The sequence below is a fragment of the Haliotis rufescens genome, unplaced genomic scaffold (genome assembly GCF_023055435.1).
Source record: "Haliotis rufescens isolate VD_foot unplaced genomic scaffold, xgHalRufe1.0.p SCAF_4, whole genome shotgun sequence".
NCBI lineage: Eukaryota > Metazoa > Mollusca > Gastropoda > Lepetellida > Haliotidae > Haliotis > Haliotis rufescens.
Genome location: NW_025964112.1, coordinates 37,205,254 through 37,266,201, shown reverse-complemented (window position 1 = coordinate 37,266,201; position 60,948 = coordinate 37,205,254). Strand labels below are relative to the sequence as shown.

The 60,948-nt window shown below is 42.1% G+C and overlaps 3 protein-coding genes across 4 annotated transcripts in view; all 3 read left to right on the top strand.

Annotated features, from left to right (window-relative positions):
- Positions 1 to 2,489: 2,489 nt before the first annotated feature.
- LOC124134697 (ras-related protein Rab-5C-like) lies at positions 2,490 to 24,613 on the top strand. 2 transcript variants are annotated; one of them, XM_046499718.2, is made up of 6 exons: positions 2,490 to 2,853; positions 16,401 to 16,558; positions 17,582 to 17,733; positions 18,555 to 18,680; positions 20,470 to 20,563; positions 22,310 to 24,613. In XM_046499718.2, the coding sequence occupies exons 2-6, from the start codon at positions 16,423 to 16,425 to the stop codon at positions 22,414 to 22,416; spliced, it is 615 nt and encodes a 204-aa protein (XP_046355674.1). In that variant the 5' UTR covers positions 2,490 to 2,853; positions 16,401 to 16,422; the 3' UTR covers positions 22,417 to 24,613. The 2 variants fall into 2 exon arrangements, with proteins under 2 accessions (XP_046355674.1, XP_046355673.1); XM_046499717.2 differs by lacking the exon at positions 2,490 to 2,853 and adding an exon at positions 14,709 to 14,844.
- A 1,933-nt stretch (positions 24,614 to 26,546) lies between these two features.
- Positions 26,547 to 42,570, top strand: LOC124134698 (GTP-binding protein ryh1-like). Its single transcript, XM_046499719.2, has 6 exons — positions 26,547 to 26,733; positions 34,359 to 34,527; positions 35,445 to 35,596; positions 36,856 to 36,972; positions 40,403 to 40,496; positions 41,736 to 42,570. Exons 1-6 carry the CDS (start codon positions 26,668 to 26,670, stop codon positions 41,840 to 41,842), a joined length of 705 nt encoding a protein of 234 aa, XP_046355675.2. The 5' UTR covers positions 26,547 to 26,667; the 3' UTR covers positions 41,843 to 42,570.
- Positions 42,571 to 49,402: 6,832 nt separating this feature from the next.
- LOC124134700 (ras-related protein RABF1-like) overlaps positions 49,403 to 60,948 on the top strand; it is a 14,975-nt gene continuing 3,429 nt past the window's right edge. Inside the window, exons 1-3 of the mRNA XM_046499721.2 lie at positions 49,403 to 49,725; positions 54,604 to 54,779; positions 58,297 to 58,448. Coding sequence (XP_046355677.1) covers positions 54,626 to 54,779; positions 58,297 to 58,448 — 306 coding nt within the window. The 5' untranslated portion in view covers positions 49,403 to 49,725; positions 54,604 to 54,625. The remainder of the gene's footprint in view (positions 49,726 to 54,603; positions 54,780 to 58,296; positions 58,449 to 60,948) is intronic.

The window sequence follows — 60,948 nt, the reverse complement described above, 5'->3', positions numbered from 1 at the left end:
AGACATCCTGTGTGCGGAGGTGTCCAAGTAAGACATCCTGTGTGCGGAGGTGTCCAAGTAAGACATCCTGTGTGCGGAGGTGTCCAAGAAAGACATCCTGTGTGCGGAGGTGTCCAAGAAAGACATCCTGTGTGCGGAGGTGCCCATTTAAGACATCCTGTGTGCGGAGGTGTCCAAGTAAGACATCCTGTGTGCGGAGGTGTCCAAGAAAGACATCCTGTGTGCGGAGGTGTCCAAGTAAGACAATCCTGTGTGCGGAGGTGTCGATGTACGTAAGTCATCCTGTGTGCGGAGGTGTCCAAGTAAAACATTCTGTGTGCGGAGGTGTCCAAGTAAGACATCCTGTGTGCGGAGGTGTCCAAGTAAGACATTCTGTGTGCGGAGGTGTCCAAGTAAGACATCCTGTGTGCGGAGGTGTCCAAGTAAGACATCCTGTGTGCGGAGGTGTCCAAGAAAGACATCCTGTGTGCGGAGGTGTCCAAGTAAGACAATCCTGTGTGCGGAGGTGTCCAAGTAAGACATCCCTTGTGCGGAGGTGTCCAAGTAAGACATCCCGTGTGCGGAGGTGTCCAAGTAAGACATCCTGTGTGCGGAGGTGTCCAAGTAAGACATCCTGTGTGCGGAGGTGTCCAAGTAAGACATCCTGTGTGCGGAGGTGTCCAAGTAAGACATCCCGTCTGCGGAGGTGTCCAAATAAGACATCCTGTGTGCGGAGGTGTCCAAGTAAGACATCCTGTGTGCGGAGGTGTCCAAGTAAGACATCATCCTGTGTGCGGAGGTGTCCAAGTAAGACATCCTGTGTGCGGAGGTGTCGAGGTACGTAAGACATCCTGTGTGCGGAGGTGTCCAAGTAAGACATCATCCCGTGTGCGGAGGTGCCCATTTAAGACATCCTGTGTGCGGAGGTGCCCATTTAAGACATCCTGTGTGCGGAGGTGTCCAAGTAAGACATCCTGTGTGCGGAGGTGTCCAAGTAAGACATCATGTGTGCGGAGGTGTCGAGGTACGTAAGACATCCCGTGTGCGGAGGTGCCCATTTAAGACATCCTGTGTGCGGAGGTGCCCATTTGAGACATCCTGTGTGCGGAGGTGTCGAGGTACGTAAGACATCCCTTGTGCGGAGGTGTCGAGGTACGTAAGACATCCCTTGTGCGGAGGCGCCCATTTAAGTCATCCTGTGTGCGGAGGTGAATGTTGAATAACTGACTTATATCTTAAACGCTTTGCGACACAGTTAGAATTTGTAAAAGTCATCTTAGTGGGATCCGTGACATGATGTCAAATAGCAACGCATGCTTCCGACTAACGAGATCAGGTGGTCAGGCTTGCTGACTTGATTCGAATGCAGACCCATGTGATACAAATGTAATTTTACTGATTATAGACCAATGCGATACAAATGTAATATTAACGAATGCAGACCAATGCGATACAAATGTAATTTTACTGATTATAGACCAATGTGATACAAATGTAATATTACTGATTATAGACCAATGTGATACAAATGTAATATTACTGATTATAGACCAATGTGATACAAATGTAATATTACTGATTATTGACCAATGTGATATAGTTTTAATATTACCGATCAATAAATATTACATATTACAACCAACGCCTCAATTCCTGCTTATACTATATTTAGAAATTAATTTGTAAGGGCAACATAACATCACAGATTCAGATTTAGACGATGCTAGTAAATCGTTGATGAGAAAAGTTATAACGCACATATCACATTAGCTTTTGACGAGGCCTTCAGGTATTAATACCTATCACCTATGTAACAGGATATTACGTGTTGAATACCACACCGTGTAACATGTAAGGTTATCCCGAGTAATATACCCCGTATACTCCCAGTGCTACACCCCTCGTATACTAAACTCGTGATCATTGAAATATTTATAAAGATGTAGACTTGCTCAGGCTGTTTGGAATAAAGCCCGCCGCCATATATCGCACAGCTGCCTTGCGCCGAGTGTTTAAAGGGTGTCTGCATAAGGCCTCTTTCATAATAGAGGTATACACCCACTGAATTACACAGCACTGGAACGCTTTCACTGCGATGTCAGATAAGCGGTGGTATGTTTATAACAGTAAAACCTACTGCCATTATTCAAATCTATATTTGGAGTGAGGGAGTGAGTGTACAGCATTTATTATATGATATTGAACCGTGTTCATAATATTCATATATATTGATATAATGTTCAATATTATGCATTCACAATATGAAATACTATATGATAACATTCAAAACGAATTTCCTTAAAAATGTGCAATCGGGAATCATTTCTTAAACAGGCCATTTCGTGGAAAATGAGAATTCGCGTAATTGTTGGATTAGTTTAACATTAAGTGGAAAAGGATTGTCGGAATGTCAACGCTTGGTAGGAATATATGAGTTACACTTACACCACATTTATGTATAAATTATAAGGTATCTTTAACGGTACGTCAAGTCTATCGATCACACCTATACGAAAGGTATCAGTTTCTGTGCTATGTTACAGCATACGGCAGGGAGCTTGTGACAGCCTTCATCTACCGCTAGAGGGAGCTATAGAAAGAAAGTCCAGTTGATACACTCGGTGTCACGAATGCGTAATAACTCCAGTCTACACCAGCAGAAATACTGATTCAATGGATGACTGACTTCGAGGGCCGTGGGGGGGACGAGAAATATACAACTGGGTGTTCATCAACGGTTTATATTTGCCAGACAAGTTTGGAGGATTATATCCGCTTTAAGGGGGCGTATCCACAGTGCGTGTATTTGACTTGATTTGAAAACAACGCCTTTGACAGATTCTGTTTCTTAACGAAGATGATCCAACACTAGAGGTAAGTCATGTGCGCAGTTTGTAAGATTCTCGGTCAGCAAAATGGCTGGTTGGTGAAAATGACACTGTTCCAGTTTAGCTTGAGGGACTTGTTGACCTTTGACCCGTCGTGTTGTACGCGAGCAGCGGATATGTTGTCGTTGACTGTCGCGCTCATGAAAAGTGTTGTATTTGTGAGTGTGTTTGAGGCAAAGAAAACATAGCTAGGGAAATATATATACAGTGTACGTGACAACGAAGAGAAAGCGTGCAGTGTCACAGAGTCATAAATCATTGCACTCAAACAGGAAGCTACCTGCATGCACATGTTGTGACGTAAAGTAAAAAGACAAACTTAAAATAGGACAATTTGACATGAAATTATTAAATATCAAGTGGTTACATGGTGTTATCGAGAGGGTGATAACAGTAAGCCCACGTGCATTATCAGTGAACATGACCTCTCTGATTGGCTACATGGTATAATCAACGAGGAAGCACGGGCTATAGTACGGATACGGGCACTTCACAAATTGTGTTCATTTGAACAATCTCTCTGTAGCTGACCCATGCTGATTAGTTAGCGATAACGGATAATCCGTCATTGCGAATAACGAATAAATTAGTCTATTGATTATAGACCCAGCGGTGATCTCTATTGAGTAACTTACTATAAAAGCATATAAGACCACTCTATACAAGGGGGCACGGGTGGCCCAGTCGTCTAAGGCGCCGCAATTCGCTGTGCAGAGTTGCGTCCCTTAGGACGCCAGAAACCTATGATTGTGGGTTCGAATCCCGGTTCGCCCCGATTATGTTTCTAGGTTTGTCGTGCTGTGGGTGTCACCGAAGTGGTAAACGTCTGAGATCACTTCTGGCTTTCCACCCACATTAAGCTGACACGCCGTGATATACCTGGAATACTGTTAAAAGCGGCGTTAAACCTAACTCACTCACTCACTCCACCCTATACAAAACAGGGAAGGTGGGGTATCCTTGTTATTTAAGCTTTCGCTCGTCACGCCGAAGGTTCCCCACCTGGGTCCAATGTGTGAAGCCCATTTCTAGTGTCCCCGCCATAATATGGCTGGAGTATTGCCCAAAGCGGCGTAAAACCATACTCACCCACTTACTCACTATAACCATGAAGCGAGTGAGTATGGTTTTACGCCGCTTTTAGCAATCCGGGTTCGATTCCCCACAATGGGTACAATGTTTGAAGCCCATCTCTGATGTTCCCCAAAGTGTTATTGCTGTAAAATTATTGCTAAAGCCATACTCACTCACTATAGAAACAGTTACGTCACTTTAGACTAGACTGTAACCATCAGAGATGGGCTTCAAAGATTGTACCCATGTGGGGAATCGAACCCGGATCTACGGCGTGACGAGCGAACGCTGGAACCTCTAGGCCACCACACCGCCCCTGATACCAGGAAACAATGGATGATGTCCTCAGCAGCAAGTATATGGTCAGCGAGAACATGGAGACAAATGGTATACATTGAATATCGTTCCCTGGGATATTCCTGAATTGACGTATGTTATGAACATCATGCTATGGCAGGGGGCACGGGGGCCCAGTCGTTTAAGGCGCCACGATTCGCTGTGTAGGGTTGCGTCCCTTGGGCACGCCAGAAACCTATGATTGTTGGTTCGAATCCCGGTTCGCCCCGATTATGTTTCTAGGTTTGTCAGCACCATACCTGTGCTTGTGGGTTTTCACCGAAGTGGTAAACGTCTGAGACCCGCATCGCTTCGGGCTTTCCTCCCACATTAAGCTGACACGCCGTGATAAAACTGGAATACTGTTACAGGCGGCGTTAAACCCAACTCACTCACTCGTGCTATTGCGCCGTGAATGTAAGGGTTATTTGAACTCATTCATGAAATGATGTAAACCTAAGATCTAGCATTAAAGAATTATTAATCTCCTATTATTAATAATTACCTTTTGTGAAAGAAAATGTTCAGCCATAAGCATTGAATGAATCAACGTGTTCTGATGACGTAAGGTATCATTCTGTGACGCAATGTTTAACGTCATACCGGATTGTTCTGAACAATGCAGCAGTATTATATCACAGTATTATTAGTTTGTGAACCGCTTATACTCACATTTGTAAATATTCGATATCACTTGATCTTGACTAATATCCGTATTGGTGTTATTGTAACTTACGCCACACACATGACAAAGGTCGCATAGCCAAGACAAACAGTTTGTCCCAGAAATAAAAATACCTAATTTAAAATATAGATCTACAAAATATAATATCAAAACCAAATGGACCCCAGAACATTGCTCAATTACAGATTTAAGGCAATCTAGACTTGCCAAATCATTCTAGACTTGAGTTGGATTCATTTCTTAATTTATTCTCTAGGGTCAGGGTGGCAGTCTACATATACTGATATTAAATTTTATTGTCATGCCTTGTGAATGACATATGCATTTTTTTTAGTCTTGACCCTATTATCAATCGGCTGATTGTCTGTAAAACATAAATAATCTTATATATGATTACAACGTCAAAACGTCAACCTCTGTCACATGTAGAAACACGAAAGCACCAAATCCACAGACCCACTGTTTACAAAGGTGACTCCAGGTGTTGAACAAGATGAAAATATCCTGCCCTACTTATGAGAACTACAGAGTGAAGAATCATTGCAAAACTATACTTTTTAAGTGTATAATGAGTGTATATAATACGCGCCGGGCTGTCGCTGTACCGCATGAGATGCGGGTCTTGAAACGATGTACTATTGGCATATTAATCGTGGCATGCCTGAATTCCCGACCTGTTTTGTTATTGAATAGGAAAAGCCGAGTGACTGTAAGAATTGGAACAGTATTTGATGATGAGATGATGATGTGAGAGAATCGATGCTCGTGACGAAAACCTGCACATGGAATTGATTAAGGTTTTTTTTTTTATAATTACCTGTTAATGTACAAAGAAATTAATGAATCCGAAAACCAACGAGGCCGAGTGTTACTATGGAAACCGGCTTCGTGTCAACTGTGAAAACTAAAAATGGACTTCTGATTGCTGACATCATTCATCACGGATTTGTAGCTTGATTAATTCCGTTTGAATTGCATGGGCTCTTACTGGTGTTTTGTCGGAAGTGTAATCTAATGTGTGTTATGTGTACCACGTGATGGCTCATACTTGGCATGGTGGGATATTTTCTTAATTTGAAGGGGGCACGGGTGACCCAGTCGCATAAGGCGCCGCAATTCGATGTGCAGAGATGCGTCCCTTGGGCACGCCAGAAATCTTAGATCTTTGGTTCGAATCCGCCCCGATTATGTGTCTAGGTTTGTTAGCACTGTTCCTATTCTTACAGTATTCCAGTTATATCACGACGTGTCAGCTTAATGTGGGAGGAAAGATCGAAGTGATGCAGGTCTCAGACGTTTACCACTTTGGTGAAACCCACAAGCACGGGTATGGTTAGACAAGCCGAGAAATATTCCGGCAAACAGGGCTTTCAAATTGACATCATAGGTTTCTGTTACACCAAAGGGACGCAACTCTGCACAGTATGATAAAGTCACTATCAAACCGTGTAATGTCACGTATATCATCCATGGTGGGATGATAATTATCCTTGTTCCAGATTCTCTAGCCTTACTTCAAGTCTTAACTGTATGATAACTCCATTGATGTACAGCATTTCTATCCTTATAATAGGCAAGTCTAGATAAGTAGACGCTACGCCAGTCTTTAAAAAGGACAACTTGTTCTTATTATCTATATAATCTAGGAATTATGATTTAAACTAACAATCATTGACTTACAGACGTGTGCAAGTCTACACAGACCCATGCAGTTCCACTACCATGCTACACCAGTCAGAACATATCTCTTTAGCCTTTTTATTTTATATGCATTTTTGTATTGTATATTTTATCACAACAACCACGTACAACGCGACTAGCGGGATCGGGGAGTCAGGCTCACTGACTTGGTTGATGCATGTCATCGTATTCTAATTGCGTGGATCGATGCTCATGACATCAATCACTGGATTGTCTGGTGCAGACTCGATTATTTACAGATCGCCGTCATGTAGTCGGAAGACCTCTTGTGTGCGGAGCTGTATGTTGCATGACTGGCTTATTTCGTCCAGGATCTTGTTTTATGTTATGATTAATTAATCACTTTGCGACACAGCTAAAATTTGTGAAAGTCATTCTTAGTGGGATCCGTGACATGACGCCAAACAGCGATCCATGCTTGTCGTACCTGTTGAACCGTATTGGTGAAAGCTAAAGATAACGAATTGAACGTATGTTTTTAAATACCGTTTGACTTCGTGAAGGGAAGAAAGTACCCAGTGTGAGTGATTTGAAAAATAGCCATTTTCCATCAGTCCCTTGTTGGGTTACCGTCACGTTTTTCATGTGCTTGTTCTAATATGTCAGTATTCTACGTGAAGTCGTCAATTTGATAACTCTTATGGACATGTTGATTGATGGTAAAAGTAGCAACGCATAGCATGCTTTAATACATTCCTACAGTTGCAAGGAAATGAGAGGGCACGGGTGGCCCAGTCGTCTAAGGCGCCGCGATTCGCTGTGCAGAGTTGCGTCCCTTGGGCACGCCGGAAACCTATGATTGTGGGTTCGAATCCCAGTTCGCCCCGATCATGTTTCTAGGTTTGTCAGCACCATACCCGTGCCCGTGGTTTTTACCAAAGTGGTAAACATCTGATACCTGCATCACTTCGGGCTTTCCTCCCACATTAAGATGACACGCCGTGATATAACTGTAATACTGTTAAAAGCGGCGTTAAACCCAACTCCAAAGAAACGTCAGGACGTACAACAGACGTTCATGGTGTTTAGATCGCGGTCAGCTGCCCGTCCTTGAATTGCACGTGTTTGCCTGCGACCTTTAACGGAACATGCACCATACAGGCTGGGAAATACGTATATGTCTTAAAATAGCTGATGGGAAATCCGAAATTTTTGAACAATGGAAAGAACAGATCCGTATTTGAATATACGTATGGCAGTTTACATTATGACAGTGTTCAATCCCACATGCGTAAACGGTGAACGGCATGGGAACCATGTGTAAATTGTTGGGCAAAAGGAAATATACACTTGAAAACTAGATTTGACCAAACAATTACAAACGTTATCAAGCTGTACTAAAAACAGTCGCTGAAACACTGCAAAGGTAACGTCCAAAACGTAAGTATATTACCCGTATCAAATACCGGTGGGGAAATGGGGCTTAACGTCGCGTCCAAGATTATTGCACTTATTTAGCGACGTGCGTGCACGTGTGTGTGGCTGCTTGTACTAGTCCACATTAATGCAGATTTTATAGTGCTAGTCCACTGAGACACCAAGCCGCAGTTTAACATGAATACCCCACTCAGACACAGTATACTGACTCTGAACCGACCAGTCCTTGTTTTAGCCCCTTAATGCCGAGCGCCAGGCAGGGTAACAACAAGTACCATCTTTCAACGTCTTTTGGTATGACGCGGCCTGGGATCGAACCCCGGACCTTCCGCTCTCCGGGCGAACGCTCTACTACTAGGCCACAGAGGCGATTTAAATACATCACCGCCGAGTATCCATTTCTTGTTTGTTTCAGTTTAGCCACGATCAAACATGGGTGTATACTTCCTTTTGCCAGACAGTATATATTTATTATATTGATAACGGATGACACATGATATTATATTTATAACTGACGACAGTGTACTATCAGGCATTCGTAAACGATGTCCACGTGTTAAGTAACGCGTGTATTAATTTTACACAGCTGTGACACGTCACTGTCTCACACCGTGGTTCTTGAACAATGGAACAGGTAGATCATATTGCTGTAGAGACCATTGCGCATCACTTTTATGTGACCATCTGTTTCGCAACAAATTGTTTTGGGATCACGGGAGACCCAGTCGTTTAAGGCGCCACAATTCGCTGTGCAGAGTTGCGTCCCTTGGGCACGCCAGTAACCTATGATTGTGGGCTCGACTCCCGGCCGCCCCGGTTATGTCTCTATTTTTGTCAGCACCATACCGTCCTTGTGGGTTTAACCGAAGTGGTAAACGTCTGAAACCTGCATCACTTTGGGCTTTTTTCCCACATCAATCTCACGCACGGTGATGTCACTTGGATAATGTTCGAAGCGGCGTTAAACCCAACTCACTCACTTACAAAGTTCATTCACCTTTCTTTTGGTGGCAAAACTGACTGCAACATTAGGGACAGACAATTCAATAATTCTATTATCGAAAAAATTAAATTGTCTCAGAAAATGCTTGAAATAAGTAATCGTGTTGACTGTTAGCCAAAATGAAATTTTCAGCCACACAAAATACATTGTTGCAAGATGTTTTTGTTTTTAAAAATAAATATATAGGCTCACAGTTTTAATTTACTCAATATCTGGTTTTGCAGATGTGGCTGAAAAAATATCTAATTTCAAAACAAAATCCCAGGCCCCGACACTCAAATGCTCGATTTCCTAATTATTTAAACCCCTCTCTTAGTTTCACTTGTTTCTTTACACACGAATAGTTCAAGCAAGAACAACAAACCCCATGTGTCACGATGTGTCACGATGTGTTACGATGTGTCACGATGTGTCCTGAGGAAAACCTGGAACTGAACCCACTCCAATGCCTTTCCTAGTTAGTATTTCTGTGGTGTGAACTTGTTCTAGGACACGATATTGACATACCTTGACGATATTGACGAATTCGACTCACGGTGGTGATATTGACGATATTGACATGAAGTGGGGATATTGACAAACGCTGATGACATTTACATACATTGACGATATTGACATGCAGTGACGATGTTGACAAACGCTGATGATATTGACATACATTGACGATGTTGACATGCAGTGACGATATTGACATGCATTGCCGATATTGACAAACGCTGATGATATTGACATACATTGACGATATTGACATGCAGTGACGATGTTGACAAACGCTGATGATATTGACATACATTGACGATATTGACTTGTAGTGACGAACGCTGATGATACTGACATACATTGACGATATTGACATGGAGTGGGGATACTGACAAACGCTGATAATACTGACATACATTGACGATGTTGACATGCAGTGACGATATTGACAAACGCTGATGATATTGACATACATTGACGATATTGACTTGTAGTGACGATGTTGACAAACGCTGATAATATTGACATACATTGACGATGTTGACATGCAGTGACGATATTGACATGCATTGCCGATATTGACAAACGCTGATGATATTGACATACATTGACGATATTGACATGCAGTGACGATGTTGACAAACGCTGATGATATTGACATACATTGACGATATTGACTTGTAGTGACGAACGCTGATGATACTGACATACATTGACGATATTGACATGGAGTGGGGATACTGACAAACGCTGATAATACTGACATACATTGACGATGTTGACATGCAGTGACGATATTGACAAACGCTGATGATATTGACATACATTGACGATATTGACTTGTAGTGACGATGTTGACAAACGCTGATAATATTGACATACATTGACGATGTTGACATGTAGTGACGAACGCTGATGATACTGACATACATTGACGATATTGACATGGAGTGGGGATACTGACAAACGCTGATAATACTGACATACATTGACGATGTTGACATGCAGTGACGATATTGACAAACGCTGATAATATTGACATACATTGACGATATTGACTTGTAGTGACGAACGCTGATGATATTGACATACATTGACGATACTGACTTGTAGTGACGAACGCTGATGATATTGACATACATTATCTATATTGACATGCAGTGACGATGTTGACAAACGCTGATGATATTGACATACATTGACGATATTGACTTGCAGTGACGATATTGACATGCAGTGACGATATTGACATACATTGACGATATTGACATGCAGTTACGATATTGACAAACGCTGATGATATTGACATACATTGACGATATTGACTTGTAGTGCCGAACGCTGATGATATTGACATACATTGACATGCAGTGACGATATTGACATAAATTGACGATATTGACATGCAGTGACGATATTGACATACATTGACGATATTGACATGCAGTGACGATATTGACAAACGCTGGTGATATTGACATACATTGACGATATTGACATGCAGTGACGATATTGACTTGTTGTGACGATATTGACTCACGGTGACGGCATTGGTATAAATTGACCGCATTGACCGAAGTGACCTGACTGGTCACGGCTGTGACTGTTTTAAACATTTGCCTTATTTTTCTCAACTCGAAACTTTATTTCAGATATACCGACGTCTCGAATTTGTTCATCCAGTTATTGGTTCAATTAAAGACGTAATTCCTGATGAACACACCTTTCTGTATTGAACCCGTGGACCGGCTCCAACTATATATGTGTACGATACAACTCTAAGTGGTGATTAGTCAACGGGAAATATGTTCGGATTAATAGCATATGTTCTTTTCTTCAATACTTGTTTATATTACACCCGTTGACCGGTTCCAACTATATATGTGTACGATACAACTCTGAGTGGTGATTAGTCAACGGGAAATATGTTCGGATTAATAGCATATGTTCTTTTCTTCAATACTTGATAATATCACACCTTCAATGTTTAACATCTTGAAAAGATATTCCCAGAAACGTTGCTTTGTCTATCCGTCTTCTTATTATATTCGTTTATGTCGAATGTCCGGATGTCTCGAATTCGATCAGATCAGAAGGTTCGACTGTCGTTCATTGAAGACCATTACAATTACATCACAGTAATGACTATTCGATATGTTGGAAGTCTATTTCATTCTGTAACTTGTACCAGGTCTTCATATGTCTCTCCCCGATTATGTTTCTAGGTTAGTCAGCACCATACCCGTGCTCGTGGGTTTCACCAAAGTGTCGAACGTCTGAGACCTGCATCACTTCGGGCTTTCCTCCTACATCAACCCAACTGGCGTTAAACCCAACTCACTCACTCACCCATTTGTTTCTGGTTTTAACTCAGTTAAGATAATCACAATGTCAGTCTCCCAGTCGTGTTTGAGAACATGTTTTAGAGGGAAAAGTCCACGGGTTGCCCCGTTTGTATCTCAGTTAGAAATCCACTTAACGCCACTGAATTGACTCTCTCGCTGTGAAACCTGACTCGGATACTTATGTATGTGAAATAATACATTGGCACTTCTCTCCCTGAACGCAGAGCCTGGCGTGTGTCGGATGTGGACAGCAACACTCATCCCGTCGAGCAATCGGTTATCTCACATCCGTACATTCAGATTGTGGACGTGAAGGTCATAGGTCAAGGACAGCAAAGTTCATCATACTTATATCCCGATGATAGTCATTGCATAGACAATAAATACCCTTTCCTGTAGTTTAACATATTGGTAGGTGTGATCTACAGGAGTGTCACGTGCCCTTCCTTTTAGTGCCCTTTCATCTATACTGCCGGACAAAATGAGCGAGCAAGTAAGCTTTTTCGCCGCTGTCGGCAATATTCCAGCAATATCATTACGGAGGACACAGAAATTGGCTTCACACATTGTACCCATGTGGGGAATCGAACGTGGGTCTTCGGCGTGACGAGCGAACGCTTTAACCACTTGGCTACCCGGACAGAATGAAACAAACAAGAAATGGGTATTGGATGGTGATGTATTTGATGCGGGTATCTCGTTGTGTTTTGGACTTTAGGTTTTCAGTGTTTCGACGACTGTGTTCAGCCCGGTCCCATTTTGATAACGTTTGTAATTGTTTTTGTCGAATCTCGTTTTAAGTGTTTACTTTCTTTTGCCCCAGAGTGTATATGAGACTTTGTGAGAGAAATGAATAAGCAACTTTAGCATCAGCCTTTATGAAAGTAGGGATTATATCGAACTTCAAATAGTAATTTGAATCTGGAGGTATACGCATGTGAACCGTCGACATTGTGGTCCACGTGACGAGTGAGGGACGGAGTGAGTGAGAATGTGAATGATGTGGTTTTATTGCCGATTTTAGCAATATTCGAGCAATATCACAAAGGGGACACCAGAAATAAGCTTCACACATTGTACCCATCTGGGGATTAGAACGCGAGCCTTCGGCGTGATGCACGAAAGCTTTAACCATTTGGCCTCCCCACAACCAACCACGTGATGAATTGTGAAAAGAAAATGCACGTGCTGAGATGGTACCAATGTAACGTCAGAAAAGAACTGTCCATTATCCAGGACATAACTATTATTATTAAATATAAAAGTAACCTTGATAGTGTACTTGTTTTTCATTTTGTGATTTTGAGAAGCGCCTAACTTAAAAGTCGGCTCTATTCCTTTTTTGAAAATGAAAGAGATTCTGTGTATGTTCCGTGTGCGACAATTTTACCCCATCACACATTGATACGGCTACCCTGGACTAGGTTACCTCGAGGTTTTTGTGTGCACAGTTGAAACTTTATTAATCTTTAAAGGCAGATAGTCAATAACATAATTATGATAACTGTATGACATCATCATCATCACCATCATCATCATCGTCATAATCTCGTCACATTATTTATTTATTTGTTTTTTATTTTATTATTATTGTAATATGTTATTATTGTTATTATTATTAATATCATCCTTCTCTTCCTCCTCCTACTACTGCTACTACCACCACTACTACTACTACTACTACTACTGCTACTACTACTACTACTGTAATTCATTTATCGATAACAGTATATATAGTCAAAGTTACACGTTTCTCCTCGAGTATATAAAAACATTGTTTTATAATGTAATATACAAGAGAAACCGACACTGACACTATTCTGCTCGGCTAACCGATATGTCAACAGCATGTTTTGTCCTTACTTCCCCTTCTCACTTGCTATTTTCCCTATTGCACATCGGGCACCTTATCTTTATTGTATCTTAATGCAGCAGTTTCCTCGCTCATTATGCCCTGTAGTTACGCGGAAATAATACACCCCATCACATGTGTACACATTAATAAGTACACCACACAAAATAACAATTTCAAATACGATTCAATATTGTTTTCAATTTTGATAAAATATTGCATATTTGATGGTCCTGATATATATTCCATGTATGGCTCACCGTAGTAGTGGTATGCTAATCTGTTAATCACGGAACTTGACAATAATTACACGCAGGTCGCCATGCTATTCGCCATCCCCCCTGCTGACCTCATCGTCATGGCTTTTATAAGGGATGACGCAGCCGCTCAGTGTGGCGTGCAAAGTAGGTCAGTAGGTCTCGTACATTGTCAACTACTTATATAATAATACGTCGCCATTCTTCCTAAAATGGTTATATAAATGTCATTTATTAAGGTCTTGTGACGTAAACAGTTGATATTCGTTGATCGTGTTAGGAGTAAAATGATGTATTATCGTGCGTAAAACTTTTGATCAGTCAATTTTCGAAATTGTAATATTTTGTCAATGAGTTTCTCTTTAATTGATTTTTTATGGACTTTTAATGCTCGTGTCGATTGCATGACTAAGTTTCGCTAACGGGATCCGCTTAAGTAACACTAAAACATAATCAATTAACAATCAATACACAGAACCTGGGATAAATGGCGTACAGTAGCAAGAGTTGTCTCCCTTGGACCGTTTAATCTTTAACACTCCCACAACAGATACATCGAATATCGCAACACTTATATCAGATTTGACGATATCAACCTTTTATCACGAAAAGTAATAAGATATACTATCATGTCTTAGATCGCAAAGCACGAAATCGGATATAGGTGACACCGTTTACTCTGTTCAATCGACATGACTCATATCTATATACTAACTCGGAGTCATCAAGGGTCGTACCAGGTGTGTTTATAGCTGAGGAAGAAATTGAGTTGTTGTGCGACAGTATCACATACCCCTCAGTTATGGCCGAGCTCATCGTTGACGTAGCTAATAGTCGTCGTTACTCCGGACACCTTGGCAACTCCAGGTAATAATAACCCGTCCCTTCATTTACAGCATATCAAAGAAAGCTCAGCATTAATTTATCCCATTCTCATTTTTTATAACGGATTGGGTAATTTTATAGTTGCTGAAAACGTTGAAATATTGGTGTTGGAATGTATTAGATATCATCAAATGTTGATGAGGTTTGGACGTATGGCATGATCAAAATCGTATGTGGTGCTACAATTAGTGAAAAGAGGCAGAATTTTAGACTGAAAGTCAAGTGAGCTCATGTCGTGGCCTGTTTGTCCGGTGCGTTGTAAACATCTTGTCCTCAGATACCACTGGACCAATGAAGCTGAAGCTTCACATACTCCAAATTGTTCACGAGGTTCGATTGTCACGATATGGATGAAATATTACCGACGTGAAGTTAAATATTAAGTCACTCAATCACTCAAGAGGTTCGAATCCGAATTTCAAGATGGCCGCCAGGGCCGCCATGTCTCAAAGCATACTTACCTCTGGAAACTTCTTCTCCTCTGAATTTGCCAGACTGAGGGAACGGAACTTTGGCAAGTATAGTTCTTGTCATGATGACATCATATTTTGTTCAATTCATTAGATTTTCGCATTTAAACAGAACATATATCAGTGCTGCCTTTGAATTTTTAAATCATTGACTAAATATCCAGGCGAGCTACAGTGCCGTGGTACTATTGCTAGATAAAAAAAAGTATGATTAAGTCCGTGGTCTAAGATTAAGTTTTTTAATGCATATTGTGTGAGTGCTACCGGTAGGACAAGACATGCCTACCATTTTCGTGAACACCTAGGGTCATCACTGATTTTCAGTGATCCAATCATGTAATTTTCACTGCTATTTTACTTCCAATGGAATCAGTTTCGGTGGATAACGGAGACTGGTTATGCTCTGGCATTGACGTTTTATATTTACCATCTTTGTAATCTTTTATCCTCACATTTAAATTTATCTTGTCAAAAGTCCAAACATGGCATTGTTTAAATGAAGTCTAGCTCCCTTTCATATGAGCACATATGTTTTACTAAATGGTTTTAAAATTAGTTTTACTGTATTTATTTTTAATTATAATCCCGTAGACCAAAAACGGTCCTTATCCTAACACGTTCTTTCTATTTTTATTTATTATTTGTATTGTATGGTGAGTTGTTGTTTAATTGTTTGTCTGTTGTTTAACGCCGCACTCACCAACATTCCAGCCCTATTGCTTGTCGTAAGAGGCGACTAACGGGATCAGGTTGTCAGGCTCGCTGACTAAGGTCGATGCATGTCATCGTATCCCAATTGCGTAGATCGATGCTTCTGATGTCAATCCCTGGATTATCTGGTCCAGACTCGATTATTTACAGACCACCGTCATATATGGGTGAACGACAAATGTACGATAACGTGTTTATGTTCAGTTTTAACTGACTCAAGGTCGTTTGAGGCTATGTCCACCAAGAAGGATGTAGCTAGACCTGAGGAGACACAACTACAGCGTAATATAGCAGTGCACAAAGTGTGGATGGCTGTGAGAGAAAGGAGTGTTGACACTGTGGTTCCGTGGTTTTCAGGGACTGTCGGTCTGCAGGGGTGATGAGCAACCAACCGAAACCGAAAACCCAGCACGTGAAGCTGGTGTTGCTAGGCGACCAAGGGGTAGGAAAGTCCAGCCTGGCGCTCCGGTTTGTTCGCGGGGAATTCCACGAGAATAGCGAGGCTACAATTGGGGGTGAGTTGAGGTCAACGTTATTCATCCCTTCTCAAGTCAATGCATCGTCCCGAGGCAAGAATATCCACTAGCTTATATGAGCGAACACACTATTCCTTTTAAAAAGTGGTTCAATGTTACAAACGTTAAATTTGGGATCACACTCTCAGTAAAGTACACATTCTGGTACTTTGTTATTTACACCGTGTAGATTCGGGTTCGAATAGGTCTTCAGCAGCTCATGCTTGCCGTAAAAAGGTGACTGCTTGTCGTAAGAGGCGACTAACTGGATTTGGTGGTCAGGATCGCTGACTTGATTGATGCATGTCATCGTATCCCAATTGCGTAGATCGATGACAAGACATCAATCACTGGATTGTCTGGTCCAAATCCGATTATTCACAGACCGCCGTCATATGAAAGTGTAAACTCAAATATAGCATTTGTTACAGCCTATATCAACGTCTAGTTTTTACAGACTTTGATATAGGCTAGTGGACACTCTTGCCTCGGGAGCATGAAGTCATGCGTAAGTACCTATTCATCTTCATAAGCGACAATGCTTGTCGTAAGTGGTGACTATGCTTGTCGTAAAAGGCAACTATGATTGTCGTAAAAGGCGACTATGCTTGTAGGAAGAGGCGACTAACGGGATCGGGTGGTCACGCTCGCTGACAGGGTTGATGCATGTCATCATATCCCATTTGCTTGGATCGATGCTCATGACATCAATAACTTGATTGTCTGGTCCAGACTCGATTGTTTACAGACCATCGTCATGTAGCTGGAATATTGCTGAGTGCGGCGTTAAACAACAAACAAGCTTATTAACACACAAAAACTGAAGGCAGCAATACGAAATCTGCAACATTGTTCAGCGCAATAATGCACCAGTCCCGGCCATGCTGTTATCAGCCAATCAGGAAACAGTAGTCTGTTAGTGGGTGGCGCCTATTTTTGTCTGTTTATGGATAGGTAAACTGAAATTATTATTATTTTTACATAATTGTCATAATAACATGACATATTTGCCGTTACGTTTAGCCGCGTTCCTGACGCAAACCACGAATGTGGACAACCATTCCATCAAGTTCGACATCTGGGACACCGCGGGGCAGGAGCGCTACCATAGCCTGGCTCCCATGTACTATAGAGGCGCACAGGCCGCAATTGTCGTCTACGATGTCACAAGCGCTGTAAGTCATGGACGTGTACAGCACCTTAACATGTTGAATAATGCACAAAGAGAAATTCTAAACATGCATGACTTCATGATCGTGGAGTGAGTGAGTGAGTTGGGCTTAATACCGCTTTGAACAGTATTCCAGTTATATCACGGCGTTTCAGCTTAATGTGGGAGGAAAGCCCAAAGTGAAGCAGGTCTTAGACGTTTACCACTTTGGTGAAACCCACGAGCACGGGTATGGTGCAGACAAACCTAGAAATATAATTGGGGCAGCCTGGATTGGAACCCACGATGTTTCTGGCGTGTCCAAGGGACGCAACTCTGCACAGCGAATTGCGGCGCCTTAGACGACTAGGACACCCGCGCCCCCCATGATCGTGGAAGTCCAAGTAGAAAGGTTGTTTAGTAATGTGACAATCAAAATACAAACAGGGGCGCAACCAGGCCAGTTTTAAGTGTAAGCAAAACCAAGTTTATGAGGGCGTGAAACCATGTAGGATTTGAATTAATAATTTACTGCGAAGATGTTAAATGAGGTTTACTTTTTTGTTTTAAATTGTGCTTTTTTAGGTGTTTTTTTCTAATGTGTAAGCAATTGCTTTTCTGCTACAATGGTAGTTGTGGTCGCCTCTGACAAGGATGAAGTTTCTTTCAAGGTGTTATCTAGGGGCAATTGCGGATGCCTGAATTTCGAGGGGGGGGGGGGGAGGGGAGGGGAGTATGGTAAGGGTGAGGGAGGTGGATTATGATGTGATATTATTGTGCATATTTGCATGTTAAGTTTTCATGTAACTGTTCGAGGTTTTTAGAGGTTGCTTGTTCTGGTTCCAGAATTCTTATAACCGAGCGTTGTCATGGGTACGAGAGCTTCGACAGCAAGCAAACTCCCAGATAGTCCTGGTTCTGGCGGGAAACAAGGCAGACATGGCAGGCCCAAACAGAGCCGTTCTGACAGAGGTAAGGACAACAGTGCACTGCGTCCAGCTCAGCCGACATGAACAGAACAACAGAGTTTTAGTAACATTGTAATACACCCATCACCCACGTGTAGCTAAGCGGACATGAACAGAAGCATGGCATACACACGGAATATTAATAACAGAACGTTAAAATAACACGAAACACTGGCCAAAATTCTAAGGGATATCAAGAGATCATTGTCGCAGATACGGGACATCCATACACAGAGCTCCAGATTAGCTTTTGGTGTTGTGGGTATTTTACCCATGCATTTTAAAATCATAGGGTATCAGTAATTCTATCTGCGTATTCAAATTTCTGTTACCCACTAGTTTTGACACATGTGGGTATTTAAGTTAAATATTTAAAAACACTATTCATCTAGTCCCTGAAAACTGGTGTCGTGTGGGTTCGAGAGCTTTATAGGACTCAAATATACCACGATACTTCCACAAGAAAGTGTGATGGCAAATGATCATGATGTAACTGTCATCGAGGAGTTTGGCAAGGTTGACGGAATGCCCGTTTATAATTTCAAAATAAGTTGCTGATTTGCTAATCGAATACGCAGGGTCACTTCACAATATTTTGATGATACGCACAAGTTTTATTTTTGTAGCGTATCTGTAATGATCGTTGCGTATTTGATACGCTTGGATTTTATTTTACTGCGTATTTCTGCATTTCTGATGCGTATTTTACGCAGATACGCAGCTTATCTGGAGCTCTGCATACACTCACCATACCACTGATTGAACACTGTTACACGGTGACTCCACATTATTACATCCTTCATCCAGGTGTAATTACTTGCGTCAAGTAGTTTAGTGTAGGGCATTTCATCAATACAAGACGGACGTTGAAAGACATACGCATACACTTCCCTATGTTTTTGTCATAAAGAGTCGGAAAAAGACAAAGTTAAAGAGGTGAGATGAAATTGGGTTTAACGTCGCGTCCAAGATTATTGCACTTATATATGTGTGTGTGTAGCTGCTTGTACTAGTCCGGACTGATGCCGATTTATAGTGCTAGCTCACTGAGATACCATGCCGCAGTTTAACATGAGTACCCCACTCAGACACAGTATACTGACTCCGAGCCGACCAGTCCTTGTTTTAGCCCCTTAATGTCGAGCGCCAGACAGGGTAACAACAAGTACAATGTTTTAACGTCTTTTTGTATGACGCGGCCGGGGATCGAGCCCCGGACCTTCCGCTCTCCGGGCGGACGCTCTACCACAAGACCACGCAGGCGGTCCCAAAGTTAAAGAGCCACAGGGTTACTTCCGTTTTAACATTGACCTACTGAAAAATGTTTTTCCTGACTGAAGATGTTCTTTAGGTTTCAATTGTGTTCCTCATTTCTGAAATTGTCAGCAATCAGGTAATTTAAAATTAAACACCAATATAGCTTAGTGAAACAATAAATCATATTAATTTCTATTTCTTAAGTTATCTGTGTTCTTAACTTATGTACCCGTGAACATCCGGGTTAGACCTGGTCTTCAGCAACCCATGCTTGTCTTAAGGGGCGACTACGCTTGTCGTAAGTGGCGACTAACGGGATCGGGTGGTCAGGCTTGGTTGATGCATGTCTTCGTATCCCAAATGCGTAGATCGATGTTCATGATATCAATCACTGGATTGTCTGGTCCAGACTCGATTATTTACAGACCGCCGTCATATAGCTGGAATATTGCTGAATGCGGTGATAAACAACAAATAAACATCTTAACTTTGTGTTTAATTACCTTCTTTGTAACTTCCTCGTGTGTGTGTTTTAGGACGCAAATGCATACTCGGAAGACAACGGGTTGATATTTGCCGAGACCAGTGCTAAAACTGGAATGGGAGTCAATGACATCTTCATCAAAGTCGGTAGGCCAATCTTAGTGTTCATTTGTGTTCATTTTATGCTTCATCGACAATACAATTGTAAAGGATGTGGGCCCTATTTGGCCCACTGAAAATGTTAAATTTTACAGTTACAGAAATCATCTAAATTTTGGTGTGAACCTTATCAGTCATGTCCACTGATAAGTAGGTTTTTTTCTTTTCTTACACGTGCATATTTTGGTCTTCTTATTTCATCAAGAACATATATGGCTACAATAGGTGCAAATGGTCGAGTAAGTACTTTTTTGACCAAAGAGGAAGTTTTTACCGTATGTTTGAACTAGTTTATCGACATCTCCTGGGACACGGGTGGCCCAGTCATCTGAGGCGCCGCGATTCGCTGTGCAGAGTTGCGTCCCTTTGACACGCCAGAAATCTTTGAATGTTGGTTCGAATCCTGGTTCGCCCCCATTCTGTTCCTGGGTTGGTTACTACCATACCCGTGCTCGTGGGTTTCACCAAAGTGGTAAACGTCTGATACCTGTACCATTTCGGGTTTTACTTCCACATAAAGCTGACACGCCGTGATATAAGTGGAATACTGTTAAAAGCGGCGTTAAAACTCACTCACTCACTCAGTCTTAATTTGAATGAGAACAGGACGATGTTTCCTGTGTGTGTGATGTGTTTTTTGTTTCAACGATTTGGTTATGTTCGAATATTAGAAACCCTGTTCCTGGAAGCATTACAAAATTAGCAATTGTGATAACCATTATATTCCGACAGGTTTGTCGGACAATATGGCGTCCCTTCGGAATTTGTGATACTAAACTCTTATAGAAACACCAGCTGGCTGTACAGTGGGTGGTGTACCAGGGGATGCCATGTCTGAAAGCCGATGTCGTACAGCTGAGTGAGTGAGTTGGGTTTAATGCCGCTTTTAACATTATTCCAGTTATATCACGGCGTGTCTGCTTAATGTGGGAGGGAAGCCCGAAGTGATGTAGGTCTCAGACGTTTACCACTTCGGTGAAACCCACGAGCACGGGTATGGAGCTGACATACCTAGAAACATAATCGGGGCGAACCGGGATTCGAACCCACAATCATAGTTTTCTGGCGTGCCCAAGGGTCGCAACTCTGCACAGTGAATCGCGGCGCCTTAGACGACTGGGGCACCTGTGCCCCCTCGTAAAGCAAGTGCTGACGTCGCATCCCTTACCCCTTACTCACTTTACAGGGTATTGTCTAACCTATGCTAACCGTGACAATACAGCTGTACTTACCGTTCTCTCCTATCTGTTCATCGTTTAATCCCAGTACTTCTATACGTCACGCCAGGGGCCTACGGATCGTCCCGTAAGGAAAGTGCACAGCACACTTCTCCATCTCCTATTGGCTACAAATTATTAAATATTTATAAAATCTTGATACCAATCTCTTCCTTAATCACTGATCTCGAAATACGTATGCTTTGTTTCCCCGGAAGTGTACTTTTAGGATTGCAGATCGAAAAGGCAAACGGGTTTTGTAAAACAAGATGGCGGCCCCTTGAAATCACCACCGATTATTCTTTCCGATCTCGAGGTTCGCAATATGTCCTACAGCTCCCATTGGCAGACCTTTCTTACGGGACAATCCGTAGTCCTTAGTAGTAACACTTAGAAAGTAAACCTGATATGAAACGAGCATGAGGGGTTCAGTAACCACAGCTCTATCAGTATTGCTAAAAGCGTTAAAAAACTAAACTCACTCACTAACGGACAGTTTCCCTTCCATGTTCTTCAGCACAGAAACTGGCCCGCCGACTCGACCAGGGGGACGCGCTGGACGGAAACAGAGATGGAGTCAGGTTAAAAGGGGAGCAAGGCGAAAAGAAGAGAGGTTGTTGCTAGGCAACCAAATAATTGACAGATCTGTAAAAATATACTCGATTGTACCTGGTAAAGGACCTGTGATAATACTTCCACTCAGCAGCTCTGTGTCATATTTAAAGCAGTAACAGTCTTTAAACGCGCGGTAGTGTGTATATAATTGTATCTCCGATGTATGTTATGGTGCAAAGCTTACATTATAGTTGTGTATGGACACACCTTTATGACTGTATCATCATCTTCCCGAGGCAAGAGCGCCCATTAGCCTTTTTATCCGAGTCTTGTTTCCACCCTTGCCACATCAACCCCACTTTCCTGTGCTAAATATGATTGGACTATCGCGCATATCGATAGTCCAATCAGAGAACGTTTCACAAAATCAACATCCACGACAGGTACACCTTCGTATGAAAGTGCTTCACCGCTGCCTGTCTTTGTTGACACGAATATGTCTTTTTCATCTTGTAAAGCCCACAACGATTGCCTATGTTTTTGTGTCAGGGATGAAATCGCGAACGTTTTTGTTATCTAATCGACGAGGTCGTCGCCTATGGTTGTCGCTTTTTTTTGAAGCTATGCGAGACAAGAACGGCGATCTGATTGGATACCGCGTTTTCATTACAAGGGGCTCTTGGTCTACGCGAGGTGGCGCCAGGGTCTAGCCAAGAAAAGTGGCCTTGACTATGGCAAGGGTAGAAACTAGGCTTTGATTTTGGCTAGTCGACATGCTTGCCTCGGGAAGATACTATATTGATGTCCGTTTCATTGAGACTATTAGCAGCTCTTCGAGGATTTGTCAAAAAGATGATTATTATCCTTCCATCATCTGTCAGCATCACACCTAAGTGATGACATCCACGGCTTGCGTCACTCGGACACGACATTATATAATATTACACCATTACGGTGACGTCACGCCATTGTTCTTGCAGTTGATTCAGAGCCAGCAATTCGCTGGTCATTCTGAACGTGCATTTTTAACAAGTAAAGCTAATACTATAGGTCATTATGCACAATTATAAAGAAATTATATCAACCATAGAATGGTTTAATTCGGCGAAATCACTCGAATCTGTTGATTCAGGAAGTAGAATATACGAACAACTTCCGGTATGAACAGATTCGTGATTTCGTCATTGCTGAATATTGTTCAAGCGGCGTTGTGTAACTGTATAGCTATGTTTCGCTCTTATGACGTTCATATAGGCCTACCAGTTCAACAATGCTCACTTCAATCTTACGCGGCTGAATGTCCTGGGTTAACCCCAGCTATTAAGGGGCTATGATCGAAATAACAAAACCCACCAGTCTGGTATGTCCAAGATTTTGTATTTAGTTCAGATATCGTCAACTTTGAAAAGTCATGCAGACATCTCTCCGGCTTCTCCGGCTTCTACCGGCTTCTACCGGCTGTGCAAATATCTGCTTATTAAGAGCCGCGGTTTTTTAAAGAAATATGCCAACCAGATACGTCAAACATCTGAAAGGTAATGGTGTAATTACCGCGCAGGTATCGTCCAACACACATTGAAGCTCTTGTACCGAGGGTCACAAGTACCCCCGCTTCTATGACATAAGTATATTTATTGATTTCTCCTATGTGAAAGTCAGGAAGACGGATGCCCAGTCGCTTGAGACGTATATAGGCCCCTGACTATGCCAGGATCCGCGGGTTCGAAGCCTTAATTCACCCTTATCACGATCCAGGGTCTGTCTTGGCCCTCTGAGAATGTGGGTTTCACTAAAATGATACACGTGACTTCCGCCTTTCCTCCCCCCTTAGGTTGACACGCTGTGATAAAACTTGAATACTGTCCCAAGAGGCGTTAATCACAAGTCACTCACGAACTCTCTTGCCTTAAGAACTGATGGGGCGAATGTCCATCCATAAGTGGCTCATTATAAAGATAATCATGAATGTATCCGACTTGAATATCAATGTGTGTGGTCTGTTGATGATTGTGTACGAGGACATTGACAACACTAGATGATAATAGAACTGTTCTAAGGCATGCTGTACTTATTAATCCTTGTATAAACTTCCTGTGGCAAAGGAAACGACATGTAGGAGTTTTTAATAAAATTCTTGCTTTAGAAAAGAAACTTTGAATTATGTTGATGTGTGATGTGATTTAATACTTGTAGTCATCTACTATTGTCCTGCTTTAATCATTGATTGTATTTGCACTTAAAACAAATAAAAACGTTTACATAGAAATTAATTTCGTTTGTGTCTTGGAGGTTTTGTATGTGAAATAACCCTTATTACGTTAAAACTATATACACTACTTCTCACAACTACCTACCTCCATGTAGCAATATTACTGCGGAAGGTAGTGACAGTACAGTACCACGTTTGGACCTACTTATTCTGCGTCCAACTGCGTTAAGCTGATGTACTCCCGGTTTTTCAGCAAATCGTATCACAGTAAAGGGGTATGTACTTGTGAGCAGTAGGGTAATGGTACGATGCGATGTGCGATGTGCGATGTGCGATGTGAATTGAGGTTGAAGATTATTGCATTTATATACCGAGTTCGTGTGTGCGTGCTTATGTGTGCTCTTGTACTAGTCCGTACAGTAGTCCGGCTTTATAGTGTTAGCCTACTCAGATATGATTTGTTTGTTTGTTGTTTAACGCCGCACTCAGCAATATTCCAGCTATATGACGGCGGTCTGTAAAATATTCGAATCTGGACCAGTCAATCCAGTGATTGTGATCATGAGCATCGATCCACGAAATTGGGATACGATGACAAACATCAACCAAGTCAACGAGCCTGACCACCCGACCCCGTTAGTCGCCTCTTACGACAAGCATAGTCGCCTTTTTTCGACAAGCACGGGTTGCTGAAGACCTATTCTACCCCGGATCTGCACGGGTTACTGAGATATGACGCCGAAGTATAACATGGATACAGGGGGCACGGTTGACCCAGTCGTCTAAGGCGCCGCAATTCGCTGTGCAGAGTTGCGTCCCTTGGGCACGCCAGAAACCTATGATTGTGGGTTCGAATCCCGGTTCGCCCCGATTATGTTTCTAGGTTTGTCAGGACCACACCCGTGCTCGTGGGTTTCACCGAAGTGGTAAACGTCTGAGGCCTGCATCACTTCGGGCTTTCCTCCCACATTAAGCTGACACGCCGCCTTATGACTGGAATACTGTTAAAAGCGGCGTTAAACCAAACTCACTCACTCACTCACTCACTCACTCACTCACTGTGCACTGAAGGACAGAGCAGAAGTCAGTGAAGCTGTCGTCGTTAACATCACGATCTGATTTTACATGAACCTAAAATCTGTAATTAGTAGAATATAATTAATAAAGCTACGTCATGAAACAATGAATTTACATTCTTTAAATTCACAGTTGTTTACAAAATGTAAACTAAAACACTTTGAAAACGCGTATCCGATTTTTTGTAATATCTGACAAAGTGGCTACAAAAATCAGATTAAGTTGATCTGTGTATTTAGTCATGAGATAATCAAACACAACAATATCATTTTGTCACACATCATCATTCTTTGGCAGGCGAGTAAACATTTACTGCTAAATGTCCTTCGAGTTGAAGTTGATTTTGCGTTTTCATGGTGTGTCAGAATATTTAACTATCGCTGAGTGTGACGGATCTTTGAAACTAAAAGCTTCCCTTAAGCATGACATGTGATTTACACATGTCTGTCGGGGAGGGGGTGTCACGTACCTGTCACATTAACGATCGGTTGGAATTACAACCTGCACTTGAATTCAACTGTAAATGATAAAACGCAATTTAAAACAATCTCCCGTGCATGTCGCCCAAACACATCCGTTTATAAAGAGACGGAACACTGTCTGCCCTTTGACAAAATTCACCACTTCCTCTCCCCTCCTTCCGACTCCCCACCCACACACGTGCACAACCCCAGCTCTTCTACTTTCGCTTTACGACGAGAAAGCCCGTTTTCGTTCGGGTACAAGTGTCAATGAGTCAGATATAGAAACACCAAATAACTACAATCACAAGTGAAAAAAAAATCACATAAATCATTGGCTACTAAATTGAGCTTGGCGACAGTGACATCGCTGATTCGTTGATTTGAAGGCAATACAATCCCACTGGGTGGGGGTGTTATATATCACGTGTCAATCACGTGACTTGCGCATTTCTCAGAAAGAGATAATATTAGGAAACCAAGTTCGAACGGTAGAGCGTTTTTATGACGCGGGAAAACGTCTATGGTTAACACTTTCTATATCGTCATGAATTAAGACGTAGATTATACACCATGTTAACCTGGCCGAGGAACAAGACACCTCTCATCCAACAACCAGCCAGTACCACAGACGACAAGGTAGGCCCAGTATTTAATTACAGTACATGCAAAGTTACAATTTTGGGCTCATATACCTATAAGACCACAGCGCAATAGTCTAATTTCTTTCTATGTATAGATTCAAAGAGAAAAGGGTCAGTCACTGTTCTGTTTTACACGGCTGGGATATAGGTGTTCTAAAGACAGCGGCATACAAACTCACCCACTTGATATTTAGTCTGGCATGTCCATATAGCAGATTTTAGGTTTATGTGTGGGTTTTACACTCATAATATGACAATGAAACGAGAAAGTCGGTCCACCTTCAGTTTCCATCTTGGTTGTTGTATATACCGCTATTAGACAAACACTTACGTCATGCATTACGCACTCTCACGGGATGATAAACAGTTATGGATTTCACTCAAGGTCAACAGTTATCTTACAACAACGTGCTATAGTGGATGCTATTTCGATGTAATTTTATTGTACGAGTCTGTTTATATCGTATTTTTCTGAAATTATGAATGTTGTTGTTTTACACCTCAGGATATGGAAACCAGCATAATTGAATTGTTAAATATTTCCTTCTGTCGGCGTGATATCTTTGGACAGTTTCACATTCCGATGGAAAGCAGGGTTTGACAGCATAGGCATTGACAGAGGATTACAGAGGATACAACCACATGAGTAAACAACCACATGTGTACACAACCGCCTGTGTACATAACCACAGGAGTGCACAACCGTACGAGTACAAAACCACAGGAGTACACAACCACAGGAGTACACAACCACAGGAGTACAGAACCACAGGAGTGCACAACCACAGGAGAGCACAACCGTAGGAGTACACAACCACAGGGGAACACAACCACAGGAGTACAGAACCACAGGAGTGCACAACCACAGGAGTGCACAACCACAGGAGTACAAAACCACAGGAGTACAGAACCACAGGAGTGCACAACCACAGGAGTGCACAACAGTAGAAGTACAAAACCACATCAGTACACAACCACAGGAGTACACAGCCACGGGAGTGCACAACCGTAGGAGTACAAAACCACAGGAGTACACAACCACAGGAGTACAGAACCACAGGAGTACAGAACCACAGGAGTACAGAACCACAGGAGTGCACAACCACAGGAGTGCACAACCGTAGAAGTACAAAACCACATCAGTACACAACCACAGGAGTACACAGCCACGGGAGTGCACAACCGTAGGAGTACAAAACCACAGGAGTACACAACCACAGGAGTACAAAACCGTAGGAGTACAAAACCACAGGAGTCCACAACCACAGGAGTACACAACCACAGGAGTGCACAACCACAGGAGTACAAAACCACAGGAGTACAGAACCACAGGAGTGCACAACCGTAGAAGTACAAAACCACAGGAGTACACAACCACATGAGTACAAAACCGTAGGAGTACAAAACCACAGGAGTCCACAACCACAGGAGTACACAACCACAGGAGTGCACAACCACAGGAGTACAAAACCACAGGAGTACAGAACCACAGGAGTGCACAACCGTAGGAGTGCACAACCGTAGAAGTACAGAACCACAGGAGTGCACAACCACAGGAGTGCACAACCGTAGAAGTTCAAAACCACATCAGTACACAACCACAGGAGTACACAGCCACGGGAGTGCACAACCGTAGGAGTACACAACCACAGGAGTACAAAACTACAGGGGTACAGAACCACAGGAGTGCACAACCACAGGAGTGCACAACCGTAGAAGTACAAAACCACATCAGTACACAACCATAGGAGTACACAGCCACGGGAGTACAAAACCGTAGGAGTACAAAACCACAGGAGTCCACAACCACAGGAGTACACAACCACAGGAGTGCACAACCACAGGAGTGCACAACCGTATGAGTGCACAACCGTAGGAGTACAAAACCACAGGAGTACACAACCACAGGAGTACAGAACCACAGGAGTACAGAACCACAGGAGTGCACAACCGTAGAAGTACAAAACCACATCAGTACACAACCACAGGAGTACACAGCCACGGGAGTGCACAACCGTAGGAGTACAAAACCACAGGAGTACACAACCACAGGAGTACAAAACTACAGGAGTACAGAACCACAGGAGTGCACAACCACAGGAGTGCACAACCGTAGGAGTACAAAACCACAGGGGTACACAACCACAGGAGTGCACAACTACATGAGTACACAACCACAGGAGTACACAACCACAGGAGTGCACAACCATATCAGTACACAACCGTAGGAGTACAAAACCACAGGAGTACACAACCACATGAGTACACAACCACAGGAGTGCACAACCACAGAAGTGCACAACCATATGAGTACACAACCACAGGAGTACACAACCACATGTGTACACAACCGCAGGAGTACACAACCGCCTGTGTACACAACAACAGGAGTACACAACCGCCTGTGTACACAACCACATGTGTACACAACCGCCTGTGTACACAACCATATGAGTACACAACCACAGGAGTACACAACCAAATGTGTACACAACCGCCTGTGTACACAACCATATGAGTACACAACCACAGGAGTACACAACCGCCTGTGTACACAACCACATGTGTACACAACCGCCTGTGTACACAACCATAGGAGTACACAACCACAGGAGTACACAACCGCCTGTGTACACAACCACAGGAGTACACAACCGCCTGTGTACACAACCACATGTGTACACAAGAGCCTGTGTACACAACCATATGAGTACACAACCACAGGAGTACAAAACCGTAGGAGTACAAAACCACAGGAGTACACAACCATATGAGTACACAACCACAGAAGTGGACAACCGTAGGAGTACAAAACCACAGGAGTACACAACAACAGGAGTACGCAACCACATGTGTACACAACCGCCTGTGTACATAACCACATGTGTACACAACCACATGAGTAGACAACAACATGAGTACACAACCACAGGAGGGCACAATCGTAGGAGGGCACAACCACAGGAGGGCACAACCATATGAGTGCACAACCACAGGAGTACACAACCGCCTGTGTACACAACCACATGTGCACAGAACCACATGAGTACACAACAACATGAGTACACAAGCACAGGATTACATACACGTACAGAATTAGAGAATCACAGGCAAATAATTACAAAACCTCCCTCACAGTATTACACTACAACAAACACAATGTTACACCACCATATACACAATATTACACTACCACATAAACAATATCACACTACCACATACACAGTATTGTACCACATACAAAGTATTACACCACCACATACACAGTATTACACAACCACATACACAGTATTACACAACCACATACACAGTATTACACAACCACATACACAGAATTACACTACCACATACACAGTATTACAGAACCACATACACAGTATTACACCACCACATACACAGTATTACAGAACCACATACACAGAATTACACTACCACATACACAGTATTTCACCACCACATACACAGAATTACACTACCACATACACAGTATTACACCACCACATACACAGTATTACACCACCACATACACAGTATTACAGAACCACATACACAGAACTACACTACCACATACACAGTATTACATCACCACATACACAGAATTACACTACCACATACACAGTATTTCACCACCACATACACACTATTACACCACCACATACACAGTATTACACTACCACATACACAGTATTACACCACCACATACACAGTATTACAGAACCACATACACAGTATTACACAACCACATACACAGAATTACACTACCACATACACAGTATTACACCACCACATACACAGTATTACAGAACCACATACACAGTATTACACAACCACATACACAGAATTACACTACCACATACACAGTATTACACCACCACATACACAGTATTACACTACCACATACACAGTATTACACCACCACATACACAGTATTACACCACCACATACACAGTATTTCACTACCACATTAACAGTATTACACAACCACATACATAGTATTTCACTACCAAATACACAGTATTATACCACAACATACACAGTATTACAAGGGGCGGTCGGGTAGCCTGGTGGTTAAAGCGTTCGCTCGTCACGCTATAGACCCGGGTTCGATTCCCGACATGGGTACAATGTGTGAAGCCCATTTCTGGTGTCTCCCGCCGTGTTATTGCTGGAATATTGCTAAAAGCGGCGTTAAACCATACTCAGTCACTCACTCACAGTATTACACCACCACATATATAATATTGCACCACATACACAGTATTACACCACCACATACACACTATTACACCACCACATACACAGTGTAACACTACCACATACACAGTATTTCACTACCACATACACAGTATTACACCACCACATACACAGTATTACACCACCACATACACAGTATTACACCACCACATACACACTATTACACCACCACATACACACTATTACACCATATTTACGGTATTACACAACCACATGCACGCTATTACACCATATACACAGTATTACACAACCACATGCACGCTATTACACAACCACATTCACAGTATTACACCATATACACGGTATTACACCACCACATACACAGTATTACATCACCACATACACACTATTACACCACCACATACACAGTATTACACCACCACATACACACTATTACACCACCACATACACAGTATTACACCACCACATACACACTATTACACCACCACATACACAGTGTTACACTACCACATACACAGTATTTCACTACCACATACGCAGTATTACACTACCACATACACAGTATTTCACTACCACATACACAGTATTACACCACCACATACACAGTATTAAACCACCACATACACACTATAACACCACCACATACACAGTATTACACTACATCATGCATTGTATTACACCGCCAGATATATAATATTGAACCACATACACAGTATTACACAACCACATACACAGTATTTCACTACTACATACACAGTATTACACAAACACATACACAGTATTGCACCACCACATACACAGTATTACACAACCACATACACAGTATTACACAACCACATACACAGTAGTACAGAACCACATACATAGTATTTCACTACCACATACACAGTATTACACAAACCAAATACACAGTATTGCACCACCACATACACAGTATTACACAACCACATACACAGTATTACACAACCACATACACAGTATTACACAACCACATACATAGTATTTCACTACCACATACACAGTATTACACCACAACATACTTTGTATTACACCACCACATATATAATATTGCACCACATACACAGTATTACACAACCACATACACAGTATTATACAACCCCATATAACTGATAACACACCATAAACATGATTACACATTCCGATACAAATACACAGCCAGACAGTACCCTTGCACATTCGTGTAGGATGACATTTCTTGCACTGTATTTGTTTAATACCTGTTTTACCCACCTGAACGACAAAACGTTGGTGTTAGATACGAAGGCTAGATTCCCTCTTTCTTTTCTTTCAATAATGACAAACGAAACTGACCTTGCAATTTGTTGAAGATGTTTGTCAAAGGAAACTGTAAAGACTCTTATCAACGCAACATTTTCTTCAGACTATTTAAAGAGTGATTTGGTGTTGCACACTGTAGTCAGCCATATTGCACCCACTCCACAACGGCCAGTAAATACTCGAGTCTGAACCAGACAAGCCAATGCTTGAGAACGTGACCGATCCACGCCGTTGGGACATGATGACACACTCAGCTGGATCACATCTTTGTGTGCCCTTAATTCTTAGACTATTTGGCATTGATCGCGCACGTCAGTTTAGCGAAAATACGTCAGTGACGAATCTGTACAACTATTTAAATCTCAACATTTCTTGGGAATGTTTTTGTCCCTTAAGCCCCCTTTACACAGGGCTGCGACCTTTGTGCAACCTTTGAGCGATCAAAAACTGGCCAGGACGCTCAATGGTCGCCTAAACCCAGAAAACCATGTTTCTATGTAACTGCTCCAGCAGTTGTTCAGCAGTAACTGCTCGAGTTGTTCAGCGTCTGCAACCACAATGAAACACTGCAGGTACAAGCCCTCCATGTATAGGCAGGCTGAGGAGGCACTACAGGTAGCTCAAAGGAGGCAGAAAAGAGGCAGAAGCCTTGCCATGGTGTCTCAAGGGTTGCCGTGGTCGCCGAATGGAGGCACGGCGGTCGCTACAGTCATCGTTCAGTGCACGCTGTTGGTCGCCCAAATGAGGCACATGGGAGGCAGAAGCATCGCCCAGATTAACGGAATACATTTGCAGCAGAACGCATCTTCTACCTGGCGACCATTGGGCGACCACTGTGCCTTCATTCTGAAACAACGGCAATGCTTGTGCCTCCTTTGAGCCACCTTTGAGCAACCAATCTCCTTGGCGACCTTTGTTCGACTGTTTTGAACATGTTCAATAATTCACGGCGACCATAGCGTCCATCGCGATGTCTGAACCTCCCGTGTACCACATTGGAACGACCTAGGCAACCATTCTGCCTACGCTGAGCCTCCAACGACGACCTGACCTGTGTGGCCCTTCAATACTTGTAGGGTGTACTACACAAGCTCATCATACATAACAAGTTCATGTTAGGCTGGTCGCGTTAAACATGTGTACGTTATGCATACTATGTTATGTAAGTAAATATCAACGAAAGAATGTGTCAGTTTTGAATTACGGGTAACTGTTGAACAAGTTCAATCTCGTTTCATCACCCGAGTTACCAGTGATCGCCTTAAAAACAGGATATAGTTCCATCCGAATGACCATATGTGTTTACATACACGTTTCGGTATGTTTCTGCCTTAACGCCGCTCTTGCTGAAAACTTTGTCTTGATAAGCAATCTGTCTTTAAAAGGATGGGGCCTTTTGTATATGGTAATATACATCTTCCCTAGGCAAGAGAGCTAAAGGACTTTAAAAGACCACTTCCACCCTTGCCGAACTTGGCTGGAATTCCTGGGGTCGATCGTAGCGCCACCAGTGGTTATGACGAGTTATGTCCCTTCTAAGCCTCTCCCGTGGACCAATCAGATTCCATCACTTGTGTTTGTTTAAAACAAAACGGTGGCGCCAGTCAAGACGATCTGATCGATAATCAAGATCTATGTTGTGATAAAACGGGTCTTACATCGCTAAGTGCAGCAAATCACGCGAGCACCTTTATTAAAAACATAAAAATGTTTGGAAAATATTTGTTGACATAGAGTTGGCGGTGCACATGTTTTGCAAATCCTGCAATCGACCGAAATCTGCGCGACAGTTTACGAACCGGATTTCGATTTCGTTGCGAAATCTAACTCCATAATACCAGCCTAGTTCGGCAAGGGTGGAAACTGGACTTTCTGGAGTCAGTTAACTCTCTTGTCTCGGGAAGATGGGTAATATAATATGCCTTTAAAAGGATACGGGCATATTTTGTAGTAATGCATGTCTTTGAAAGGGTGCGGTCTTTTGTGTATGATAATATAGTGAGTCTTTGAAACAACACGGTAATTTTGTGTATGATAATGAAATATGCTTTTGAAAGTGTATAATGTATATGGCCTTGTATATGATGTCTTCTATATGTTTTGAAGGTTGACTATGATAAGTCAAAATGCGGGACGGTGAAGAGACACAACGTATGTGGCCAGGTGATCGCTGCCAAGGTCACTCTAGTTGGGAATCTCAGTACCGGCAAGACGTCGCTGGCCCTCCGGTACTGCCGTGGAGACATAGACAGAGATCCGAAACCAACCGTGGCTGGTATGACTGACACATTTAGTGGCCTGGTGGTGATTAGTGTATGGTAGTACGTGTTATGAGATCCTCTCTCTCCTTAAAACAGCTGATCTAGAACGTCCCTGTATCGCACGCTGCTATTGTTTGTATTCGCCTTCGTCTTTTGCTGCATTTTCCTCATTTTTATATAAGTAAACCACTGCTATCCGCAGACTGCAGGGGCACGGGTGGTCTTACCGTCTAATTCGCTGTGCAGAGTGGCGTCCCTTGATCACGCCAGGAACCTATGATTGTGGGTTCGAATCACGGATCATACCGATCATGTTTCTAGGGCCGTCAGTACCATACACTTGTTCATGGTTTTACCAAAGTGGTGAATGTCTGAGACCTGGATCACTTCGGGCTTTCTCCCAAAGCTGTCACGCCGTTATATGACTGGAATACTCTCACAATCGTCGTTTAACCCAACTCACTCACTCCACAGAACTTCTTTAACACAGCTGTATTTAAAGCAACCCGAACACTTAAGGTTGAAACACGAATCCTGTTGGTTAGTGTGGTCTTGAAACAATTGCAGGGCACATTTGCAGGTGACATTCATTGTTGAACATAACTTGCTGCACCACAGCGACACAGTTGAATTTAAAGCAGCCATAAGACTTAAAGATCGACACACGGATGCTGTTATTTTGATTTGTCTTAAAATCATTGGGGGCACATTTGCAAAGTTTTTACCGTCTTTAATGGGGGCGGTGGGGAAGCCTAGTGGTTAAAGCGTTCGCTCGTCACACCGAAAACCCGGGTTCGATTCCCAAAATGGGTACAAACTGTGAAGCCCATTTCTGGTGCCCCCCGCCGTGATATTGCTGGAATAATGCTAAAAGTGGCGTAACATCATACTCACTCACTCACTTTCTCACCGTCTGTAGTCATTGTTACAGTTGACTGGCTGCACCACAGCGAGACTGTCAACAACCGCCGGGTGAACCTGCAGATCTGGGACACAGCAGGCCAAGAGAAGTTCGAGGCCGTTATGCCAAGCTTTCTCCGCTCCTCTGCCGTCGTACTCCTCTGTTATGACGTCACTGATGTGGTTAGTAGACAAAATGCTGTTCTGTATTATATTGGTTATGTACGTGTATGTATGGCATTATATTTTACCCGTTATGTATGGCCGGAAGAGGTTCGTTTGAGTGAGTGAGCGTGCCAGCTTAATGTGGGAGTAAAGCCCGAAGTGATGCAGGTCTCAGACGTCTTCTGATATAGAAAATGTGCTGGACAAAACCGCAACAGTTGCATCCAAAGTTCTGTGTTTGGTGAGTGAGTGAGTGAGTGAGTGAGTTGGGTTTAACGCCGCTTTTAACAGTATTCCAGTTATATCACGGCGTGTCAGCATAATGTGGGAGGAAAGCCCGAAGTGATGCAGTCTGTGTTTGGTATTAGATGCTCCCACCATTGCTCCCCGGCAAACTAGGGGTCTGGTTGTCTTTGTTATTTATTTGATGTTTAACGCCGAACTCAACAATATTTCAGCTATATGAAGGGGTTCTGTAAATAATCGAGTGTGGAACAGACAATTCAGACTGACATCATGAGCATCGATCTACGTAAATGGGATACGATGACATGCATCAACCAAGTCAGCGAGCCTGTCTACCCGATCCCGTTAGTCGCCTTTTACGAGTAGCATGGGTTGCTGAAGACCAATTCTAACCTGGATCTTCACGGGGAGAAGCATGGGTTGCTGAAGACCTTGTCTACCCCGGATCTTCACGGGGAGAAGCATGGGTTGCTGAATACCTATTCTACCCCGGATCTTCACGGGGACAAGAATGGGTTGCTGAAGACCTATTCTACCCCGGATCTTCACGGGAAGAAGCATGGGTTGCTGAAGATCTTGTCTCTCCCGGATCTTCACGGGGACAAGCATGGGTTGCTGAAGACCTATTCTACCCCGGTTCTTCACGGGGACAAGCATGGGTTGCTGAAGACCTTGTCTACCCCGGATTTTCACGGGTTTTCAGGTGCGACTGAATGGATCGGGTGGTCAGGATCAATGACTTTGTTGAATGCGTGACATCGTACCCTGACGGCTAGGATCGTTGTCCACAATATCAATCACTTAATTGTCTGATCTAGACTGGATTATTTACAGATCGCCGTCATACAGCGGGACTATTGCTAGAACAACAAACACCACACTCAAATAATTATTTCGTGGTCTGGAACGCATCAATGTGAGATTGAAATATCCTGGTTGTTGTTCATAGCGGCTATATCAGTAGATGTATCAAACTTAATATATATAATCTTCTTTCTTCTCAACTCAATAATGATGGTGTCTTTATCAAGAGATCCTTTATGTCGAAGACGAAATGGCTTGAAATGATCAGAGGAGAGGTTCCGGATGCCCCTGTGTTCCTCGTGGCGAATAAAGTGGACAAGTCCGACAGGATTATCTCAAAAGAGGTAGGGGATGTGAGATACAGAAACAATACACAGTAAACTACGTTTATAACGAACTGACGGATATGACGAACCTATTTTTTTGGTCCCGGCCATTTTCTGTATATATGCTGTACGTATGCTTATTACGAACTACGGTTATAACGAACTAAGATTAGTGGCCCCTTTGTATTCGTTATAACCGTAGTTTACTGTACAAACGGACGAAATAGACTTCAACCGAGCAGTTTGAAAGATTAATGGCGTAGATAAATAAACAATCACCAACATATTTGAGGTACATGAGTACAATAACCTTGATGATGACTTCTTACGGCCATTATTGTTTGGCGGTTCGTGGACCCATGGGATTTCTATACATTAACCATGAAATGAAATTATTGAACGATACTCCTTTGTTCTAGTTTTATTTACCTAGTACCGGAAGCGCCACATCTCGTGTCATCACGTTTCTGGGGCGGTCGGGTAGCCTCGTGGTTAAAGCGTTCGCTCGTCACGCCGAAGACCCGGGTTCTATTCCCGACATGGGTACAATGTGTGAAGCCCGTTTCTGGTGTCCCCCGTCGTGATATTGCTGGAATATTGCTAAAAAGCGGCGTAAAAACATACTCACTCACTCACTCACTCATCTCGTTTTCTAAGCAATTAATGTTCCCGGGAGGGCCACCGTGAGTTTTCCTTCTAAATGTCAAACGTGGCGCCATGACGGTCCCGTTTGTCTGCTACTATGGATAACTCCACGTGTTTCTATGGTCCCGAGGATGTCGAGTTATGGAGGTGTTACTGTTTTGGTGTAACATCTCTGCCGATGTCGGCATTTTGGTTGTACGTACTGTACGACGTATCACCACTGCATTCCACGGACCACCCCCTTGTCCCGAGTCACGGGGCTTGCTTATCTGTGACACCGGTCGTTTCTGTATACCATTACTCGGCCACGAGATGAACATATCACTGACACTAAACAGTCTTTGATAACATTATCCCCATACACTAGTATATAGTGTATAACTCAAGTTCTCCCAAAAACATTATTGAAAAGAATCTTATACATTAAACGAGTTATTATTGAATTTAAAATATTTATTTTTATTTTCTAAAAGTCATCCAGCGTATTTAATATAAGTACTAGATCATCGTGAATGTATTGCTACATAGTTTGGGGTCATTGGGCTTTACAGTTAACCCGTCATGAAGTTGTTGCTAATCTACAAATATATATCACCCATGACATCCGGGTTAGAAATGGTCTTCAGCAACCCATGCTTGTCGAAAGAGGCGACTAACGGGATTCGGTGGTCAGACTCGCTGACTTGGTTGATGAATGTCATTGTATCCCAATTGCGTAGATCGATGTTCATGCTGTTGTCAGTCACTGGATTGTCTGGTCTAGACTCGATTATTTTCAGACGCTGTCATATAGCTGGAATATTGCAGAGTTCGGCGTGTATCAACAAACAAACAAACACAGATTGATAGTGTATCCTGATATGTCTACATCAGTCTGGGCACGGGTGGCCCAGTCGTCTTTTGCACCGCAATTCACTGTGGGCACAAAAGAAACCTATGATTGTGGGTTCGAATCCCGCTTCGTCTCAATTTTGTTTCTAGGTTTGTCAGCACCATACCCGTTTCACCAAAGTGGTAAACATCTAAGATCTGCATCACTTCGGGCTTTCCCCACACGTTAAGCTGACACGCCCTGATATAACTGGAATACTGTTCAAGGCGACGTTAAACCCAACTCACTCACTCACTCACTCAAAACAAGTCAGGATACAACGTGTTTCTAGGTGATATTAGAATGTTATACACCCAATAAAAAGGAAAATATTAACAATATTGATAAGTGAGCCATGTTTATTTTGCAATTGATTAACAAGACTAGAACCTTGTTTTCAAACAAAGCCTTTTACGTGATCGCCAAAACACTTTTGAGTGAACGATGTCACGTGAACAAGATAGAGGATCATGAAGTGAAACCGGAATAATTACTCTTGACTTCCCGACTGTCTCCTCAGGCCACGTAAAGGTCACAGTCATAGATGTATGTCACAGCACGATACGTGATAGGCGAGCTGGCGATAAATACTCAATGAAACAGAAGATGAATCCAAACTCTCATAGAAATGAACGTATTAATTGCTACTCGATTATACCAACATACACGAGAAATATAGCGCTTGGAATGGGAAGGTGAGGGGTGGGAAGGGGATGCTAGAGTTGAGAAGGTCGGGGGTGGGGGTGGGACGGAATGCAAGAGATCGGGGTGGGAATTGGATACTGGAGATGTAAAGGGGATGAGAATGGGATGTTTTAGTTGAGGAAGAGATAAGAATAGGAAAAGGGGTTGCTAGAGATGAGAATGAGATGTTAGAGATAGGAATGGGATGCTAGAGATGAGAATGGGAAGATAGAGATGAGACGGTGTTGCTAGAGATGAGAATGGGATGCTAGAGATGAGAATGGGATGTTAGAGATGAGACGGGGTTGCTAGAGATGAGAATGGGATGCTAGAGATGAGAATGGGATGCTAGAGATGAGACGGGGTTGCTAGAGATAAGAATGGGATGCTAGAGATGAGACGGGGTTGCTAGAGATAAGAATGGGATGCTAGAGATGAGACGGGGTTGCTAGAGATAAGAATGGGATGCTAGAGATGAGACGGGGTTGCTAGAGATAAGAATGGGATGCTAGAGATGAGACGGGATTGCTAGAGATGAGAATTGGATGCTAGAGATGAGACGGGATTGCTAGAGATAAGAATGGGATGCTAGAGATGAGACGGGGTTGCTAGAAATAAGAATGGGATGCTAGAGATGAGACGGGGTTGCTAGAGATAAGAATGGGATGCTAGAGATGAGACGGGTTTGCTAGAGATAAGAATGGGATGCTAGAGATGAGACGGGATTGCTAGAGATGAGAATGGGATGCTAGAGATGAGACGGGGTTGCTAGAGATAAGAATGGGATGCTAGAGATGAGACGGGGTTGCTAGAGATGAGAATGGGATGCTAGAGATGAGACGGTGTTGCTAGAGATGAGAATGGGATGCTAGAGATAAGATGAGGGCAGAATGAGATGAGAATGGGATGCTAGAGATGAGAATGGGATACTTCTAGAGATGGGAATGGGATGTTAGAGATGAGAATGGGATACTTCTAGAGATGGGAATGGGATGTTAGAGACGAAAAGAGGGGGGGTGGGATGCTAGAGATGTGAAGGGGGTGACACTTGATACCTAGGACTGTGAAGGGGTACACTAAAAGGGATGCTGGAGATGCGAAGGGGGTGGGAATGGGATGTTATAGATGAGTAGGAGATAAAAATAGGATTAGGTTTTCAGTGGAATTGTGTTTTTTTAAATTTATACTCATGGGTCCGTTAGCGTGAGTACTACCAGTTGTGGCTTGAAATTGGTCTTATCATTTCAGGATGGGGAAGTGTTTGCCCGACAAAACAGGCTGGAGTACGTTGAAACGTCAGCTAAAACAGGACACAATGTTGATGGCCTTTTTTATGAGATTGGTAAGGAGACATGAGTGAGTGAGTGAGTGAATGGTGACACAATGACACAATGTGTTAGCCAGGCTACAGCTGATTGTTCCCTGGTAGTTCCTAAGAGCTCCCATATGTCACACACACACACCTACCACCCGTTCCAAGATTGTAGTGGGTGAGTTACAGTTTAAACGTCACATCGGCAATATTTCCGCCATATCGTGACGTCCAAAATTGCAGCTTGCTCAGACGGGAAGCAATGAGCACGGTGGACCATTTCTGTTCATCACACCATGGAACAAGCCTTGAATGTTTCTAGTTTAACCTGAATTGCTTACGAAAAAATGAGCAATAACAAGCAATATGTTCTTGTACGTGTGTAATGGCTGTTACCACGACAGCTGTGCCATTGTGTGTCTGAGAATTGTGTACATGTTACATTATTTCTCAAGGATACAGAAACAAATTGCAAGTGATTTCATAGTATATGATTGGCTAACCAAGTACTGGTTGTTTTCGTTTTTGTTTCCATAAACACAATCAGGCCCCGCATACTAATGAATTATTGTTTCCTGATTGGCTGATAATAGAGTGGGTGGGGCTTGTGTTGCGCTATTGCGCTGGTCGATATCACACGTTTCGTATCATTGTCTACAGTAATTATAATGTAACTGGTTGGTTGCGAAGGAGCTAGGTACATTTGTCATTAATGTGTGTGATGGTTGCCAAGGAAACATGCACAATTCACAAACGTGTGTGTTGGTTGCCAAGGAAACATGAACAATTCAGTAACGTGTGTTTTGGTTGCCAACGAAACATGTACATTTCATTAATGTGCGCGTTGGTTGCCAAGTATTCATGTAAATGTCATTAATATGCGTGTTGGTTGCTAAGGTAAGATGTCATGAATGTGTGTGTTGGATGCCAAGGAAACATTAATGTGCGTGTTGGTTGCCCAGGAAACATTAATGTGCGTGTTGGTTGCCAAGGAAACATTAATGTGTGTGTTGGTTGCCAAGGAAACATTAATGTGCGTGTTGGTTGCTAAGGAAACAATAATGTGCTTGTTGGATGCATAGGAAACATTAATATGTGTGTTGGTAGCCAAGGAAACATTAATGTGCGTGTTGGTAGCCAAGGAAACATTAATGTGCGTGCTGGTTGCCAAGGAAACATTAATGTGTTTTTTGGTAGCCAAGGGAACATGTTACGGATGTTTGTGTCGGTTACGGGGGAACATGTCATAGATATTTCAATGTGTTTCAGCCGCACGGATGGCAGACATGTGGAAGATGACGTATGTTGATGCCGAAGACTTCAGCAACATCGCCATTCATGAAGATAAGAAAGACCGGAAAAAATGTCCATGTTGATGGATTGAGTTCATGTGTCGTTTACCTTGATATGCTGGGAATAGGTAAGCGACTGGATATCTGTGAGACATTTGGACATCTGTGAGACATGTGGAAATCTGTGAGACCTCTCGAAATCTGTGAGACGTCTCGAAATCTGTGAGACATGTGGAAATTTGTGAGACGTCTCGAAATCTGTGAGACATGTGGAAATCTGTGAGACGTCTCGAAATCTGTGAGACATCTGGAAATCTGTGAGACATCTGGATATCTGTGAGACGTCTGGAAATCTGTGAGACATGTGGAAATTTGTTAGACATGTGGAATATGTTTTTTACATCTGGACATCTGTGAGTCATCTGACCCTCGGATACATCAGTACGTCTGTGAGACAGGGAGCATTATGGCAAGAAACAGTAACTCTTACAGGGCAAATTGGCAGTCCGATGTGGTTTCATGCCGTTGGAACAGACTCTGATTGTCTGCTGCTGTGACTGGATCATGTAGAACAATATACTGGTAGCAATAATTACAAGGAGAAATTTCACAAATTGACTTATAACAATATCTAGACCCGTGGGACCCGGGTAGAATGTGTCCCCAGCACCCCATAACGACTAAGTGGGAACATGAGGGGATACCGGGTTACAATTGGTCCTTATATTATACAGAAAGATGACATTCTTATTCACAAATGGCTGTTATGTTAATACTGCTTTATGAGATAACAATGATTTTTAAATGAGTAAGTGTTGTGTTCAAGGCTGATTAATCGCTCCTTATTTATTGCCAGACAAGGCCACTGAAGACACGTCCTCATGCTGCAACTAACATGTTGCTACTTTAAGGAAACACGTTAAAATACCACTGGCCCCCCTACCCAAACCAATAGTACGTGGTTCAGTGTCAACCCATTGCTTCCATACTCCACTGTGCATCGATTCAAACGTCATGAATATTGCTACACGCATTAACATTTCATCAGTTTTATAACGTCCTAATGATCGGGACGGATTATTCTGTAGGTATGTTAGTATGAACACTGCATGCCCCATGACTGACGTTAACCTCTTCCGGTACAACCCCCCCCCCCCCCCCCCCCCCCCCCCACACACACACACACACACACAACACCTCCCCCGAGAGGGAGGGGACACATATTGTTTTTGCCTCCGTACCCGTTGGCGTCGACGTTCCCGTCTTGTTCGGACCCATAACTTGAAAACCGTTCCATATTCTTCAATGAAACTTGGCATATGCATTGCTCTTCAGCTAAACAGGTTCCTTTTGCCATTTCATTTTTTTCAAAAACATATGTCTATGCTTCCCTGGACACAATTTCGAGTTATTCTCAAATGAGGGTACGGTTCTTTTCAGGGCCATAACTTGAAAACCGTTCAATATTTTTTAACGAAACTTGGCATATGCATTACTCATCATTGTAACTGGCGCATTTGTTATTTTGATTTTTTTCCATATTTTATTTTGTACGTTTCTAAGGAAACAATTTCGGCATAGTCTTAAATAGCTCTTGGCTTCGTTTCCGAGCGATAACTCTCAAACTTATGAATATTTTTGCATGAAACTGTACGTGTGCTCTACTATTTTCTTTTCATATTTCTAAATTTTTAATTTTTAAAAATTTCTTGTGAATAATTTGGAAATTCTTAAGAGTCTTAATACTGTAATGCTGCTTCATTCATGCATTAATCAGAATCTGTACTAGTATGTTTTTTAGTATTAATCTTTTTAGGATTTCCAAACACATTTACAGTAACAACGTGAACTTATGTATGGGATGAGGCGTTGTCGTTTATTGAAATACCTTTCATTTAACCGTTGCTGTTTAAAAGTATTTCAGAATCGGACAAACAGTTTCAAACTACTCTTTGCAATGTGGCCGCTTTGATTGGAGCGCTGTATTTTATTATATGATTTTTGTTATAAAGTGATTACTCTCCTGCTTATGTCAAGTGGGACTCCTGACGCGGCGCATTTCGCTATGCAGGGGTGGGTGAGGAGGGGGGGGGGGGGGGGGGGGGGGGGGTGCGGGGGTGCCGTGTGTGGACTCGTAGTGTAAAAAACGTGACTATGCTTGTCGTAAGAGGGTACTAACGGGAACGGGTGGTCAGGCTCGCTGACTTGATTGATGCATGTCATTGAATCCCAATTGCGTGAATCGATGCTCATGACATCAATCACTGGACTGTCTGGTCCAGACTCGATTATTTACAGACCGCCGTCATATAGCTGGAATATTGATGAGTGCGGCGTTAAACAACAAACAAACAAACAAACAAACAAATTCGTTATATTCGGGAATAGCGGGGTATTCGGGGATTTAAAGAGCTGAACGTTCGTGTGCACGCTTCGACGTCCGGTACCGGTGGTGCACAACCCATTCCCCTCGCAAGATCCCATACCTACCTCCAGTTACACGTGTCACTCACAATACTCTTACAACGTTGAACAACGCCACCAGACTCTCCGTTGACGCACCAGAACCAGCCTCGATCTCAGGGCCTCGTGTCAGAGCAAGTGAACAATATAACAAATGTTATATTTGGGATAAAACTTTCTAAGTAAAGTACAGATTCTCGTACTTCAAATCCCGAACGGGACTCAACCCAAAAAAGTACGAGAATCTGTACTTTACTAAGAAAGTGTTATCCCTAATATAACCTTTGTTACATTTGATCCCTTTCCAAATGGCATTGTGTATTCACAGTTTTCGGCCATGGGAGTCGTGCAAATTTACACTTGTCAGAGGGTACTCAAAGTACGTGATCTAGACTACCAGTTGTCGGACTTTCATTTTGTGGAAGCCTCGGTGGCTGAGTTGGTTAGATCGCTGACTTTGTGTGCTGGCGATTGGTGCCTCACTCTGGCAGTGTGGTTTCGAATACCGGAAGAGACTCAACCCCCAAAAGTGCGAGAATCTGTACTTTACTAAGAAAGTGTTATCCCAAATATAACATTTGTTACATTTGACCACTTTCAACATGGCAGTGTGTATTCAAAGTGAACAATAGTATACCAACTATAACACTATCTGTTTATATTGAATACGTTAGGTTGAATGTTTAATGACAGGATCTAACACACTGGCTTTATCAACGATGGCTGTGAACCGCTATCACTACGCTGAATAACACTGCTCTTCAAGTGTCCACACAATAGTCGCCATGTGTATCCCGATGAAGAGGCAAGTCTCTGTATCGTTCAAATGGAATAATTATTTGAATTAACAACTTACTTCGACTTATAGTCTTAGGATTCGATCGCTGAAAAAAGTTCCCTTTCAAAACATGGACTCAAATAACATGAACAAATAAACTTGTCAGAGGGGTGCAGAAAGTACATGATCTAGACTACCAGTTGTCGGACTTTCTTTTTGTGGAAGCTTCGGTGGCAGAGTGGGTTAGATCGCTGACTTTGTGTGCTGACGATTAGGTGCCTTACTCTGGGAGTGGAGTGTGGATTCGAATTCTGGATGCGACTCAACCCACAAAAGTATTAGAATATGTACTTTACTAAGAAAGTGTTATCCCAAATATAACATTAATACCTTTGATTTCTTGAAATGCACACGTACGGTGCCTTCTTTTCCCAATTGAGAGAATTATAAACTGCCGGGCAAAAGAAAATTACCCTTGGAAATTTGATTTGACCCCAAAATTGCAAACGTTATTAAAACATCACTTGGCAGAACCACTGTAAACTTCAGGCCCAAAACACTACTACGATACCCGCATCAAATACTCACCATCGAATAACGATTTCTCGTTTGTTTCCTCTTCAGCAACCATCAAGCATGGGTGTATTCTTTCACTAAACATTATCCCTCCCACTGTGATTATCTCCATTCTATTACATGTTGTACAACACTGGGTTACTGCTGATATCCTGTTTTAGGTAAAACAGTATTATTATATACAATTTCGTAATTTCAATATTATCAAAATCGTTAAATAAATAGTTTATCGAAATCTTTTCCCATTAGCACAGAGTCAATTGTCATCGATAGCTTCGAGAATAGTGCGTGTCGCCTGAACTCAAGATCCTGTTCCGTGTTTGAACGTGTTTACTATTTATTACTACTTAATATGCGCAGTAAGACGAATGTCACGTATTTCTCTGTCGGTATGAAGGGTGAAACGCTGACGTCTGGACTCCAGGTAAAGTTTTATTTTTTTGTGATTAATTACTTGTGACTTCTTTCCAGGCATCTTCCCGAGACAAGGGAGTTAACTGGAAACTGGACTTTTATACAGTCAGGTGACTACTTTCCCTCGGGAAGATGCTTCCCAGGACCCTTGCTCGGTATCATCTTTATCTGTTGTTACTGGTAAACTGTCCCTCGTTAGAATGTTTTTATTTATTTATTCCTAAAAAAATTATTCCTGCCAGGTCCTTAAATAAGTGTGACATGTATGTTTGATAAAGGCTACAAAATCGAATTAGATTTGTTGCACGATAAGGATGTTAAACCAAGACAGGACCTCGGTTTCTATCTTCATTGACGATATGGCGGTGTTGATACAATAGCGATTTGACGTTTAAAAACATCTAACAAAACAAGAGGTGATTTGTGAACAGGGCGACGGAAAGGCGCATACATACATTGTCACGATATTATGAAAGGCCAACGTAACAATATCTTTATATCCACAGTTTATCCATCTTACCGAGGCAAGGGAGTTAACTGGCCGTAAAAGTCCAGTTTCGACCCTTGCCGAAATTGTCCGGAATTTCCTGGTTCGATCGTAGCACCACCAGTGGCTTTGACGAGTTGTGTCCCTTCTATGTCCCTCCTATTGATCAATCAAACTCCACCTATCATTTGTGTTTATATCAAATAAAATGGCAGCGCCCAGTGAAGACGATCTAATCGATAATTAAGATCTATATTGTAATAAAACGGATCTTATTTCGCGAAGTGCATCAAATAACTAGAACACCTTGATTAAAAACATGAACAAATTTGGAAAAATTTCTGTTGAACACATGCCTTGCAAATCTCGAATCGACCGAAATCTGCACAGTAGTTTACGAACCGGATGTTGATTTCGTTACGCGATTTTGACAGGACTATGCATAGACTCGTTGGTCAAGCAAAAATATAACTCCATAATTCCTGTCAAGTTCGGCAAGGGTGGAGACTGGAGACTGGACTTTTAATGTCAGTTATCTCCCTTGCCTCGGGATGATGCATTGTACCCATGAAGGCCGTAAAAGGCGACTACACTTGTAAGAGGCGACAAATGGGATCGGGTGCATGTCATCGTATCCCAATTGCGTAGATCGATGCTTATGATGTCAATCACTCGACTGTCTGGTCCAGTCTCGTCATATAGCTGGAATATTGATGAATGCAGCGTTAAAACAAACAAACAAACAAAATATCCACACTTATAACCTGCCGCCAAGATGTCGAATGTGTAGTTAACATAACGTCAACAATGATACGCCTTGACGTCAAAACCATTGTGACGTATCAAACATCAAATCAACAATGTTGTCTGTATTATGTAAATATAGAAACAAAATTGGTATAACACGGAAGCGAGTTTGGCATTTTATTATTTTCTACTTGTCGTTTACTGTCGTGTGTGAATAGGAAGACATCTACGCGATCCACAGCATAATCCAATTGAGTTATTAATTTAATGCCATAAAACAACCCACCCCCGTTTCACAAAGCTATCGTCAAGCAAAGGTTAGCGTTACTCCCATACTTTAACATGGACTTACGACTGTCGTTGAGTGACGATCGCCTTGTGGAACGTGGTCCTGCAGCACAAAGTTTACAATCACGTCACTATACCCTAAGACGTAATTTGTGACAATTTGTTGAGGTGAGGTGAGGTGAGGTGAAATTGGGTTTAACATCGCGTCCAAGATTATTGCATTTATATAGCGACCTGCATATACGTGTTTGTGGATGCTTGTACTAGTCGGGAATGATGCCGATGAATAGTGCTAGAACACTGAATACCCCACTCAGACTCAGTATACTGACTCCGAGCCGACCAGTCCTTGTTTTAGCCCCTTAATGCCGAGCGCCAGACAGGGTAACAACAAGTACCATCTTTTAACGCCTTTTGGTATGACGCGGCCGGGGATCGAGTCCCGGACCTTCCGCTCTCCGGGCGGACGCTCTACCACTAGACCAATCTGTTGAGAGACACACCGGCGAAACAATACCATGTGACGTCAGCCTAGCTACAGGGTTGCTCATCGGGTGTGCTTAAGCTTCTCTTGGTGATCTAATATCTCTACGCGCGATGTCGTTGAATAAGCCTATGGATATTGAGAGTTTTCAGTATTTGTTTGTGAAACCTGTTCCTGCAGTACATAGCCATGCGCTTTGGTATTAAACACTGTGTAATACAAGCTTATTGTTATTAAACGGGTGAGTAATAAACAGTTTTATTACCCATAAGGTTTGAAATAACCGAGTTAATAAAAACCAGTGTAATGTTTGCGTCATCCGGACGGCATCATTGACGTCAGTCGAATCTTATTGTGACGTAAGGTCGGAATGACATCACATGAGAAAGAACGTCATAGCTGAAGACTGGCGACGTCATCCGACAATTGTGGTTTATTACGACGGCGGTCGTGATCAGAGAAGCTCAAAAGCATAAAAAAATAATGGGCCATAAAGAAATTAATACACTTGCATGTGTTACGAAACTCGTATAAGAATCCATGTATATATACCCTCTCTCGCTCGGGAAATACAAGCTAGAATTCTGACACCCGTTTAGTAAAATCAGTATGACACACACGCTCTGTGTATTTTGTTGAGTCTGAAATCATTACTACACGTATTGGTTTTTAGTAACTCGCTCATATTTAATGATATGGATGAAAATAGTAGGTACCGGTAGTGGTAGTAACATTGCTCCCGGATTATTTCGTTTGTTTGTTTGTTTGTTTCTTGTTTAACGCCGCACTCAGCAATATTCCAGCTATATGACGGCGGTCTGTAAATAATCGAGTATGGACCAGACAATCCAGTGATTGATATCATGAGCATCGATCCACGCAATTGGGATCGATGACATGCATCAACCAAGTCAGCGAGCCTGACCACCCGATCCCGTTAGTCGCCTTTTACGACAAGCATAGTCACCTTTTACGGCAAGCATGGGCCCGGATTATTTCGAATGTTAATGAATAAAATGAAACAAATTAAAACAAAATAGGATACATAATCACACATAAATCACAAGGTAGATCTATACTTAAAACAAACACTCCACATAAGTTGACACAAAAATATCAAAATGAGACAAAAAATAATTTTATCTGATGATTTGGAAAGTTTTATTAACAATTCTACAAACTATATTTCAGGCATTATCAGCTAGTTTTTCTGACAATATTTATTTTAATCCACAATACCTGTGGTGAAAAATATAGTTCACAATATAATTAACAAAGAAATGATATGTGAAGTATAAGCTGTAAGACGTATTGGACAGTATAATATATAACGAGACGCCTTTTGCCCTTTAGTTGTGACCCACATCGTATCAAGAGCGTCGTGAATCAAGGGAAATAACTCTGATTTTCTCAACCAACTATATCAACACGGAAGAAAGTTTTGGACTTGGAAATACCCAGTTATTATCGGTGTTAATACAACACACGGAAGTTGCAGGTGATCCTTGCCGAACCATGTGTTGAACCGGAAACCAGTCGACTGTTGGTCACCGATGTTGTCACTTTGAAAATACGAACTTTAGTATCCGTTTTGTCAGTGAATGTCATGTTCTGTGTTCGTTAGTGATCGTCTCGAAATCAGCTGACGATTGGCAGCTGACAATATTAGTCAAGCTTCAACAAATACGCCAAGATGATCAACAATAATCCAACATCCCCATCAAACTCACGTAAGTACTCGATCTTGACGATGACAATTAACTGTTTCCTGTTTGGTTGATGCGATCAGTTTGTTGTAAGGCTAATAATAACACAGCTCTGTGTACGGCGAAATCTTGTTAATCCGGACTAAACCTGATACTGTTAATTTTTCGGATTTTTAACATGCTCCTTGATAAACAAAGCGTTAATGTTTCTCGTTAAAGTTCCAACAATAAAAGTAACTGCATTGTTTGACAAGGTGTCACTATATTTATGGTTAAAGGGCTACCTATATTTTACATTGTTGTTTAGGTAAATATAAGTTAACCTCTTACAACAAGCATAGTTGCCTCTTACGACAAGCATAGTCACCTCTTATAACAAGCATAGTTGCCTCTTACAACAAGCATAGTCACCTCTTACAACAAGCATAGTCCCCTCTTTCAACAAGCAAAGTCGCCTCTTACAACAAGCATAATCGCCTCTTACAACAAGCATAGTCGCCTCTTACAACAAGCATAGTTGCCTCTTACAACAAGCATATTTGCCTCTTACAACAAGCATAGTCGCCTCTTACAACAAGCATAGTTGCCTCTTACAACAAGCATAGTCGCTTCTTACAACAAGCATAGTTGCCTCTTACAACAAGCATAGTCGCCTCTTACAACAAGCATAGTCGCCTCTTACAACAAGCATAGTCGCCTCTCAATACAAGCATAGTTGCCTCTTACAACAAGCATAGTTGCCTCTTACAACAAGCATAGTCGCCTCTTACAACAAGCATAGTCGCCTCTTACAACAAGCATAGTTGCCTCTTACAACAAGCATAATCGCCTCTTACAACAAGCATAGTCGCCTCTTACAACAAGCATAGTTGTGTCTTACAACAAGCATATTTGCCTCTTACAACAAGCATATTTGCCTCTTACAACAAGCATAGTTGCCTCTTACAACAAGCATATTTGCCTCTTACAACAAGCATAGTCGCCTCTTACAACAAGCATAGTCGCTTCTTACAACAAGCATAGTTCCCTCTTACAACAAGCATAGTCGCCTCTTACAACAAGCATAGTCGCCTCTTACAACAAGCATAGTCGCCTCTCAATACAAGCATTGTTGCCTCTTACAACAAGCATAGTCGCCTCTTACAACAAGCATAGTCGCCTCTTACAACAAGCATAGTCGCCTCTTACAACAAGCATAGTCGCCTCTTACAACAAGCATAGTCGCCTCTTACAACAAGCATAGTCGCCTCTTACAACAAGCATATTTGCCTCTTACAACAAGCATAGTTGCCTCTTACAACAAGCATAGTTGCCTGTTATGACAAGCATAGTTGTCTCTTACAACAAGCATAGTCACCTCTTACAACAAGCATAGTTGCCTCTTACAACAAGCATATTTGCCTCTTACAACAAGCATAGTTGCCTCTTACAACAAGCATAGTTGCCTCTTACAACAAGCATAGTTGCCTGTTATGACAAGCGTGGATTGCTGAAGACCTATTCTAACCCAGATCTTCACAGGTCATATGCATCACAAGGGAGAAATGCCAGGTAGTTAGTTCATCTATGCATACACGCAATAAGGAAGTCCTGCTTTAGTACCACCCACATCATGATAAAATTGAATGAACATCCTTAGCACTTTGCATATGCTGTATATAAATCTTTTGCCTCACTGTGTATAGTCCTGTTTAGAAACATATTGTTGTCGTCTGACAAGCTGGCTATTTATTCATTGAGGAAAGTTTCAGTAAGGAAGAACAAAAATATTTAAATACAAAATGTTATCAAACAACTAAATATTCATACAAGCAGTTTGTAATAAAGCTTTGTTACATGATTTCCTCTAAACCCTTGTCGTAACGGAACATGTTTAACTGTGGTTATAATTCTGAATGATAATAATAATGATAATAATAATAATAATATTAATAATAATAATAATAATAATGGGAGGGCATGGTTTGATTAACATTGGTGCTCCCTCATGATAGAATTGTTTTGTGCACTTTTGCACACATTTATTTGTCTGATGATCCTCTTGTAAAGCATGTCAAGACTCATGATGAAAACAAGGTATTCCACAGTTTTCTAAAACGAGCCAAGCCGTAATCTCAATGTTGGTGTTGATTTTGTTGATGGTTCTGTACTGCTGGACGGTACAGAAATGAGTGTCAACCAAGTGAAGTGCCATGTCAAATCGGCCCAGACTCAGTTTTTCAGACAGAGAGGCTGTCTAAACGACTACTGCATCGAGTTTATGTGCAGTGTGTTGAGCAGTTCAGCAACCCTGCAGAGTCCTTCGCTTGGATGAAGTCGGCTGGCCTGAAAAGTGAAACAGAAGGCTTTCTGTTTGCTGCTCAGGACCAGTCACTTCTCACGCGAAACCGTCAATGTGTGATTTTGCTTCAAAATGTAAATATGAAATGTAGATGAATGAGACTGTCCAACACATTTTCAGTGGATGCCCTGATTTGGCACAAACACAGTATCTTAAGTGACATGATGGAGTGGCTCGATCATTTTATTACCGTCTTCACCATGCTTGTGGTTTTGACACAGAGGTCCATCCATGGTATGACACAGAATGTGTAGAGGGCGTCATGGAAAATGATAAGTACAAAATTCTTTGGAATAGGCCTGTATACAGCCTCAGACGTATCCAGGCCAACAAACCTGATCTTGTCCTTTTTGATAAATCCAATGACATCATTTATATCATTGAATTTTCTGTCCCTTTTGACACTAATTTTATTGACAAGATTAAGGAAAAACAAAGAAAATATGCGGACCTCGTTTTCGAAATGTCATGTTTGCATCCCAAGTACCAAGTTGTCCAACTCCCCATTGTTCTTGGTGCCTTAGGTTTGGTACCTCCCAATCTGTTGTCTGACATTGGGAGAGTACCCGGGTTTGCTACCAGGAATACATCCCGTCTGACAATCTGGGTAATGCAGAAGGCTGCAGTGTTGAGGAGTCTTCACATTCTCCGAAAAGTTCTCAGTGGGTTGGACTAGGCAGCGCTTCCTGGGAGAAGTCCCATTTGCTGCCTGGGCTGCGTGTAGAGGGGGCAATTTTTCATTTGTATGGCACATTTTCAGTAGTGAATATCATGCTTAAAGTGCATCATGACCCCAGTCAATGGGTCAGTGTGACAATCATTCTCAGCACCCTGGGGAGTATACTGCCTGTGAGGCAGCATGATTCATCAATAAACCAAGATGGAGGAGCCCAATGCCCCCACATGCTTAGTGTTTAGGAGTTTGAATGTGTATATTATACACTGTTTCTAGCTATATTTCAGAAAGTAACAGGGCGGTTACAGATGTTGATAGTGAATAATTTTGTCACGAGGTAAAAAAATTGAAACGTAAAATGCGTTGTACAGGATTTTTTAAATCATTTTAAGTTTTGATTTGAATCAGTAGGTGATAAAAAATGTAAATTCACAAGGTTTTGAGTCCTCATGCATATACGAGGAACAATATTTAAGGGAACCCCTCTCATTAATCAGCTGTAAAAATGAAATACTGTCTTTGTTGCATGAGACAGTTTCTGAACGCAGATAGCAAACTTGCTCCAACTTTGCACATTGCACATGGATAGCATGCCCTCCACAGTGACACATTTTTGGTAATGGCATGAGCCAATATACGTCACAACACATGGTTCATTGATCAGGTACAAAGAAAGAACATGACTCCCCAAGTGTTCATGACAGAAAATGAAAAATTGCTCACAATAGGCTCGACTGAATCTGGCCAGTCACAGACTTAAGTTTGCCGGACACTTTGGTGAATCTAAAAGTGTGGTATCCTGACTGATATCGGCGAATGGGTGGGTAGAGGAAAGCCTAGAAAGCCACTCCCTGGCAGGATTGATATGTTCTCAACATTGTGTTGAGAAATAGATTTATTTCTGCTCCAGAATTGGGGGACAATTTCATGGCTGCCACAGGAATCTGACTTTCGACGTCAATGCAACGAAACAGGTTGAAAACTGTGGTTGTGAAATCAGGACGTCCTTCCAGATGAATGCTTCTGACTGGCACAAAGATCCCTCAGACAACAGTAGGCACAGAAGTTTGGAAGTTGTCAACTCTGGCATAAGCGATGTGTTTTTGTGGAATAGAGGCTGTGTTTATGCTTTACAGATAGTAGAAGTGTTTGGAGAGGGTGCGGAGAGAGGTACTTTCCAGCAGCAGTCCAAGAGTATGTGGTGTGCGGTACTGTGGTGGCAGCACCATGCCCTCAGTTGGCATCTCCTACGACAACAGGGTGATCACACAAGGGAATATGATTGGTCAACGTTATGTGGACCAAATGTTATGTTCAGTGGTCATCCCATTTGACCAGCGAGTAGGTCAGAACTTTGAGTTCCAGGATGACAACGCACGTCCTCAGAGAACTCATGTTGCAGTTGACTGTCTGAGGCAGCAAGGTGTCACAACATTGACCTGGCCAGCCAAATCACCAGACATGTCACCCATTGAACATCTTTGGGATGTTCTGGGCAGACTTCTAGGTTCCCAGACTTTGGAACAACTTGGGCAGGCCTTACAAGAAGAATGTCGAAGGGTACAATGTGAGCAATCTGGTGACATGAACGTTATTGTATGGTGATGACGTTTACGTCTCCTGTCACAAGTATTAATTATGGCAGAAGTTGTAATTCATAAGATGTCATGTTGTTCTTGCAAAGATAATTTATTTGGGACTGATATTCTCCTACAACTTTGATATCCATGTGTCTTTGTACATTTACATATATACATTTATTTTATACAAATATGATACATTTATTTACAACCGCTGTCATATAGCTGGAATATTGCTTAGTGCGGCGTTTAACAACAAACAAACAAATATTTATTTACGTTGTCCTACTCTGTATTGCATGCAGAACGCTAGTGGAACCTCCGACCATGCAGGCAGCACATGAGAAGACGACCTCGCTCAGACGACATGTTCAGAAGGTGAAGGTCGTGACAGTGGGCGACATGGATGTGGGGAAAACATGTCTGACATTGAGGTTTATGAAGAACACGTTCAACGAAGAAAGCCGTGGCACTGTGGGTGGTAAGTACATGTCTATCTTATATCTGTCATTTGTACATTTCATCTTCACTGTTCCTCTTAAAACATGTCAGGCTAATATCCCTCCCTAAATTAATCGTACAACCACATGAGAAAACACATTAAGAACTGGTAGTGGGACGATATACCGATGCATCAGTGGATCGCGATTTTTTACTTCTCAATACAAGTATTGATCACAATCGTGAATTAAGTAAAAAGTATCGATTCTTGCCTTATAAATGCATTCTCTAATATATGAGACCCACCAGGAGATAAGGGACCTTATGGGTGAAAAATCACATTTTGACTTTTCGTTGTATTTTAAAACAACAGTATACAATTCACAAGCTTCAATTCATATTTATTAACTAGATACAGCAACATTTGCACTCATTTTCTGACTTATAACTGTTTTGATAGAATTGAATTTGTCATGAATTAAAAGTACACCTCTATGTCGAAGGGTTTTGAAATATTCTTTTTATCACATTATGAACTAAAGAAGAAAAATAAGGTATTTTTGTACAGACCGCACACATGGCAATCTTCAATAGAGTAAGTTGGCGTAAAACATCTTTATGATGTCACAGCACAGTTGTATCCCAGCAGCTTTAAGGTCACTTTTCTCCTGGTCGGTCACATGTTACCCAAACACTAATTACGAGTGAAAACGTAAATATTTTCATCCATTGCCCCATACTTGAAACTGCCAACTGTGAATCGTTAGTGTGCCGGGTATTTGGCCATCCTGTCTATGAAAAAGATGGCTTACGCACCATAGATAACAGCACATGCGAGTACCGTGATCGTAAGCAAGGTATCGTGATACATATCAGATCACACAGTTGGTGTATCGTCCCAGCCCTATCAATAACCTATGCTCTGCTCTGACAAAGTTTGGTTGTTTTGTTTGTAGTTTATTCCACATTCAGCAGTATTCCAGTTGCATGATGGTGGTCTGTAAATAATCAGTGGTCCTGGGAATGAGGCAGTTCTTATTCTCTATTATATAAACAACAAGTCAAAAAGATAATGTCTGAAATTTAATAAGGCAAAAACAGAAACACAAAACCTTTACACCAGTGAATATATCCCCCAAAGTACATCTTTTTCACATTCCCCAAAAGTGTGAATAATTACTTTCTATCATAAAATGGCATTAACTTCCCGATAATGGAAGTTCTTAATCTAATGTTATCAAAGACTAGAGTCCTATGGACGTCTTCATCCTACAACGATAATATGTCAACTGATGATGTTAGTTGTTTTAACATAGTCTGTCAGATACAGAGCATGATTAGCACGAGATTTACAAAAAAACATGTTGAAGTTGTATAGCAATGGATGTGTTTGGACGAGCTGTCCCAAGTTAAGTGATGGGTGTGTTTGGGCGAGCTGTCCCAAGTTAAGTGATGGGTGTGTTGGGACGAGCTGTCCCAAATTAAGTGATGGATGTGTTTGGGCGGGCTGTCCCAAGTTAAGTGATGGGTGTGTTTGGACGAGCTTTCCTAAGTTAAGTGATGGGTGTGTTTGGACTAACTGTCCTAAGTTAAGTAATGGGTGTGTTTGGACGAGCTGTCCCAACTTAAGTGATGGGTGTGTTTGGACGAGCTGTCCCAACTTAAGTGATGGGTGTGTTTGGACGAGCTGTCCTAAGACAAACCACAAACAACTGTTTCCTTCTGTTCAGATCCTATTCCACAAAGCGATCTTAGCGCTAAGGTAATCATAACTCATATCCATCAACACATACTTACAACAGTTGTAGCGCTACAATTGCTGTGTTGAATGGGGCCCTGGTCTGAACAACCAGACAAATCAGTGGTTGATATTATGAGCAACATCACACAAGGTAAAGATGACTTGCTACACAAATATGACCAAACACAGGAACTGATGGTTACAATGCTCTGCAACTACAAGTAACGCTGACTTGCCAAAGATTGGCGGCAGTCAAGTTTCAAATTTAGAAGTTTGACATTTTTGTACATCAGAAAGTGGGTTTGCATCACGTCTTCTCCTTTCCTACTGCTATTGTGACTGGAAAGATGATTCTTTTCACAATAAATGTTTGAAGACAGCTGTGTCGGAGAAGAAAGCCCTTGAACACAATTGAAAGATGTGCCCATAAAATGCCAATATTGTGTAAAATATCTCAATTCTGTCCATGTTGATATATGTTGTGGAATCAACTTCAGTGTACTTGTGATGTGATGTTGTGCACAGGTCACAGGTCACAGGTCACAAATCAGGTGAAATAAAGCAATGTTGTTCGTGGACCGTAGTTGGATGTATGACCGTGTTTGGCAGCTTGACTCCTGAGAGTTTCTAGGCCTTCGATCCTGCTCATCACTGAAGCACATGTAGCACATGTGGTGTCTTCTTAGGCATGTGACTTTGTTGGAAATATTCCTATGTTCACCCAGCTGTGAATGGGTACCAGGTAGGATGAGATGGTAATGTGACTGTTAACCTTCTGGCACCTTGTATACCCCCCAGAGAGCTGTGCTGTTTATATTGATCCATGGACCAGGGTAATGATGTAATGAGCATTCCTAGGGTGTGGATTTGCTGCTTTATACACATTATACAATTACAAGGAGTACTGAGTTCATGAGGTGAGGTGAAATGGGGTTTAACGTCGCGTCCAAGATTATTGCACTTACAGAGCGACATGCATGCACGTGTGTGTGTGTGGCTACTTGTACTAGTCCGGACTGATGACGATTTTATAGTGCAAGCCCACTGAGATACCATGCCACAGTTTAACATGAATACCCCACTCAGACACGATATACTGACTCCAAGCCGACCAGTCCTTGTTTTAGCCCCTTAATGCTGAGTGCCAGGCAGGGTAACAAGAAGTACATGAGGTGAGGTGAGGTGAGGTGAGGTGAGGTGGAAGTACAATCTTCCGCTCCCCGGGCATATGCTCTACCACTAGACCACGGGGGTGGTTGTGTTCAAGAGAGAATTACAGATGGCTCTAGTTATGACTGCAGATCCCATCACATTCTTCACTCTGAGTCATCCTATGGTGTCCAGCACCCTGCTGTTATTGATTAGTCCAATAATTTGGTGGTTCCAAAGGTGTGATTGCTGACAGCATGTCATTACACCCCAAAAATATTGCTGTCGACGCAGCAAACAACTCGCTCCTTCCCTCCCTCCCTCCCTCACTCACTCACTCACTCCCTCCCTCCCTCACTCACTCACTCACTCACTCACTCACTCACTCACTCACTCACTCACTCACTCACTCACTCACTCACTCACTCACTCACTCACTCACTCACTCACTCACTCACTCACTCACTCACCCACCCACCCACTCACTCATGAAAACAATCATGTATTTGTCAAGATGAATTTGGAAGACACCAAATTAAAGAGATTTGGAATGTTTCAAAGTAGTAGATTTCACTGAGAATTGTCCAATCAAATCAATGGAAAGTTTTAATACTGATCCTCATTGTGAGAAAAGCTGACTTAAGATACATGTTATCCTATTTTCCAGCAAGTTTCCTAGCCAAGGCGGTGGACATCCCAGACAAGACTGTCATATTTCAGGTGTGGGACACAGCAGGGCAGGAGAGATTCCGCAGCCTCATCCCCATGTATCTCCGGGACGCCAAGGCAGCCATTGTTGTGTATGATGTCACAGACCTGGTAAGTAATGCGTCAAGCATATTATCCCCTGTCATGAAGTGGGACGGGGATATAACTTTGGGCCCCAATGGTCCGTCCATCCATCCATCCTTAATTATTTCTGTCCAATTTCAGTGGAGAACTTTTTTCAGAAGGATGAAGTTTTGTAATGTTGAGATAAGTTTGTTGATTGAGTGCTAAAACCAGGTTGTAAAATTTACTTTTGAGATAGTTATGTCCCTTGTTTGATATTTTCGACATCATGCACAGGACCTTCAGTGGAGAACATTTTCTCTTGGAAACCACTGAGGATACAAAGATGACTCTTTGCAGTCAGATGTATAGGTAGATCAAGATGGACACGCAGCTTTGAGAATTAGGGCTCAGTCACACATTGTGGATTTTTGCTACTGTCCTTGATAGGACTATTCCTGATTAAAATTTGTCAAAAGTCTGATCAAGATCCTGTGATTTGTGGCGGGAAATTAACAAACAATAACATATTGTTCAGGAATCGTCCCAATTCACCCGTTTCCAGCCGAATTGGTCCTGATTCACCCATTCTCAATTCGATTCTGATTCGATTTGTATCTTCCGCATAGTAGAAAATGACAGAATCTGTCCCGACAGCATCCCGATTCTCCCAAATGCGATCCGAGAGAGATCAGACAGTGACCGGACAGTGAACCGACAAAGACGGTTCGCATTCGGCAAGATCTGGAAAGAATCTGGACTCACACAGGACACTGTAACGATTTTGATCCGATAGAGCAGAATCTGTCACGACATAGTCACGATTGTAATCTGACAAAATCGGCTGAGTTTCCCGAATCCGAAAGGGGCACACCATACTGTTGGGAGTGCTTGGCTGACCTCTCTGGACCTTTCCCGATCTGTGCGACTTTGTTACGAACGTATACGACTGCATTAAGACAATGATAGACATTCCAGACCATTGAGGATAGTAATCCCACTTTTTCACGTTTCGTGTCGTAGTGCTGTCTGATCTCAAACGGGAGCCATAATCGGGGCTGTGTGAACCTGGCCTTAATACTTTACAGAGTTATGGCTCTCGTTTGATCTTTGGGAGTTAGTGCACAGTAATGCCTGGAAACCACAATACAGTCAAGTCTTGGTAATCTGACACTCGTTAATCCGACAATCAGCTTTATCCGACACTAATGATGGGAACCGATTCAATCAGTGCTATTTAGACCTGTTAATCCAACAGTCTCCCAGTCCGACTCCGACACACCTAATTTGCAGCGAATTACCGAAATCACTCATTTATCAGTCTCGTTAATCCGACACAGTAATCAGCGTATTCCGTGACCATCTGCCCGCGAGTATACAGCCCGTGTTTTGATGCGAGACAAATCAGCTGGTAGCTGCATATTACAACGGCTGCAGAGATAAACTTGCTTAACAATAAACAATTAATGCTTTAAATAAAGAAAACAGGATAAATCACATGCCTAGATTACCTCAATCTTATGAAAATCAGATACAAGTTCTTGCTATCGACGAGGACATCCCATTATAGGTCACGTCAGAACAACCTTTCGCGAACTTTGACCTACCTATGAATTGACCAACAGGAAGTCAACGTTAGCCACTTAGAAAGCAGCTTTCGCTTTGGGTCCCAGTTTCAAAGTTGCGACTTCCATTCCAGACCATGCTTTTGGAAGTATTTTGAATAAGTCATACAGTCCATAACAGTTGTTTTGTGTTTAGAGGTTGCATGATTAGAAAACATATTCCGCCAACAATGTAACATAACAATATGAATATTTATTTTATATTGTTTATTACTTGTTTGAATTCTTATCTATTGGGTAGTTGTCCGATTTTCAATCACGAACGTTGATAGTACTTAATTTTGTTTATCCGACATACTCGTTAATCCGACATAATCATATGCAACCATCGATGACGGATTAACGGGACTTGACTGTAGATGACATTTATAGGAATACATCTCAATGTGATGAATATGTTATCAATTTAGAAAACTGCCATAGAGAATAAACAGTTAACAGAGGCACTTGTATAATTTTCTTTTGTATTTGCTCTAATAAGGATAAAGTTCCCTTCAAGAGCAAAACTCAAAAACTGTTCGCTACATCTCTGTGAATCTTTGCATACTCTTCAAATGCTGAACTGGTGCCTTTCAATATTGAAATTGTGCATAGGGTTTGTTTTAGGTGCCAAACCTTTACCTTTTTTTGAAACCTTGCAAATTTAACGGACTAGGCTAGTTATGACTCTTGCCCATTGTTTTCACAGAAATAAAAAGATATTTTATAAGCGAACAAGGATAACAGGGAATATAGAGGACTACTTGTTTATGATGTCTTTGCTTGAATACGCAGCTTGCAGTGGCTTGAAACAATACTGACTCACTCAAGCACCTGTAAACTACACTCTTCCGGCACATGATCAACGAGTCTGTGCAAATCTTATGAAAGGCTACACAGCAGTATGGTTGTGTTGTCACATGTTCACTAAAAGTGCATTGTTT

What these genes read in the sequence shown, in the direction of transcription:
- LOC124134698 (XM_046499719.2), top strand. Translation starts at nt 26,668, where the DNA reads ATGTTAACCTGGCCGAGGAACAAGACACCTCTCATCCAACAACCAGCC. An exon ending in TCCGAAACCAACCGTGGCTG is followed by an intron (nt 34,528 to 35,444) that starts GTATGACTGACA and finishes TCATTGTTACAG; the next exon opens with TTGACTGGCTGCACCACAGC. An exon ending in ACAGGATTATCTCAAAAGAG is followed by an intron (nt 36,973 to 40,402) that starts GTAGGGGATGTG and finishes TTATCATTTCAG; the next exon opens with GATGGGGAAGTGTTTGCCCG.
- LOC124134697 (XM_046499717.2), top strand. Translation starts at nt 14,780, where the DNA reads ATGGCCGAGCTCATCGTTGACGTAGCTAATAGTCGTCGTTACTCCGGA. An exon ending in GGACACCTTGGCAACTCCAG is followed by an intron (nt 14,845 to 16,400) that starts GTAATAATAACC and finishes CGTGGTTTTCAG; the next exon opens with GGACTGTCGGTCTGCAGGGG. An exon ending in TCTACGATGTCACAAGCGCT is followed by an intron (nt 17,734 to 18,554) that starts GTAAGTCATGGA and finishes TTCTGGTTCCAG; the next exon opens with AATTCTTATAACCGAGCGTT.